Source organism: Echinococcus granulosus (genome assembly GCF_000524195.1).
Source record: "Echinococcus granulosus chromosome Unknown EG_S00062, whole genome shotgun sequence".
NCBI lineage: Eukaryota > Metazoa > Platyhelminthes > Cestoda > Cyclophyllidea > Taeniidae > Echinococcus > Echinococcus granulosus.
Window position 1 is genome coordinate 77,144 of NW_020170442.1, and position 58,072 is coordinate 135,215.

The 58,072-nt window shown below is 42.0% G+C and overlaps 8 protein-coding genes across 8 annotated transcripts; 2 read left to right on the plus strand and 6 right to left on the minus strand. All coding sequences in view use genetic code 11, as the record gives it.

Moving 5' to 3' along the window:
- Positions 1-1,588: 1,588 nt before the first annotated feature.
- On the minus strand, positions 1,589-2,077 carry EGR_06694 (universal stress protein; the record flags this gene model as incomplete). Its single annotated transcript, XM_024495943.1, has 1 exon — positions 1,589-2,077. One exon carries the CDS (start codon positions 2,075-2,077, stop codon positions 1,589-1,591), a length of 489 nt encoding a protein of 162 aa, XP_024349603.1.
- Positions 2,078-3,404: 1,327 nt separating this feature from the next.
- EGR_06695 (universal stress protein) lies at positions 3,405-3,971 on the minus strand (the record flags this gene model as incomplete). The annotated part of the gene is made up of 1 exon (XM_024495944.1): positions 3,405-3,971. One exon carries the CDS (start codon positions 3,969-3,971, stop codon positions 3,405-3,407), a length of 567 nt encoding a protein of 188 aa, XP_024349604.1.
- Positions 3,972-7,479: 3,508 nt separating this feature from the next.
- Positions 7,480-7,983, minus strand: EGR_06696 (hypothetical protein; the record flags this gene model as incomplete). Its single annotated transcript, XM_024495945.1, has 1 exon — positions 7,480-7,983. The coding sequence occupies one exon, from the start codon at positions 7,981-7,983 to the stop codon at positions 7,480-7,482; it is 504 nt and encodes a 167-aa protein (XP_024349605.1).
- Positions 7,984-11,427: 3,444 nt separating this feature from the next.
- On the minus strand, positions 11,428-11,898 carry EGR_06697 (hypothetical protein; the record flags this gene model as incomplete). The annotated part of the gene is made up of 1 exon (XM_024495946.1): positions 11,428-11,898. The coding sequence occupies one exon, from the start codon at positions 11,896-11,898 to the stop codon at positions 11,428-11,430; it is 471 nt and encodes a 156-aa protein (XP_024349606.1).
- Positions 11,899-16,182: 4,284 nt separating this feature from the next.
- EGR_06698 (hypothetical protein) lies at positions 16,183-21,560 on the plus strand (the record flags this gene model as incomplete). The annotated part of the gene is made up of 6 exons (XM_024495947.1): positions 16,183-16,298; positions 16,339-16,498; positions 17,280-17,432; positions 18,566-18,666; positions 19,931-20,106; positions 21,478-21,560. 6 exons carry the CDS (start codon positions 16,183-16,185, stop codon positions 21,558-21,560), a joined length of 789 nt encoding a protein of 262 aa, XP_024349607.1.
- A 5,922-nt stretch (positions 21,561-27,482) lies between these two features.
- EGR_06699 (Ribosomal RNA large subunit methyltransferase E) lies at positions 27,483-28,016 on the minus strand (the record flags this gene model as incomplete). Its single annotated transcript, XM_024495948.1, has 2 exons — positions 27,483-27,515; positions 27,675-28,016. 2 exons carry the CDS (start codon positions 28,014-28,016, stop codon positions 27,483-27,485), a joined length of 375 nt encoding a protein of 124 aa, XP_024349608.1.
- A 6,350-nt stretch (positions 28,017-34,366) lies between these two features.
- Positions 34,367-35,312, minus strand: EGR_06700 (GPN-loop GTPase 3; the record flags this gene model as incomplete). The annotated part of the gene is made up of 2 exons (XM_024495949.1): positions 34,367-35,065; positions 35,106-35,312. 2 exons carry the CDS (start codon positions 35,310-35,312, stop codon positions 34,367-34,369), a joined length of 906 nt encoding a protein of 301 aa, XP_024349609.1.
- A 1,760-nt stretch (positions 35,313-37,072) lies between these two features.
- Positions 37,073-56,024, plus strand: EGR_06701 (Suppressor of fused; the record flags this gene model as incomplete). Its single annotated transcript, XM_024495950.1, has 14 exons — positions 37,073-37,952; positions 40,272-40,542; positions 40,992-41,042; positions 43,259-43,437; positions 43,726-43,826; positions 45,471-45,571; positions 45,976-46,103; positions 47,427-47,571; positions 48,455-48,715; positions 51,664-51,742; positions 52,398-52,826; positions 53,052-53,286; positions 54,729-55,839; positions 55,934-56,024. 14 exons carry the CDS (start codon positions 37,073-37,075, stop codon positions 56,022-56,024), a joined length of 4,062 nt encoding a protein of 1,353 aa, XP_024349610.1.
- Between the last annotated feature and the right edge of the window lie 2,048 nt (positions 56,025-58,072).

Genomic DNA, 58,072 nt, shown 5'->3' on the forward strand with positions numbered 1-58,072 from the left:
TATAAGTGGGTATAAAATATGCTTCGGTTTTCTTCGCTCGGGCTATGGAAACCACAATAATAGTTATTATTTACAAAAAAGGTTGGCAGTTGTTTCGTAGGCGAATGATGGAATCCGTTAAGTTCACACACACCCTTAGGTACCTTTTGAATGAAATCATAAGCCACGGAAATAAACTAAATATGTAAATCTTTCTGTTGTGACACACTGAGTGGAGTTTAAAAACACCAAGTGCAAAGGTGAGTAAATCAAGCAGACAAAATTCAGACACCCAGCCGTTTGGCTCTGTAAGCCAAAAAAGCTGTTGTGAAGTGTACACGCCACAATAAGAACTCTGTGCAGATCCAAACTGCAGGATATTCTGTTCGCGCTGTGCTATTTGAATAAAGGATACGCGGAAGAATGTTTTCTATGGTTCACAACCGGAAGGGACAATCTTACGTTCACGTTAAATCCTTCTTTTTAAATGAGATCAGTATGGCTGAGTTGTTTGGTGTGGGTTTCTATTTTAGTGACGAACATGGAGGCGTTCCGGTTCACTATATTTCTCCTTTTAATTAATCAATGAAGTTGCTGGGAAACGCTCTATCAAAACGACTTCACCGTTACAAAGTAAAGCAAGTGGTTAACCACTCCTTCCAAAGATGGTCGAAACCTGCAATTGAAAATTCTCTCGGGAGGTCACTGGCTGGTACAGTAGACGCAAATCGGATTAAGTGGGGGTGATTTTATCGGCAGATGCGCCAAGGAGTCGTTGCAAAGAGAAGCTAACATCGTAATCGAGCGAGGCGGTCGCAACATCCTGAGTATCTCAGTTAATCCTGATTTCTGTAAGCACATTAAATGCATCATTCATTATAATGTATCTACAATGGTACCGGAAAATAACTGCTTTAACCCTTGTATTTTTAATCATTTGATGGTTATTTACGCACAAATTCGGTGGATACTATTGCAAATTAAAGAATTTATTTTCCGTTTAAACTCTCTTCCCAGTTTTGACAGGACGGCTCTCTTCCGAATAAGCATTCATACAAAAAAGCAAAAGTGATTTGGTACTTCTCCTATCAGTGTATCGTTGCCATTGGTAATTGGTGACTTCCAACAAATATGACCTGATGGCTGCCCTGAGGTCGCACAGCTACTGCGCAGCTGTATTTGCATCAGTCAGCAGACCACACTCTACCCCCACACTTTAACTGCCATTAGCAAAGTTGAAGATGTTTCACTCTCAGCTATTATTTGTTGCTTCGTGCTCAAATGTGCTGTCGGAGTTGGTAGTGCTGTTGCTGCTGTTCTTCTACTGCTCCTCATGCGTATGAATAGTGATGCGGGAGGCCACTGATTCACATGTCTTGTAGTTTAACTGCAATCATCTTTTACAATTAATTTAAGCAACATACTGGGCATACTTCCCATTCTAAAAATTATTCTTCTCTTTCCCGTGTTAAACACCATGAGGCGATTTTTATGGGAATGAAAATAAGAGCATAACTCCCTTTTTAGCACACTCATTAAGCTACAAAGGATCGCAAATCGTCTAAAATGTTGGAAAAAGTGTTTGATTTTAAGAGACATTTCGGTCCTTTTACTCGTGCACGATGACAACAGGAACGGTCGAGTTGTGCACGACATAATCGGATATACGACCGAGGGATGCTCCAGACAAAATGCCCTGACCTCCTGCCTCCATCACGATCATGTCGATGTTGTGGTTCTTTGCAGAAGTGAGAATAGCCCGACCAGGTTGCGTTTCAATGTGAAGGAAGGCCTTTGACTCCAGACCGGCCTCTTTCGCCAAGCTCATGTAACTCAACCCGAGGGCTTTGCTTCTGTTCATAACATCATCGATAGTTTTGGGAACGTCCTCAAAACGCACTTCTGGGCCTTCTATGTCGATTCGCACTTCAGAAGATGTGTAGACCGGCTCCACGATGTGCACGAAGATAATAAAATCGCCGGATAACTTGATGTAGTTGAGGTACCACTTAAAGGCGTTAGTGCAACTTTCGCTGCCATCTATGGGGAAGAGGATTCTGCGACTCCTTCGACCTTCTTCACCGCCAGCGATTGACATGGTTGTGGCAGTATAAATTATTGTTAAGCTAATTAGGCAAATTTTTTTTTAATCGGATTGGCTAATTGGCATTCTTGGCAGGTCATTGGTCCACCTATTATGAGGTCAAATCAAGCCCCGGGTGACCAGCTTCCAATTAAGTTCCCAAAGTAAACACAAGCTTCAAGTTCTATGAAATCGGTCAGTGTTTTGACAGAAGTGTGTACTTTCCGTTTGAAGGGATAAAAACAGTTGCCTTTTTACTAAAAAAGTAATTACGGTGCAACTACAGGGAAATTATGGCTAAATGCATAGCAAATTGTTCTTAAAAATTGGCATAAAACTAGAGGAATGGAACCGAATCCCGGCTGTTTCGTACACCTCCTATAAGGGGAAGTTCATGGCACATTTAGGATACGTGAATTAACTAGTCACATTATCACATCCAAACTCCTGTTTAGAAACCTGAAAGTCGAGTGCAATGACACTTTGATACCTACCTTGTTGAGTACAAAAAGTAAGTAGAATACAAGAAACGCTAAAATTCTATAGAGTATAAAAGGAGACGGGGAGCAAGCCCTTCCAGGTAGATAAATGAGTAACTCGCTGAATAAGTTAAAGAAGTTCTTTTGGGTGAAGTGCGTATTTAGCCAAGGTAGTTCACTACCATTACTAGGGTTGTGATTGATAATGTACTGCTACTGAATTTTCACTTCATTCCATTTATCACCTTAGCAATGCAGTCCGTCCATCTTCAGCTGCCCTGAAAACCCTTACTTTTTGATGACCGTGACAAATTATTAGATTGATGATGAATAATGAGAAATAATCCCCTGGGGTTTTGCGAGCCAAATCTTCAACCCTGCCACACCTTTATTCTACCTTATTTTAGTATTACTTATAAATGTTTATTAAGGGGATTCTTGATGGATTTGTAAATTTATCAAAAAAACGGTTGTTATTAGCTTAAAATGAACTTATTCAAAACGCCTAATTGTTAATCCCATAGATGTACGAGGTGAGTCAAACCCTAAAGAAGAAGGCGGTAATGATGAAGTACGCTGGAATTGGCAAAGAAGGGCCGACAGCTTAGTAATCTGGGTTATATATTTTCACCAGTTGACTTAGTGAAAAGCACACAGTGCAGACTCTGATGTGCTAAAGAACGGGTTCATTACAATGTAAACCTCATTGAGTACAAGTTTTCTTATCATTTAATGGTAAGTGTATTACGAAAAAGGCGAATCACATAGAAATGTGTAATCACAGTGAGACTTCAAAATCAAAATACTGCCAGATCCTAAGTTTGTAGACCAATGCGCACTCATTGCAACTACTGATGTCTATTTTAAAAGAAGTTCTCAATAAATTGTTTATAAAAACTGTCTCGACGCATTCTCCTATCGTCTGTAGATGGAGGAACGACTGTCAGAGTGATGTTTGGGCAATTGCGCAACACATACTCAGTCACACTGTCAAACTCCTGCCCCTCGAAGTCGCCTGCAGCTCGTACACGGGGACCCATGAGAATGGCGTGGACGCCCCGTTCACGTGCAGTCCGCACGATTCTGAGGCCCGGACTGATGTCCAACTGCACAAGGCCGCGGCAGGGCAGACTGAGCCCGTGCGCCCATTGCAGAAACCGACGCACAACGCTCCGGCCGCCCATCATCGCTGCCTCTACCAGAGGGTCATTTGAACTGACTCCTCCCTTCTGCAACTCGCGCAGCCGCAATGTAGGCTCTACCACGGCAAGGATGAGAAGTTCGTCCCCGGGTCGACGAAAGGACTGGGAGTACCAACGGAACACTCGTTCACTCGCCGTACCATCTTGGACCGGAAAAAGGAGAACTCGACTTCCGCTTCCGTTGCTTCCGTTGCCTCCACCGTCTGCGTCCGTTTTATCCGACTGCATGAGCCGATATGAAGGTGATGGGAAATGCGAATGTTGCTGCCCGCCTAACCGAACCTTAATTACGGGCGTGCTTTGGAGGTGCTGTGCACTTTTGCGGTATACGTAAACATAACGTCTAAATTTAACCTCTTAAGTTTATATAAGCTTGACCGAAGCTTCATTAACATTTTTATTACTCTTAGTCGAGAATAAGGAAAATTTCTAAAAATTGGCGCTAATGTTTATCGATATGGCAGTGATACTGCCATCATATTCATGGCCATATTAACATCATCCGCTTTGATACATTAATATGTATGGTTTTTAGCTAAAATTAATTGTTTCAAAAAAATTTTTTATGATAGTGATAGTTAAGGAGTAATAAATGAAATTTACATATACTTCGGTTGTTACACAATAATACGGGACTAGAACACCCCGTCGATATCTGAGTAGCGTGGATGCCGTAAATTTTTTTTCGAACAGTAACATCCTTTGTCACTGATGCCTGCCCTTTAAAAATGCGTTTGTTAAAAGGCAATTCTCTGCCAAAATATTTAGTACTGAAGTATTTTAGTTTTCATAAATGTGGCGCTTTTTACTCAAGCAATTTGGAATGAGATACACATGTATATGGGGGCATGTTTGAATTATGTTCCTTAAAAGCCTTTAACTTCTTGGTTACAATGTTGCCTAAGCCATGTATACATTCACGCATTTTATTTTTAATAAATTTTTATCTTAGATCGCCCAAATCTACAAGACAAAATCTAGAGTAAAATTTTTGTAACGTTAAATGCTACTTGATAAATTAAGTAACAAATATTGCTTACATTTTGGATTGCGCAGTAGCTGGAAATGTTTCAGAGCGCCGCCCTTTGGGATGGTTGTGAATAACCTGTGATACGAAATGACTTGGCAATGTTTAAGTAAATTATATTCTTAGTAAATTTATGGCATTGTTTCAATATGTTGGCATATTTTAAAGTTGAACTTAAGTTTTCTCTTCGGAAAGCAATCCCCATTTCTTTGTATCACAGTGACATATTTTTAAGGTAGGCAGCCTGATGATCGCACCTTCCTACTAACATCTTTAACGTTCTCTCTTTGGCTCATTTGTTTAACCACCTTCATGTTCTAGTTTACCCGAGGTATATGTAATTCATTTTCGAAAACTACGACAACTCACCTTTAAAAAGGTCCCATAGAATTATCACTTTTGTGAGAATTTGTCAAGTATATCGAGCTCTACGTTAAGAAAAATTTCAATCCCATGCTGGGTTCGAAAGTCTGCAAAATATATTTAGTATGAAATTTCTTTTATTTTCATAAAAACCTAAAGAATATTGCTTTGTGAACTAATGGATTGCCCTTGTTTTTTTTGAAAGTGACGAAGAGGTGTCCTTGGCTCAAGGAAATGTATTGCACTGGAGGCTTAAGAACTAAAGTAAGCACCTCAAAATAGGTAAGTGGTATCCCCGTTAAGAAAAAAAGGAGTCGTCCCAGTAATGAGTTCGCATAAGGATGAGAATTAACATGTGGTAATCACATGATAGCGACGGGGAGATGCCATAGGAAGTGGGGATAAAAAAAGCAGGGAACCGTTTAAATTAACCCCAATGAGAAGTGGCTTAAATTAATTGCTTACAGTAAGTAATGCGAGTGGGCAGACAGAACTAAATAATCATAAATATGAATTAAGCACAATCTTAGTGCAGTATCATTTGTTCACTGCATGGGGTGAATGAGACGTGACTAAAGTCATCTGATCACTGTTGCCCGATAAGTCAAGGCTCACAAAAGTAAGATATCGAAGTAATGTACTTTGGAGTAGGTGCCGAAAGTGAAGATAGATTAAGCGCCATTCAAGTCAGTGAAATATAGAGGAATGTTAACGGTTTCATTTGAAACGTAAAATTAATAGCCTTGTTTGAAGTCGCAGTCGAAAAACCGTTGCTACCCTATTACAATTATATTATTAATAATGCAAGAGTTGGCACTGCAGGGCATCAGTAGAATAAGTTGGTAAAAGCAGAGATACTGAATGGATGGGAAGGAGGCCAGTTGATTGAATGTTCGCACGTGGCACGACGTGCACAGGTGCGCCGGCCTATTTGAGAACGTAGCTGTGGGCGCTGCCAAGGGTGGCCCTGTAGGTGCGGCCCATAGCCTGGGAGCCGACAATCATAAAGTCGACCAGATTTTAACTCGCGGCGCTCACAGTGGTCTCATCGACCACAGCCGACATGCAGTAACCTACGCTCAACTCCTCACAGATCCACAAGTACAGCTCAGCGATCTGACGCACTTTTTCGAACTTTGACCACAATCTTCATGCGATTCCCCCACCAGACCTGTCGATGAGCCATTTCCGTCAGTAGCGATCGTGCCTTGAGTAAGTCACGCCTCCGGCACGTTCGCCAAGATGGGTTCATCGTCCTCCCAGTGGCAGTACCGCATGTAGCAATGGAAGCCGTATTCGCAGTTAATCCCCCTGTCGATAGGAAGGCGAATTCACAGGTCTATTCTGTTAATTCTACTTGTATCCCATTTTCTGCTTGCTGGCGTGTACGTGTGTATAAATTACGTGACTGGAGCTTTTGCTCTTCATCCCTAGAGGTTTTATCTAGTTCTGCTTACCACTGGCATGTGCAAGCACAGGGCATTTCAACATGCCATAGAGTAGATAGAGGAATGCATTTATTTTGAATTGATCGCCTAATACCAAAACCAGGCTGTGAATGCGAAATGAGTGTGCAGAAGGCGCAGATCGCTACTATTGGCTAAAGGAATTGCCATGGCGGGTCTCGTGCCTCCTTGATAAAGAATTATCGTCAATTCACACGCCAACGATAAACACCAAAGTGTTTTTAAATTATCCTTTAGAGTAAGTAGTTGTTTTCACTGCAATATACCCAAAATTCTGTGAAGACTTGAATGTGAAAACTTGCATGAAGTGGAATAATATACGGTAATCTCCAATATTTCTATTTTTACAGTTGAAATGAGCCATTTATTGCAACTCGGTTGATGGAAAGGCTGGTTACCCAGGTAATTGCAACACAAGCGTAAGCACAGAGGATAACAACCATCTTCCACGAATTTGTAACACGCTCGCACCCCTGATTGATGCATCGCAATGTGTGGTGCATTTACTCTTGCTGTTATTCGGACTGAAAGGCTACAGTTAGTAGGTAACCCCACTAAGGTGAGAAAAGTTATTTTTGATAGTTTTATTTTGACAGCAGGCATGACAATCCTCAACCAGTTAATTGCATTGAGGAGCGGAATTGGTAAGCTTGTAAAAACCACTTACTTTGAGCTCGCTGATTGTAGATTGCAAATAAAACTCAAGTGAAATTCTTCGTATTATTAATTGATTGACTTGGTTTCACGATGCATACCACAATTTTCCTTTGATCAGAAAAAGGCTAAAATGGAAGCTAGTCTTTTTATATGAGATGAATCAGCCTTGTCAGTAATGCAGCAGAGGGGAAGATGGAAGAGGAAAGAAATTTAAGTTGATGGTTTAGTAGAGCGACAGCCGTCGCATGCTACCAGTGGGTTTTTCTTCATCGGGGCAGGGCACGACAGTGACAGGAACTTGAGAATGGTGAATCACATAGCTGCTCACGCTGCCCAGCAGTGTCCGGCCAAGGGCGTTGAGTCCGCGGCTGCCAACGATGATATGGTCCACTTCGAGCTCCTTTGCCGCCTTTATGATGGCCACCCCAGGCTTCGAGTCCGAACGTACAAAAGCCTTCGCATCGAATCCCGCCTCTCTACCCCATGCGAGGTACTTGTGGCCCAACGCCTTCCCCATGTCTACTGTCTTCTGCAATTGAGAGGTCGTTTCGTGGATTTCGGAGTCCTCCTTCCTCGCTATGTTCTTCGAATTGGCCTTCAAGTTCGGTTCAATCACATGGAGGAAAATTATTGTATCATCACCTCGATGAAGGTTTTCGGAGTAAAACTTCGCGGCTCGTTTGCAGTTCTCGCTGGTGTCGATTGGCAAAAGGTATTTGCGTCCCATCGAGATTCGTCTGTGCTGCACAGCTCAGTGCGGTCGCTTTTATGCATCGAGTTTCTACCACACTTGATTGGCGGTTAGTGTTGTAGACTGCCGTTTTTGGATTGGTGGGTACCATTATTTCTCGACAAGCTCCGCCATGCACCAAATTAATTATTCCTTTTTTTTAACTTCACTTTGCCCTATCGTAGAAACGCGTTGAAATTTAGCCATCGCACATGCTCCAATTCTTCCTTTTCACTTCTTAACACAGTATGGTCCAATATTTTACTTGTTGTTTAATGGGTTGGGACGCACATTCTGTTACGCAGCTTTATGCAAAATCCAACCCCCTACAGCAAGTCTCGATAATAGTAAATTGGCAAACCTACTGTTTCCTTAAAAATGTGCCAGTTTTGTGCTATCGTGCGGCTCCACAACTTCAGATCCAAAACCATCTTTGCGAAAAGAACAAGACGTTCTGCGTTTATTTGTAATGCAAACGTTCTCACTCATTAATGCGTGAAGTGATAATCCAAACACTACTACTCATATGACGTCTTAAGAGCAGGGCTATGTTGATTTCGGGCTAGTACAGATTAATAATCTTCAATGCAGAAATCATAATTCTGCAGTATTGTGCACTTTACTACGTATTTTGATGCGACATACCTACCAATGTTGACTGCACTGCTGCCTTTTGGCTCGCATATGTGAGGATAGCCAGAGATCGCTGACCTCCACAAAGGACCTTGTAAACAGACTTGGCCACATGACCTCATGCTGCAAGTGAATCAGCAGGTCATGTGCTGCTAGCGCTACGTTCTCTGCCTATAAATACAACCACTTTTCTAAACCAGCATTCAAATTGATCTATGTGAAGTGTGCCGAATTCGCGCTACATTTGAGTCCGACGCAAAACTTTCCCACTTCATTCTCTTACAGGAGCCGACTAGGCTCAATATGGAGTCTTTCAATCACTTAATTTTCGTGTCCAGCTAGTATAAAACGAAAAATATTTGTGCTTAAGATGAACAAAAGTATTTCAACAATGAGGCGTTCAGACTAATCTCAAATGTGTGAGTATTTTGTGCATTTAAATCCGGTCCAGCTCACAGTTATCTTTTTTAGTAAAATGAGTTAAGTCGTGTGAGGGCCCATCCACCCCCTTACTTCTTTTTTACAATATGTACCGATAACCGAGGTTCTCCAACCCGGTATACCGCTTTGCCTGTTGCTGAATTTTATCGATGAGATTAGCATTTCCTACTTTTTAGCTCTCGAGGTCATGTAATACTGACGAATTTGTACGAGCAACTACACTGCGCATCCCTGAAGGAAAGATGACTACGTGACGGATTCCAAAAAAGTGAAAACGTGCTGAGGAAAATACTTTACAGATCACTCCAACACAAAATGTGAATAATGATATGCCGTTGATGGGAGAAAACAGCCGATGAAACAGCTTTACATTCCAGGACTCAGTAGTAATGGGCGAATTCCACGCAAATGGGAGTGAAACTCGGTCATCTAAACAGCGTTTTTGATGCTATTCGACATTTTTTTAGTAGTTTATCCTTCCGGTATCATCAAATAGACGATCTCCCATATCGTCGCTCCCCACTAAATGAGCGCCAATCACCAGCATACTTGACGGATCACCAGCCACACGATCACCCCATTTAATTCAAAGGGGATGTCTGCTGTGCACATGACATGACCACTATCCTTAGTGTAGGTGGGTCACAGCCTAATTACAAAAACCGACAAAATAGTCGTATAAATCAGACCACACAACGCACAAAAAAGCGCTCAAGCACACTTATTGACCCTACCCGCGTATTTAAAGAAGTTTTTTTTGTCGAATCAGTTAAGGTATAGCTTAGAAGGAAAAGCTACCTTTTAGTAACTACGACAGATCACACAAACTCCTTGGACTTCAGAAATGGTTTCCTCATGCGAAAGTTTGGGAACCAGTTGCCTCCTTAGTATTCATTGTAGCGACTTTAGTGGTGACTTATCTCAACAGCCCCAAGCTTCAGGCATACTATGACCAACAAAAGATCAACTAAACCCTGCTTTTGGTACATACCACAGTCTCTGACTGATGCGCAAGATGTCGCATGGGAGAGCCAAATGTAGGTGACAGGGTGATGATAATCTTATGGCTTTCCTTAATTTTAGACGTGGCGAATCAGCTTGGAGTGACGGAATGCTGGTTGAGTCTTTGCCGTTTCATCAGGCTTGCATATTCTTGAAGGTTAAAGAATGAAATACTCACGTTGAAGTCCCCGAAAAGAAAAAAATGAACTAAGTAATGTACCCTATCAATTAAATAACAGGTCCAGAGGCTGGTTCGAAGAATGCATTTAAATGAAAATTGCTACTTTTCGGATGACTCCTATGATACAATATGAATAAAGTCGATTCTGGCGCGGTTTTATTACATTTTCACGAGCAAGTGATCAAAATATGACTTTATTAAAATTTTAGCCAAATGATTGAACATCCTCCATCGGTCGAAAGTAGGCGAATGCTACGGTGTCAATGATATTGAGGTGTAGTCATTGAAAAGTGTTGCATAAAATGAAGGTTATTCAGATGGCACCAACCGGACCCCTAACGGCATTACAAAACCATTGAAATGTCCATGAGCACTATGTAGGCGATCAAGTAAAGTTAAAGTTCAACAAGTCACAGTAAATAGGAACTGAGCTACTTGCTTTGGAAATGAACAAAAACTCATCAATGTGCTATCACAATGTAAACCGCGTAAAAGAACGCGGGTGCACAACATTAGCGTACCCGAAGTTCACCTTCAGCGCACGTGTAGTTGATGGAAGGTAACAAGCGCATTCGGCTTGTTACAGGTAGAGGTTGGCAATAAAATTAAGTTTTATGGAGGGAGAATCACGTACGCGATTTCCATGTGCCACCTCTTCACACACACACAAAGAGCTTCGCCGACTGCGTTCATCGGCCACCATCGAGGGGGCGACGACGAACGGCCTAATAGAACAGCAACCCAGACGCTGACATTGAGGGGGAGAGGGTTGAATTAATCAGCAGGAGGCACGCTTATTCACCGATTTAGATTACTTGCAGGGAAAGCACAAAAGTGGTGATTTATAGCTGTCCGTCGCAAGTACAATTCAACTACATAACCTAAAACCAAGCGATTGTGTCGATATATAACACTTTCGGTAAGGATCAAGTACTGACTCACCGCATTTAATTACCATTACAGTGACGATACCATGAACGTCCTATAATAATACTACCAAAATGCAGAGTATGATATAGCAAGTCGTATAAAACCATATCCATCTATGTTGCGTGAAATGCTGGAATGAAAACTATGAGAAGAGCAAGACCTGCATGCCCATTTACTAACGACCAAATGATATAACAAAAGGACACTTGACAGCAAGAATACTGCATCAGTACCAAAAAGGTATTTTTGCATCTTTAGAGAGCCGGAGGAACGATTGCGACTGGGATGGCAGCATTGTGCACAATATAGTCGCTTACGCTGCCCAAGAAGGTGCGTTTAATGGCACCAAGTCCACGGGAGCCAATAACGATGATGTCTGCCTTGTGGTCGATGGCGGATTTAACAATCGCCGCACCAGCTTTCGTGTCCACATGGAGGAAGGCCTTGCAATCTAAGTTGCTCTCTTTAGCCATCTGCATATATTTCTGTCCAAGTTTCTTGCCGGCCGCTATGCTCTCCTCCATAACCCGAGTCATGTCATCCACCATGAGGGGAGGTGACTCCATGGCCAAGCCGATCGCTGGAGTTGTGTACACAGGTTCAATCACATGAACAAAGAAAACGACATCACCTGGCTTTCGGAGGTTCGCTTCATACCACTTGAATGCCCTTTCGCAGTTCTCGCTAGCATCGATCGGAAAAAGCACGTTGCGACCAGCGGCCATGTCAGCGCGTCAGTAAATGTAAACGCCAACCATCGCATGTCTTGATTGACCGCACTGTTGGAACTTTGATTGGCTAATCGTGAATTTGTACATCTAATTGGTAGGTTGGGGCTGTACGCAGCCTACCACTGCCCAATGAATAGACGGGACCTGACCATTGGTTTGGTGGCGATTCCCGCATGCATCATCGCCGGGCCTTTTGCTAAAGCTTGTGCTTCTTTCGATTGGCTCCGCGATTAAGCTCCCATCATTGTGGCAGCCGAGGTCGTCAAAGCATTTGGGGGGTGTGGGGCCATACATTGGGTTGATTTCGCATGAGTTTGTTACATTACTGAGCTGGAAAAAAAGATTTGAATGCAATTTTTGGAAACCCGAAGTCTCAACTCTTCCAGCTAACTTTTGAATAATAACACTTGGGATTTGGTGTTTATTCACCTTTCTGCTTCCACAATGGTGCGGTCACACCGCATCGTGAAGTGGGCGTTAACCTTGTACGCTTAAAACAGGATGATTAATTATAATTTCACTATGATACAGTATGATCTCATTACTAGATACACCTTCATCCCTTACTTTTAACCAGATTTAGATTAGCAGAGTCGTTGGGATAGATATTCACAAATAGTATAAGCATCAATGCCAACACGTAGCTAACATAACGAAGGGATTTCAAGACATTCTGTTTCTGCATTTTTTATGCGTGTCTGGATTCTACAATGTCCTGTGTCGATTGCCCTTGGCTGGTGCCATCATCAAACAAAGGCTTCACGCAATGTAGCGATATAAATCAGCACTAATTTCCACTGAATGTGGGAGCCGTATCTGCTGAGCACATTGAGAAATGTAAGTGGTTTGCAAATTTGTTATGACTGAAAAGTGTGGCATGATCGAAAAACAGGTTAACACAACTCACCGCTTCGAAATGAAAGCTGTCTTAGAGGCCTTTCATACCCTCTCTTGATGCATCTGCTGATGACTATCCTAGACCGACAAGGATGATGCTGTAATGTTTTTGGCTAGTGGCATCACTGCGTAAGTCCATCACCAAAGCAGCCTTTTCATAGATGCGATTCGCACTCTGTGCCAATTAGGATAGGAATTCAGTCACACTGAAAGCTATTAAGGCTTTTAATCCACTTCATGACTGAAAAGTTCGACGTACTCAATGAAATGTTGGATGTACTATTAGCACTAAAACCTCTGTTTAGATTTTACTAACAAGATCACACAGGCTGCATCAATGACTCCAGAATATAACATGGATCAAAATTTCCATGAACCTAAAGGCAGATTAGGCCCCGTACTAAAGCGGTAGTTACATGAAGGGGACGTGGATGCGGTGACCAGAGTACGACAATCGTCACTGTACTTCTTCAGCGTACACGGTGGGAGAGCGACGGAAACTACGCTGTCTATCGATCGACAGGAGCTGAATGCGCGTCTGGAATGAGAGCAAAGACGGAATGGCCGTTGTCACCATTGGTGCACGCAAGACAGCAGCGTCACTTCATTTGTTTAATCAATAGCCGTCTAAGAGTTTGGTTTTTTTACAAACTGAAGCGTACCCACTTTAAAAATCGCACCAGGGTGTGCAACCGTTCATATGGTTAAAATGGGTTTTCGCTCCATTTTTAAAAGAAAGAGCGTATTATCGCGTCACATCTTATAGCTTGATGTCCACATGGACGGCCTAGAAATAGACTAAGATGCTTCTCCTGCAAATTAGCGCTTTTGCTGCGTGATCACATTCGACTCTACGAAATGGACGGGCGCGAGCAAAGGATCGACCTGCGGACGGATGGTCAACTACCTGCATTCGTATATTATGATTGATTATAAAATCAGACTACATATGGGAATTGATAAAATTTTGAGCCTGTTTAATGGTGGACAAATTTGTTTTCTTCAGCCACGACACTATACTACAGAAGAATAGTTACCCAAAATCACACAGCTGCCACAAACACAAACATTTGACCTTATGACAAAGAGAGCGCATTAAAGCTAAAGGCACGTGACTCCTCACTTAAACAAAAGAGGAACTATGAACATCTTAAGTGTAGATGAGAAAATTGCTTTAGATGTTGTAGTTTGTATGTTTGTTAGTTTGTTTAAATACAAATTTTGGACGAGAAGTGTTCAGTAGACACGAATCTCGTGGCGAAACGGCCGTTATCTAGGCCCCGAGGAGGAAGTGTACTCTCAACAAGCACATCCCAGGTCACTGCCCCCGTTAATATTATTACTAATAAAGAATGCCCCAGTCTAAACAGTTCACTCGTTCCAAGGGAATGAAGGCCGAAGTTGAAGAGGTATACACCGAACGTATTCCATGAACAAAACACGCTGCCAAGTAGTGGATTTTGCTTATTTTTGGTGCTTCAATAACTGTGAAAGGTGCTGCCATTTAAAATTTCCTTTACACTTTGTTTAAAGAACTTAAAGTAAGGTAATTGGAAAAATGTGGTGGTCTGATAGCTCGCCAAACTTTGAATGGGAATACAGGGCACTTTAAACCGCGTGGGTTGCACTTTGGCTCAGCTGCTTAGCATTAATGTCTTGCCAGTAGCTTCTTACTCCTGTATGCTAGCATTTTTTCTTCAGCAATGCTACCACAGCCCCTTAATGGTTTAGGGTAGGTTTGAAATGCAACGAAAAATGCGCCTGAAGTTGTGATAGAGCAAACCGAAATAATTTATTTAGCATTATAAATCGGAAGAAGCGTAGCAATACCGCAGGATGTCATGATATGTGTAGACATGGGTATTTGATTCATTTAAACAATAAGTGTAGTCTATTCTTATGCAAGAGCAGTAAGTACCGGTTTCATTAAAGATATGAACTTTACCTGAAATCTACCGAAAAGAATGCACAAAGTCATGATTTTGCCTATCATAGCTTTTACATAAGGCTGAACTGAAAATACTGGATAATACTACACTCCTTATTCTAAGTAATTGTAACAATAGCGACATAGATTCCCAATTCAGACCACAATTTAAAGGACATTACCACCCATACTAATTGTAGTCTTTGTTTAAGCCATCGAAATTCACTTGCTCTTATAAAATACACGGAAACTTAGAGTATGGAGGCAGCATGCACTTTACTTGCATTTTTTCCCTAATTTGACCCACAGCTGTTTGAAGTTTAGCAGGTATACTTGATGGAGTAATTTATGTGTGCGTCAAATTTAATAGGCATGCAACAGTTCCAATATCTTGCCTCACAGCCCTTGTTTACTATTTCTGCGTAAACAAAAATGGACAAATAGTGTAAGATCTCGTAAAAAGGCTCGGCAAAGACTGCAAAAGTAAGCAAGCAATCTGTGAAAACATAGATGAACTTCCGTTCCCTTTCATTTTTTGGTCGTGTACAACGATATTGTTTTCCTAATTGCCATGCAGCTGACTAATCTTAGGGCAGCTAGAAAAAAAGATTTTGCTATTGATTTTTGGATTAAAACTCTAGCTGTATGTTAGTAAAATGTTTATGTTAACAGCACAGCGCATTTGGGATTTCATTAGATGACTTTGCAGGTGCTCAAAGATGTTTTTACAGTAAACTTGACGTTTTCAGCAAATATGCTCTATGACTGGCAATGCTTTGCGTTCTCATGCACTAAAATCTGGCATCGTTGTACAATAGCACACAGAAAATAGGGTTACAAGGTTAAAAGGCACGTATTTAAATTAAAAGCACTCGTTTAATTATGACTTAATTTAAGGGAATCGCCAGTTAGATGCATTTTGCTTCATTTGGACTCAAAACAATTGGGAATATCCTAAGTTTATTCAGAACATTTTAAAAATAATAATGCTCAAAAATAGTTAAAGTTTAATCATCAACTTTCCATAAATCACCTAACTGTTCGCTGGTATGGATGTTCACCGATTCTCATTGATTGATTGTATCGGGTACTGATGTCACCCTTTTTGATATTTCGATGACTGATATGTTTTTCACATAATTTCCTACTTCTCGGAACGTAGTTTAATATTATAAGTTCAGGGACAAATTTTTTATGTCTACTTGCTTTTTTTAGCAAAAAGTCTTAACGAGCCAGAATAGTCCATCATACACTCTGTTAAGGAAGGTGCTAATAATTTGGTCATTGTTCAGTATATGCTTTAACATCCTTATTCCAGCTTATGAACTCATTTGGCAATGAGATGCATATTTGCTAAGAACCAGTAAAACTTAACACAAACCAACTCTGGTCAAATTCGTTCAATTTATAATTTGACTTGTGTTCTTACCTTACGTACACTTTTTGTTCACGAAATGCACATAATACTGTCAGTTTCTCATAGTCAGAGTAGGAAGGAAAACACTGAAGTCAAAGAATTGATTTTACCAACTGCGTTATGCAACCTGGTATTTGTTCCCTCCTTATACAGGTAAACTAGGGCATAAATTTATAATCAACTTCTTCGGCAGAATTTGGTTGTTTCTTGATACAAAATATTTGCTGTGTGACATTTGTCAAGCTAGTCTCATTTGCTTTCAATCAAAATTCAATTGCGTTAAAATCAATTGGCTAAATAAACCTGATTTTGGTTTTCACATCACTGAGGAACGAAGCTGCTCTTCTCTTGCAGTAATCTATGCTTAATATATACCAGTTACAACTGGACCAAGGAAAGGGGCAGCCAGAGACTCTGGCATCCTGCAATCCGGCTACACTCTTTGCGTTTAATGAGCAACCCGATTAGTTTCGAAGGCATTTATCTTTGCTCGTAAGTACTTTTACCTACCTAACAAGAGCAAGACTTCAAACCATCTGTGTTCGCTTTCATAATGCATTTGGACTAATGAATGCGTCAAGCATCCAGCCGTTGTGTCTCCTGCTGAGTTGGATCGCAGCAGTAAGTAGTGTATTTTCATGGTCAGTCGATTTCGTCAAAAGGTGATTTTTTCTGCGAAAATAATTACATCATCTTTGTGCAAACAGATGAGCATGAAATAGACTGCCGGTTACAGGACTTAACGTGAATTTAAACGAGCAAGTGCAAATTACTTAAAATTTAAATTCACCATTGTGCTTCCACTTCGGACAAGTGTACACAATATGTGAGTCCGACGAAAGGCGATGTAGGAATGGGACAGTTTTATTAAAGTACAAGCATGTTGCTCATACGCAAAACCTTTTTTTCAGTTGAATGTCTGACAGCTTAGTCCAAAATACCAATATCTATTAAAATAAAGAACAAAAAGGGAGTTTGAATTATGCGTTACTTAGCAGATGACTTACAGGAATCCTTGACCGATTAGCGATTGGTTGCATTTCACTTGCATTTTACATTAAGCTATATTGACACCCCTTTGTGATTACTAGTTAAACCACGTGGGACAGTGCTAACCCTAATTAAATTCATAAGTCAAGAATTGCGGCTGGTTTACTTAATCAGTTTTTGTCATTTGAAGATGTTAATGACCCATGGAAAGGGTTATTGAAATACGATCCTTTTTGTAGAACTCGCGCAAAAAGGCAGGATAAGATTACTTTAGAGAAAGATTTAAATTACAATGTCGTAAATGCGTTATGCTATAGTACCATCTATTTAACGCCATTTTCCGATAAACTCGATTTCACGGCTTGGGATCGTTCGTCAATTTCTAGAGATAGAATACACAGCATTTTTGAGTCTACCTGCGATGAAGTCACTTTTGGCTAGATGCCGACGGATAGTGATCATTCTGCCCGGGCAGGACGAGAAAGCCGAGGATTTGGAAGAATGCCGAACCTCAGCCATTAAAGGAAATAAGTCAAGGTAAGTCATGATATGCACATACATACGCACTGCCGACATTACGAGATTCGAGGACCTTTTGGCAGGCCTGAATAAAATAATTTGAACAACTGACATCCGAATTCCCATCGTGATTCATGAAGTTTAAGTACCCTAGTTTGAAGCAGATGTTACCTCTCTTCGTGTTCCCGCTCATTGCTTCCATGCACCCTTTGAATGTATGAATTTTGCCTTCAGAATGTCTCTGTGTAGGCTAGATATCGCACAGTTCACTCGGCTTTCGCTTGACCCGGCAGCGAAGGGTGCCAAGTACCAAAGATAAGGCGTAACATCGCAACTCAAGATTCCTTACTTATTTTTGCAAATGCGACCACGAAATGTGCAATTGTTCAGAATAAGGAGTTAGTAGTCCTTCTTGATAAGAATGGTTAAATCGGGAACTTAACCTATTATGTCTGCAATTACTACTACAATATAGCTGGCCTAATGCCCAAGGTCATCTTAACCGTGGTAGTTTGTTGTTTTTATTGCACTACACTATTTAAAATAAGCTTTTTGAGCAAAATATTTTAAAAATTGCACATTTATTACATTCTTTCACTAATAATTACTTACTCGTGGTGGCTAGGACGAACAAATGCATCAAGCGTGGCCGACCTCGAGCACGATATTTGAGGGTGAAATTTTAATCTCTTCTGTTTATACCAGCTTAACAATCATTGGAAGAAATCCACCTTTTGGACCAACCTTTGTGCCAACATTTTTAGATAGGACGCCTGATATCCTGGAAATACTTAGAAAGTCACGGTGATTATTAAATTCTTTTATCGGCATCCTTATAAGGTTTCTTCAAAAATAATAACAGCTTAATTGACAGCTATTTAGCATCATATGTTCTCAACATTTTTTCGTAGAAAGTATTTTGCATTTTACATCCACTCCGATTCTTAAGTAATTTAATTTTACGCAATAAACTGCATCTAAGATGGGATCCGAATAGATTTCTCGTTGTTCGGTAGTATTTAATGGAGTAGTAAAAACATTGTTTCCCCTTAAGCCGTGAATAATGAGCATTTGATCTTAATCTACCTCTATGCCTTAAGAAATGAACTATTTGTAAAAGAAACAAATGTTTGTATCGTTAGCTTATTAATAGCTCTCCTGGGTGAGAAAGCGGTATCCCATAACCTAAGCCTAGTAACACTCTCCGTATACAGTTCCTTACCAATGACACCGTAAAACTTCACCCATCATATCACTCTGAAGAATTCACTACTTTTTTTTATGTTAAACATTTTGCAATGAACCATGAGATTCTTCTAGGGGCAATAGGCGGGTGTAGCACATTCAGGAAGAAAACTAAGCTCAATGAAGATAGGAAATTCCTCGGCTAAAACGAAGGGGGAATATTAGAAAATCTGCATTAATTGGTCTACTCTTATGATCTTCAAATGCCCAACTAAGATTTTTCGCCATCTCGAAGACATTTTACGGGGTCATGCAATTGAAAGTACAATCTATCACAGCCGCTAAAACAATTTCAGAATTACACTTTTATGCTGACTAGTAAGCATAGAATTTTGCACCTCTTTACGCATTTTTTAAAGTAAACTGAATATTAATGCTCAAGCAAGCTCAGCCTTTTTTATGTTCTAGACCTTGTGTGCTTTAGCCTGAATATATGTGAGGACACTCTCAGTAAAACTCAGATTGAGTTTACGTTGTGGATGCAAACGATGCGCCCAGTTAGAATTAATTATTGCTTTCTTATGCATTTTAACCCCCTCCAAGAAACGGTAACTCCGTTGAGAAAAAGACCGTTTTGTCTAGTTGTCCTATGCACCACTATCTTAATTAAGGCGACAGAACTCCCATTTGAGAGTTTTTTGAATCGCACAAAGTGTTGACCTACAGAATCTGAGTTAGATTACAGCTTGGAAACTCAAAGTCTACTCGAGTCGGTCATGATTCAGGCGATATCAATGAATGTAGAAATAACTGCTGAAGCTTAATAGATCGGATTTCTTAATTTAAAACCGACTAACACGCCTGGTTTTGTTCGGTGAAAGCTTTGGAGTCAACATGCTCGTGAGAGTAGCCGTAACTTGTAGTCAATGGTGATTTTGGTCTAACGCTTTTTAATTTCTGAAATACGTGCTTTTCAAGTGCTTGGATGATGCCACTGTTTTGGGCGCCGTGCTTATCCACTGTTGTGGTGTCTTCCTAGGCCCCTTTATGAGTGTCAAGGATAAAGGAAGTTCAATTTTCTATTCCCAAAGATTTTCCAAAATAAAAGTGCTGTTAAAATTACTTATTATCATGTCATTGACAACATGCTTTCTTTGGTCTTCTATGGAAAACCGTAATTTCCTTTATTTGGAATTAGGGTTAAAACAGGACAATTTTCTGCATAGCAGTTTCCTTTTTTTAAAAGAATCAGAAACTACAAGATATCGTAAGCGCTAAGGTGTGTGTGCTTTTATTTGTCCCCATTTGTGCACATCAGCCAAAGAGGCCACCTGTGCACTGCCCTTCTCATCACAGTACACGAAAGCAGAAACTGGCCTCGGAATTTCATGGTACATTTCAGCCAACTGTGTCGCCAGGTTTCAAAGTGTGAAACACTAACGAAGGAAATAATGAGTGCATTCAGTTTAAATTTCTCAGACAAAGACTGAACCCTATTAAAAAAGAGGTTTCATAATAGGGTACAGTGGGGTAAATTCTATTCATAGATAAAAACGTCATAACAAACTTTTTTTGAGCTCCAGTTTTTAAATCGTGCTTACGAATCCGCCAAAAATATTAAAAATACATTCAACTGAAACCATGGACTAAAACAATGAGGTTCGGTGCATAAAAGTTTGTTTGACTTGGTCGGGAATGCATGGCCTAAATGTTAGGATAAGCAAAATTTACACACTAGTCTTTTTACTTTAGTGGGCATCTGAAGAGATAGAGGACATTTTTATAATTTACTAGTTTAAAGTAAGACTGCGAATAAGTCCTGCCAATTGCCTACTTCCCCTCTGTAAAGTAATAAGCAAATAAGCATTTATGGTTGTTTTTGCCTAGATGCAGCAGTGGAGAGCACAAAACCTGCCCATCGAGCCACACACTGAGGAATAGGTCATCGATCATAGGTTCAAATCGGCAAGCCTCTACGAGATGCTCATTTTCGCAAACCCGACATGCCCGTTTTACGGGTATACCTGCAAGTAAATCAAAGAATTGACCCCCTACCTTAAAAAATAGCTTAATACTTCTCAGCAATCGAGATCAACATCATATCATTCCATGTTTGCAATCAAATAATTCAATGTTAACTTACATGTTTGGATGATTATTTTTTTCGCACTTTCTAGATCATCCATGCTTGTATGGGTATTGACGCTCCTAGGTAAAATCATTATCGCACCAGTGCATTTGAGGTAACAATAACTTTTATTCGTTGTCTATTTGTGATTAAGACAGATTCACTGGAAATAAAAAACCGATAGATAATTAAGTATTTTGATTTATTTTGTGTTTCCAGGTCGACTCCTCTGTATTTGGTAACAATTTGCAAATTCAGTTAAAAAACAAACTCACTAGTACATTGTAGCTTTCGTTTACTCCTCCACCATTTTGTGCCGGTTTATGAAACTACGTAATCACAAAACGTTGCAACACGTCTTGTTCGTGGACCGGCCAACAATTATCTGGATAAATCTTCTCAAGAGTAAAGAACGACAATGCCTGGTCTTCACATAGGTCTCATATTAGGGCTTCACTCAGGCACACTTTGTGTTCTTTAATCTCATGTATTTTGCTTCTGCGATTTTAGATAAATGTGAGAAGTCATTTGTTGAATATAAAAGAGAATGTATCTGGATTCAAGTATTGAATCCATGCAAAGCTGAAGACTAAAAATATTAGAAAAATGTTGATCACTTATGGGCAGTGAGTGTGTCTTATGATTGTTCCCTTAGAATCTTTTAAAAAATCATCTAAAAATGCGGAATTCCTGCTTTAGACGCATTTTACTGACCGGAAAAATCAGCCGTCTCAAATAAGTAGCGGTTTTGATTTATTTCATAAGCATATACTCAAAATAAACTGAGTTGTAAATATCAAATTTACCACCAACTAAATGTGCTAAAAATGCGCATGCTATATTTTTTCTGGGAAGGTACAAGAAATAACAGTAAATAGACTGTCGTACGAGCTGCACCTAATGAAGGGTAAGGTAACATGATACGAGTGCTAGGAAGAGTAATAAGGTAAATAGTTATTTAATTCCCATTCTTCAAGCTGTCCAATTCTCTTCATGGCCAGTAAGCAGTCCGCAAACTTGAGCAGGCGCCGACTGTTGGTTGAAGCCGTAAAGAAAATCCATCCTCACGGCAACGTTGACATAGAGAGTATCAAATACGACGACACCGTCAGCCCGCTTTTGTTTGAACAACGAGTAGCTATTAAAATGTCTGGATTTATTATTGCTCAAAAGTACATGTGACTCCATTTATAGTGAATTCCAATTGTTGCAAAGAAGACTTCAATTTTAGAACTATTCGTCAAAGGAATGGAAAATGATTTTGTTTTTTTTTACAATTAAGTGTCTCGACTGATGAGTGGATTAAAAAATACTATTGATGTTTCGACATTCAAGAAGTAATATTTCCTACAATGACACATTTGTATATAACGCTAGTGTCTATCACAATTACTTCACGTCAATTTTTTGAATCTTTACTGTCATAATCATTACATCAAGCCCTTCCCAACGATTCCCAGGTAATATTTTGACAAAACCTGAAAATAACGCAATGTTTCGTCTTAAACTATTCCAGTGCTGCATCGTGACACTTTTATGACTATCTTATCCTTGAATCATTTGCTTCCACATTTATTGTCTATTTAGGGTCTTGTGAGCAGACACGCTAATGGGTTTCATTTTATTGTCACGACGAATGTTGTAAGGTCTAGGAACAAATCCCAACCCATCACATACATATAGACACATCGTTAAGTAGCACACCTGTACGCTTTAAGTCCCAAGTCATGGTAGGCGTAAAGTCGTATACACAGTAAAATGCTAACTTTTCACGAAAATCTTACTCAGATGCACTTTTACAGTACTATTGAGATCCTTTTGTTTCGCACTGCTCACCAATTTGGCGTCAAGTTTCATGAGGGAGATACGGATGATAGAATTTCACTTATTCTGCATACGAGTGATGATACTTAATGTACATTTCTGACTTGGTTTACAGTCAGCTGTTTAACAAGCAGCGGCGTTAGCGGAGCGTATAAACTGCCGATGGTCTCGCTACTCAACGACGAAGACGAGAGTAACGGTGGCGGCGGCGAGGATGACGACGAAGCTAACTACAACCGGTATGAGACTGGTGATCTCCGGGTTCCCCGCCGGTACTCCCCTCCTGTGACGCGGCAGCAGAAGCGCGTGGCTCTACCTTACAAACCGCCCACCTCCTAGGGCCATTCGCTTCTCGCTCGCGCCATCAACCGTTCTCCTCCTCCTACTTTGCCTCATTATTTTCTCACTTCCGCGTGATTGCTCACAATGGGTGCTTGCGTTAATCATGGCAAGATCATTCACCGTGCCAGCATTGCTTACTGCTTCTCTATGGTCCTATTTATTGCTACTTCAAGTCCCTTTTACGTGAGAATAAGTAAATCGTGAAACATGCCACTTCAACCTTTGTCTGGCCCACTGTGCGCCACCAGAGAGTAAATAATGCTATACTTTTTAGTTTAAGCGTAATCTGTAAACAGTCAGTGTCAGATGTATGCATCGAAGTTGGATATTCAGTCCTAACATGCATTCAAACATAATACAATTAAAGATTGAAGTATATCCATAGTATAAAGCTTAATAATAGAAGTGCATAAAAGTGAGAGGTGAATTGTAAGAGGTGGTTTTCATGAAGATAACACACTGCTGTCTTCTGTGCAACTCGAAGAAAAACGGTTATCACAATCCGAATTATGCACAGCTGCAACGGTTGGGAGATTAAGCCTCGGTAATCGCATCTTGCACCAGTGATGAAAAAGAGGGGGTACATTGCTGAATGATGACAAAACACCGTGCACAATTAATTTAACGAGATAAGAGAGTACAAGCCTACTATTTCACGTTTGCGCATTTATGAGCTCTTCTTAACCTTTTTTTAGGTGTGTAGTCAGCTGGATTAAAAATAGCAAAGTTAACAAGCATAAATGATATGTGGAATATTTTCTACTAAAAGATAAAAATTACGGCTTAAATTGGAACAATTAATTGACTTCAATATGAGAGATGATACCTACGACTATGTATCCTGTAAAATTTGCAAAAGGATTTCAGTATAGATATGACATAAATATATGGTCTTCAAGATCCGATGTGTTGTGCACATCGAAACCACTTTGCTCATTTATGAATGGCATCCCTTAGAGATTGGATGCCAGAGCGTAGACGGTTTATGCCTTTCGTGGATTCAAGCACTTATTCAGAATTCGGACATTCAGACATAATTATTTCGCACTAGCAAGTTCAAGATCGCAGCCTGCTAAATGATAGTCGCATTTTATGTGAAAAAAGGTAAATCTGTTTTGTAAACTGTGCACCCACTCCTCCTAATTTTACAACCTAAGTTCATCCTAATAAGACACTTTGATAGGACCCTAAGGCCTGTTTTGAAGAACTAGCGGATCTTTAAGACTTTAAAAGGTAGCCACACAAATGTACTTTGATTTAAAAATGGTGTTAAAGGAGTCTCACACTAATCAGCGAATTGCTACAAACAAATCTACACATTTTTTGCCTTGTATAACTAAATTGTAATCTTGGAACTTTTATTCGCGGTTCACAAGTTATTTTTTTCCTTTTCTCTAGAGAAGGTATTAGATTATCATTCAATCACCAGTAAAAGAACATCTACACAGACATTTGACGCGTATTTAGTGTTTCAGTCAGAGGTATTGCAATTGAAGTGTTCATGAGGCAGTACTATCAAAGTAAATAGAATGCACCAAACCGAGACATAGGGGAGATCAATTTCCCAAGTCGTTTGGTCAACTAAACAATGGTTTTGCAAGGTAGACATTTGCAGTCTAAAAAGTCGCTTGCAATCATTCATTTGGTACCCTTAAGAACTCAACTCCTCAATTTATATGCTTTGAACTAATTTCATTTCAAGGCCACAAAATCCATCAAATTTTAATAAGATGCTTCCGAAAAGTAGGATCATTTTCCTATAAAGGCAAAGATCCTTTGTTAGAAAAGCATGGGTCAACTACACGACTAAATAGCATCTGAAAGTTTTAACTAAGTAATATATAGGTATTTTTGTCAGATAATGGGAATATGCTGCTATCGATACTCATGCTCCACCAGAAAATCTAACCAACTTCTGGGAAGCACCTGTTTTCATATCAGAAATAACATTTTCAGCATCTCAAACTAAAAGCCGACGGGCTATTAAAAAGAATTTTCCCCATTTTAACCATGATTATGGATTTACTATCCTTTCCCCTACGCCACCATGGGGCAGGGTAAAACTTAACTTCCACTCCCAATATTAAAAAAAGCTATATCAAAGTGGTCTAAAAAATTTTAACTTAATGTCTAAAAGTGGACATCAAAAGACGGCACAGATAAGACAAACCGAAAGTCCGTAAAGTAACAGTCTCTTAACCACCATTGACACATGTGGTAAACTTTAAAGTTAACTTTGACAAATATCAAGGTTTTAATAAACGATGCCTTGTTCGAGTCCAAGTTATGGGAAGGCAAATAATGCTGCACAACCAGGAGCAGATAGGGCAGTTAAAGTGCCTCTAAAACTAAGCGGTATTATTTACAAAAGTCAAAAGTGAAGGCCGCAGTACACGGGCTTTTGCATTACTGGAAATATATTTGGAGTTGGAGAAGGACTACTTATGGGGCGGTGAAAGAGAGAGCCCTCGTGCACAGACGTAGATCTCGGCGGAGTTCTTGCGACTAGCGTCGGGTTTGAGAATGCGCACTGCAGGGGAAACAGAAGACCCGCCGACGGAGTCCCAGGGGCCGCGGTAAAAGCACTCAAGGAGACTCATGAACTCCGCCACCTCAGGGCAGCTCCACAGCTTCACAAGGAGGCTCGCGCCAGGCCGCGAGATATGCAAAGCTAACTGAAAAAAATTCCAGCCTCATGTCGTGTTTGCCAAAGGCGCTTGCCTCATACTGTGATATCCACAATGAGTACCGATGAAAATGTTTCTAAGCCCTTATTATGGTTGTGATTGCTACTTTAGAAGTCTGAAAATCAAGTGCTACAAACAGCAGATGGAAGTCGAAAATAACTTATTTAAACTAATGTTATATTAGTACCCATCAAAACTTATTTCACTTCTTCTTAGCCAAACCTCTGCTGAAATTTTGCTCAATTTTCTAAACTTTTTATGGCGGAATTCCTTCAAAAGTAGCATATAAAGTACCATGAATTGCTAAGGATTGCTGCGTGTTCTTCCAATCAAAAGGTATTCTGTAGGTATCTAGCATAGATTCTCACAGCATCGTCTGCATTCACTCGCAAAAAAGGTTACTTTAGATTCATGTTTTTCAACCGCTTTTGTGCTCCACAATCATGATATCCAATTTTTCGACAAATTTTTTTATTCAGTAGTCACTTATTTGAGTCAGTGATGACAGAAACAAAAGTTGGTTGCGGTTTTTGAGCCACTTTGTAAAAATACTTTAAGCCGTGTTTCGCCTATTAAGAAGTGTATTTAATGGCACAGCAACGGCGAGGAATTATTATTATAATTTTTTAATGTAATCAAAACTGTGTTTCACTGATCCATTTCCGATGTAAATTGAATTAAGATTGTGTAGACTGTGAAATTTCCCGACAGAACAAATGATTGCGTACCTGAAAAACCTGGGTAACGGCACAAGAACTCATTAACAGATGAGGGTGGCTACGCATTATCGTGTGTTATTATTCACAATCAAACAGTGGCTCTCGCAACTTTATGTAGACACGCTGAAATAGCTTTTTGTAAACACTAAGCAAACTCATTCCCCATTAGACTGAAAAGCTAGGATCTTGGTAACGTTTATTTAATGGACTCTACAAAAGGACCGAATAGTTTCGGACAATAAAAAAATGAAAAAATTCATATAAACAGTACATCTATGTTCCAAAATTGTAGCTCCAACATCACTAGCTGGTTACGCTGGATCAAGGTAACACTAACCGCCTGTACTGATTTATCACTGCTATTCAGAACCAGAGCGCATATTCTCTAGTACTCGCAATGCACCTTCGACGTGTAAACTCGCAAATGGAATCGTATTCGACTAGGCGAAGCAAACAACATGGACATACCTACACAACATCCATCCACTAGATAACGCTGCTGAGAGATTACGATTACGATGAAGACAGCTCGCATAAAGAGAGCTGGGGGGGGGGGGGGGGGCATCCTAAATTTAAGTGACAGTAACACCAGCATTGTTTTCGATTCGACCAAAAGGAAAAGCGGAAATTAGAGGAACGCGTCCCATTCAAAGTGGGAGGATGACAGTTTTACAAATAACACGGGCACTTAAAGGACGCAGCAAAAAACGTGATCTCCTCCAGGGATAAAATAACCATAGTGAAGGCACCTTCTTACACTTGCTACCGTAGGCATTAGGGGTATGACCTTACATTCAGCAACCTATATCAATCACAATGTCTCAGCGAAATGCGGGAGTGAAAACAAGCCTATAGCATAGTTGATGTTGATCCAATGCAAGTCATTCCCGAAGGATTTACACATCTAGATCACATACAGGAAACCATTTAAATAGATCTTCAGCTACTTACACTGGTACATTGGCAGCTCACGTTGCTAACATAAAAGTGTGTTTTTGGAATATACTTGTTTAAAAACCACTAGTTTTTCCCGTCCCAACAATGCAAAAAGCTCAAACGTGGATACCACGACAGTCTTTAACCTAGAATTTAGAGAAAGACCGATGAGGAATCCAAAAATATCTCAATCGCTCACCTGAAGAACACAGTGGACGAGATGGATGAGGTTGGGATGATCCAGGTCTCCCAATCCGGAGGCGGGGGGTGCAATGTCGCTGAGGACAACGTCAACGCAGTGATCGGCACCGAGGACTTTGCGCACATGGCGAATGACTTGAGCCGTCTGGCGAAGATCGAGGTGGGACAGGCAGTGCGCTCCTGGCACGGGCTCAAAGTCAAGCAGGTCGAGGGCCACCACGGTTCCGCCAGGTGAGGCCAGTTCCACTGCCACCTGGGTCCATGAGCCCGGTGCCGCACCACAGTCCACCACCACCGCACCCGGCCTGATCAGCCCACCGGTGCCCACCGCCTCGTTCATCTGCAGCAACTTGAAGGCGCTGCGACAGCGATAGGATTGCACTCGCGCCCGTCGCACGTACGGGTCTCGATGCTGTCGCTCCAGCCACCACTATTGAAATCAGACAAATAAGGCCATATCTCTTACAAATGAGTCGAAAAGCATCCACCAAGGAAGGTCTTAATATTCCACTTTTGGATTTGCACACACTTCGTTAAAACCGGCGATCCGTAGGCGCATTTTTAAAACCATGTATTTATTTAGGCAAGAAATGTGCAATGTGGATCGAGTACTGTCTAAACAATTCCAAACATTATTCCCTAGCGAGTTTGAAACACGATATCTGTAATAGTGGGTGCGCGCTATCTGGGAATTGAAATACACAGATGTGTTTGAACATTAGAGGAACTTGATTGATTCCAAAGGTGGTAGGAGATTGCATAATAAGATCCCAGGGAGATTTATTACCCCCGCATCATCGTAAGACGGTGCTATTATCTCAGCCTAACATAAGTAACCGATGCAAAACACCATCAGTTTCAAAGCACCAGGCAGAGTACAGCAGTAAAGCTTACAATTGTATGCTACGCGGAGACACTGGCAAAGTGAATTACATAAAAAGACGGGGATTCGGAGAAGTTTGATATCACTACAAGCGAGGGAATGAATGATGTGAGCCTAATGCAAAATGAGATCTAATGTACACTTCATGTATGTATTATAGAAATTTATTTAAAATTCCAAACGCGTTGTAATGGGGACGATGATAACGCGTCACTGGCCAAATCATACCACCGCTTGTCAGTCTGGTGAAAGTGAAAACAGAAGTTGCACTGTATTTCGGTTGACTGACGCCTGAAAAGTGCCACATGCAATGAAAATGAGGTTTTTGATAAAAGGGATCCCTTTAGCGAAAATGCAATCTCCAGATTATTTTTAATGCTTAGAGGAATGCATAGCCATATGTCACTTCCAAGCCGAGCTGAGATGACTACCCTGGAACCAACTTCGTCCCTCAATACGACACGTATTTTTCGACATGGACGTCTGTGAATGACGCAGTGAAGTTACGACTCGCACTCTATTTGCTAAATCCTTCATAAAATCCATCAATGACGACACATAGCATTTATGAAGCAAAGTGCATTTTACGGGGACTCCAAGCCTTCAACACAACTCATTCACCATAAAGGATCCCCAGAATCCCAAGCATAAATTCGACAACACCTTACCGATGAACTCGAGTAAATGATGTTAGTTAGACAGGTGCCCTTACTAGGGATGGAGAATCGCAAGTATAATTTTAGAACTAAAGTAACTGTACTCTTCAAAGTTTTTAGCTTATTAGAAGCTTCGTTACAACAAGGGGCACTCAAAATACATTCAAAGTAAAAGCTAGGTCATAAAAGTGAAATACATGAGTATACTAAGAGCACTCAGAGACCTGACGCCTAAATCTAAAGTACAGGGTTCAAGGCAAATGGCGCTAATGCACCAAATTCCTGCCTTCTCTGTCATGCATTCTTGTCCAAGAAAAACGCATGCAACCAAAAATTTGCTTAAATTTGATATATTTCATGGGTGTTTTTTGACGACACTTTGCAAAAGACCAAGATAATATGATGGAAAATCTCTAAAAAGTGCTACCTCTAACTTTATCCTTCATGCACGGTAACTTCTTGATATTAAAATAATTTCAAAAATGCTCTTGACAAGGAAACACCAGCTCAACTTTAAATTAATCAGGCATAAGTCGACATTGCCATTATTCTACTCAGGTTATTGGGCCCATTGAAAATCCAAAATAATTGTTTACTTTGTAAACTTTTCAAAATTTGAAGTATATTTTCAAAGCAAATGTATTGGACGTCATTTTTGCAATGGAGTTGGTGCTAAAAATATTTGTCGTTTGGACCACCTTGCTGACGATAGTGTATCAAAAAGAAGACTAAGTAGTGTACCATTAAAGGCTATTCTCACGCAGGACGACCACATGTCCCGACCGATAGACAAAATGGTAAGTAGAGTGGTTGTCGAACGAGTTTAAGCTATTTAACAGGATTGTTAGAGTCTGCATCGCATTACTTACCAGACAGAGATCAACGGATTGAAGCCTCTAAATAATCAACCTCATCAAATTCGTTCACAAATCTGCACAACCAATCTTTACGGTGCATCTAAGATCAAGTACCTTTCAAACAATTAACGAACCAACGCACGATGTTAACAGCGTAATTCCTTCAAGTAAATGCAGTCCCGTAACGCCCATGTTTGTATATATGTACGTTGTATGTATGTATATGTATAACTTCGATCATTGTAAGTTCTAAAATCCTTTTACAAAGATAAACTTTGCATGAATTAAAAAGTGACAAAACCCTGCAACAAAGATGAATAACTTTGAATGAAGTAGAATAACATAAAGGTGTAGATTTGTCCAATTACTCCTGATTTTAACTCATCTACCAGAAGGACCATTAGCCACTACCTCTCAGACGATTGGTCTGGCACGTGTGGGGAAGCATTGTTAGCACGGATATCAATAGTCGAATTCAAATTATTCTAATTCGTCACAATTTGTAGGAGTCCATGCTGGTCTTTCTGGTCATTTTTAGAGACATCAAAGCTTGGGATGTTGATACGGTTTTACAAAAATCTGTACAACGGAATATGTACGAACGCTAGCGGATTTACATGTGTAACTACTTGTGATGAAGGACCCTACGTGATAGTTATTAACTGTCGTGTCACGCACTTTAAATTCATTTAAAATAAGTTTAGACAGGAATCCCAAACTACAATAAAACAGGTAGGAGAGGAATTTTGACAGATTCTAACCCCCGTAACTGCAATCTGCTCAAAAATCTAATATTTTTAATGACCCCCATTTTCATGACACCTAAGAAACCTCGGGCAATAGAGAGCATATGAGACCACTGTAAAGTAGTGCGGATGTATGTTTACCAATGAAATATATTGAAAAATCGCTTAATAATAATCGTCAATCACATGCTCTACTAAGTACGATCGACTCCACCCGTAAATTATGATAAGAGGACACATTTAACATAGGAAATGGAACGCACTGGCCATTTTCGTAACCACAAAGGTTGAAAAATGAGAGTTTTGCTGTGCATTTAGACTGAATGGAAAGTGACAATCTTGTGATTTCGGTCATGACAAAATGAGGTAAGTGAAAAAAGGGGGTAGAAGGCGGCACGACAAGGATGAAGAAACGTGTCCCTCAGTTTTGCAGTGCTTTTAAAGCGCTTTCCAGACAGAACACACACACCACGCGTCAAAGTCACATAAGGTAAAGAATACGTGGCAGGAAAGTGTTTCAATATCGTCCCGCGTTCACTTCCCTTTTTGGTGGGGCGTAACATAGGCGCCTGTCGGCCTCCCTTCACTCCACACATAGACATTCATGTGATGCACAGTTCGTAATAGCCACATTCGTGTAATGTGCGTGGAATGGAATTAATTCACAATACCCTGGGACGAATATTCATCCAAGTATAACAATGCATTGTGATGGTTTGAAATCGCAATGTGACTCCTTTTAAGAATTCAGAAACAGCGGCCTAAAGCCTCACTTTAGTTTAGTTCTAGGGGTGCCTAAGGCAAGAAGTTGGTTACAAATCCCGGCAACAGAAACAAAACGTGCTATAACATCAAAAAGAGACGTAGTCATATAGATGACACTTTTCTCAGAAAAAAGCGATAAAGCCAATAAATGAGGCACTGTTGAGAAGCCCAATGACTTGGCCTGAGAAAGCCTTTCTTTGTTAATAAATCCAAAATATCTCACTGTGCTGTGCGCACAACGGTTTTAGGTAAAGTCAAAATTAGGCTGAATTTAATTTACTTATGCACCACGAGAATGGCTATTTAATGAACATCCTCATTATTTTTTGAACTATTTTGCTTCTAATAAAAGCCGCTTGAAACGAGTAGATAAACTGAGAAAACAAGGATTTAATGAATGTCTGATTCTATGCGTAATACCAGTAAACACGACTTATTTAAATAAGAATAGATGTTGGAAATGCAGTCAATAAGGGTGATTCAACCTAAACCTCACCACCAAAAATCATCAAAAAGTGCTCATAGGCCACCAACCTGGGAACTGCTTCCCTTGTAGCGTATGAAACATTCGACTGTAGTGGCGCGCAGAAGACGAGCACTTGTAGGGAGGTTCATTACAAGGTAGTTATATCTGCAAAGATCGAAAGCAAAAGTGGATGGATTTGTTAACGCGTATGCAGTCAAGTGCTAAACAGTACCACCTTAAAAATAAAAGTATTACTACTAAGACGTTGTGGTGTACACCCCAAACCAATTAATCTAGTCAGCTCAGGCCGATTTAGCCTTGACACAAGCGCTGAGGGAAAGAAGCAGCTTTTTAAAAATATTTTCCACTAATGCACAATTAAGTAGGAAGAGTTGGCAAACCAATAACTGCCAAGAGTCAGTCGACAGAGCATGGGTAAGCGTTGGCACACTGACATCGGCTAAGCCTGAATCCATCCAATGAATGCCTTCATCAAATTTTGTTGCAATACAATATCCATCAAAACTGGAGCACTCAAACATGCAATTCGTTGTTACGGTGAGTCCATACTGTAAACAAATATAACAACGATGCAGTTTCAGAACTACTTAAAATCACGTACCCAGTTGAAGTCTTATTATTTATGCGATAGCGGAAACTACCATTTCCTTAATTTTTAAATACTGTTTAGTGATAGACTGAATTCTTATATGCTACTCATGAGGTCAGTATTCGGTGAAGCACACGATTGTGATTAGTTCAATGATAGACAACATTCCTCCGTGTAGTTTAACTGTCAACATCAGGAGCATTTCAATCGACAGCCTAGAACCTGACTCAGAATCTAATTCGCTTTAAAAACGAAGACAAAGTAATTTTCAAATTCGTCCAATCAAGCGATAGTGATCAAACATTTCTTATTACGTTTAGTATTTTCAAAAAAAACCAGTGTAAAACCCAGTTAACAGAAGTCATGGCCGATGATAGGCATTACTGCCTATACGAATGTCCATATAGAGCTTGTTAATCCCCTTCCGATTTACAACAATCCTCTATCTGGGTTAGTAATATAAGCAGCAAAATCATACGCGCGCAAAAGAGAACAGGTTTCGTACATCTACACACAAAAAACGAAACACAATCATGCTACGAGAGGAGAATTGTAAAGATAACTCTTATTAGACAATAGATACTTTGATTTTTTCACGAAACGAAAAATACGATGAGAAAGTGGCGCAATCAAGCAGTTTGAGTGGAGCGATGTGAAGCAGAGTAAGAACGGTGGCTAGGGCTAGCGGATAGGTGAGGAGCAGAGGGAGGGGTGGGGTATGGATATGACCAGGTGGGGAAAGGAGGAAGCGGGGAGGGGGCCACAACCAAAGACCGCGTCGCAAGGAGTCGCGAAGCTGATGCGAGCTCCAGGCTACCAGAGTGATCCAGCCACCATCCACAGTTTGCCTCCCTAGGCAAGGAGCGGCGAACCAATGATGCTGAATTATAGAACTGCCAACTAATAGCACCACCGCCAAAACTACAAGACAGCCCGACCAGTGGAGAAATGGACGTTCGGGAAGGGATTGGGCGGCCTTAACGAAAGTCAAGTGGATTACATAGAGGTCAACCCTAGAAGTGATTGATTATGAGGCCCTCCCATTTTCAGTAGTTATTGCCCTAACAACTCAAAAAGCATTTGCGTAGGATTAAATTTTATTTCACACCTACCGATCTTGAGAATAACAGACTGACTTATTTACACTCAACCGGACCAGAGTTATATTAAAAGCCTGCAACCATTTTTGCAATGTCGTTTTCCCCAGTTCAGCAATCATCTAACGAGCAGATACGATGCATACATAAGATAAAGGGTGCACTCACTTTTATGGAGAGACTGCCAGCGGCAATGAAATGGTCAATATCCACAACAATGGCAATTAATGCAGATAAAAACGTCGATTCAATCATGAATCGAAGCGATTTTGGCTCAGGTAGCTCAATCGAGGAAATGATCCAAAAAACCGCGCCCGTGAAGGCATGAGCGAGCGTTTCCAGAAAGAGGTTTAGACCCTCCAACCGTTCGTGTCTGTCCAGTAATTGTGGTAATTGTTTCAACATGAGCTCCATGATATAGAGAACACCAGTCACCGCCACAATACCAGCTGGAACAATAACGTATCTGCTGCTCAGCTGCCCACTCACATGCAATGCCTTTGGGTAAAAAAGAACTAGAAAACGAATGTTAATACGCGTGCCCATCAAAAAAGTGGGTTGAAAAGACAAATACGTTTACATAAAGTTTACTCTTATCTGAGTTAGTACATTAGACATCGTCTACATTGTCAGTTTCATCACCAGCCAGGTCCCGCTCTGTCTGATCGAAGAACCGATTCATGGGTTCATTGTCTTCGCCATATTGAAGACACTGGTCTATTTGGAAAAGAAGATCCTCGATTGTCTCCTCCTTGTCTCTATTAAGAGGCTGAAATTGGACAAGGCTGTAGCGCTCCACTACACCAGCCAAAATCCGTGTAAGGCGAGAATACTTGCGAGGAGATGCAGCCTTCCCATCGATTTCCTCGTCACCCGATGTCTCGCAGAGTTCGTCCAATTCTGGCTGGAGATATCGGGAACTAACCAGTTTTTGCTTATTTTCAGACAGCATATCCAGTTTTGTCATGACATTGACGTGGGGCGTTCCGAGACACACCATTGCAGAAAGGGCAGAGAGAATACCCGAGAGGAAGTGAGATCCATCCACGAGAAAGCGAGCATCGAGTATGAACACGCTAACGATGTGAAAGTCCCACTTCTGACAGAGATACTCCACCAATCGGGGAAAAACTGAGAGGTGAGAGTACAGCTCTATCTGGCCCGGACAGTCAAAGAGGATGTAATCCAACTCGTCTTCACCAAGGGCTTCATCAAGCCAGTTGAGATTCTGACAAAGGTACTCCATGCAGAAAATGAGGCCACCGTTAGGTCCCAGACCGAGTTCGTCATCTTGCATTGTATCATCGACCTATAAATGAGGAGAAGATGCAATGCATCAGCTTTCCCACAAATTGTGCAACGTTGATTGCGTGTTCTACTTGGATGAGGTCGCGAATGTCGGCCGACGGAATGTACCCGAAATATTCAGCTGCAGGATCAAGGTTGACCACTCGACAGGGTCGTCGAACAGTTTCGCAGTGCCTCTGAATGGTGGCGCAGTACGTCGACTTACCACATCCCGCAGGCCCTATCACTAATTGTCCGTATCTTGGCATGAATCTAAAATAGCGTAAGTAGCATAGAATTCGCAAAATTGAGCATCCACCTCTACAGGCCAGTATTTATGCACTATAATAAGGTGTAAATAATGACAGGCAATAGGGACAACAATATACTGGTAAATTTACAGGAGTGGACTATAAATGAGGCATGCACGACTCAAATGGCACCAAGATTTCGTAAATCACCAAAAATTAACAGAGGTCCATACTTATGTGCTCAGAATCAGTTGGTTTCAGTAAACGAGATTCATGAGTTCTCACCCCGATTAACGAAAGGAATTCATCGACTCAGAGTGCAGTGCCAAGTAAGTAGCTACACGACAGGGATTTCTAATCAAAAAGCGCCCTAAGTTTCGTGATACTAAATATCGTGCAGGCAGGGGTACGTCATACATAGCTTGACTGCGAAAAACCTGCAAAACCACATCAAAAACACTAGCGCAAAACTACCAGCAAGCAGACTGGAAAACCCTGGGGTCAATGAATTTAGTTAAACACGAGGTCTACATGTCGACAACTGGATGTAGGTAATGACAGAATATGCAAAGCTAGCGAAAAATAGATTTCATAAGTAACATCTGTTCTTAAATGGAAGATCACACAAGTGCGCAGCAAAAGCAAAATCAAAAAGCAGCAAAACAACAAAAACGAGCAAAATTTGGTTAACGCCATGAAAATTCAAATACAACTGTGGGCTGTAATTCCAAGAGCATACCCATGTTTTGTCAAACACAATAATATAAATAATATAAATAATCCTAGGTTAGATTCACTAGGCAAGAATGGACATAAGTGAAAATTACAGGCGCAGGTATTGGATATTTTTCAAAGAATATCTAGACTTTGCGTAGCAACTACAATTTTGCTTTCAGGTACCTTGAGAGCAAATCAGCCTATAATATATTTCGCTGTACCTTTCCGCCCTTGTGGCTTTTTGTTATCTAGTGGTATGTTCTAGAGCCCATCGGGGTTTGGCCTGCGTATTGTATGATGGATAATGTTTCCTTATTGTTCTTCTTCGTATTCCTAAGGCAGTGTGCGTATTTTTCCTAATGTCTAACTTCGTCCCCGATAATGGTCATCCAATAGAGTTTTGAGGCATCAGTGCTTAATTTTTTATTCGCTTAATGACTCCGTATTTTATTCGGTAGGAATTGCCTAAATCATCTTAGAACATGTGTCTTTCTATCGATCACAGTGCGTCAAATCCCTCCATTCAAAATAATCTGGTGTTATTTTTAGGTACGAGTGTTTTATTTAACCTAAGTTATATCGCTAGTTATTCATGAACTTGTCTGTTGCTTGTGAACCTTTCCCTAAACCTAGCTAATACAGTTTCCTATTATGTTGTATATCTCTGAATTGTACTTAAGTAAGCTCGTTTGTCCGATACTTCGCTTTCAATTTACTCTGTTCATTCACTTCCCGATTTTGTACATTTACAACCACACTAGCATTTATTCACGTTTCAATAGTTTTCTGGTCAAAAAATGTCTGGTGGGCTTCACACGTGTTGATCGGTTGGTAAACTTTTGTTATTTTATCTGTACTTGACCCATTTTTACCAATTTTTTGAGGAATACAAAGTGATCGTTTCTTTCCCACTTACTCTTATTACAATACTTATTTATTTAGGTACAGGCCTACTCTCGGGTTATTTGTTTTATCCTGGTTTAAAATCATGCTTCGGCACGACCAAACTTTTCAGGGGTCACGAAGTTTCTTTTCCCTATTTCAGTTAGGAAGCTACTCCGATGAATTCGAAACTCTATCAACGAATACAGACTGCTCAAGAGGAAAAACGATTTTATGAGGCGCATCAGCTCTATAAAACTGTGTATTTTCGGTGTTCATTACGAAAAAATTACACTGAATCACTTGAATGTCTATTAAAAGGTGTCAACTTCTTCCTTGAAAATCACCAATGGGAGAGCGGCAGTGACTTGGCTTGCCTCTATGTAGACGTTCTTATCAAGAGCAATCGTGAGATTACGGATGCCAATTTGCGTGATTTGTGCAAATTTGTGTCTGCTATGCCGTCATCTTGCGTGGATCGGGGCAAGTTTATTTCAAAGTGCCTCTCACTTTTCTCGAAGAACGAAGGCATTTTGTGTGCTTTTAATGAATTCCTTGGTCGACAGCTCTTTGTAGAAGGCGCCTTGCCTCAAGCTCGAAGTCGTATCATGCTAGCTGGGGATGGTTATAAGGTGGGATGTTTCCTCATTGAGATGCACCAGCGCTACGGTCTTGTCTCTGAAATAGACCTTTTCGTGGCTCAGGCTGTGCTTCAGTTTCTTTGCGTGAAGAAAACTTCACTGGCTGCTCTTACTTTCCACACATACACTCGCCATCATCCTAGGCTCGAAGCCGGACCGCCTTTTATTCACTTTCCTCTGCTCAATTTCGTATGGCTGTTGATGCTTGCTATAGAGAGAAAACATACTTATGATATTTTTGCATTTCTCTGTGCTCAATATCGCCCTCAACTCATGCGCGACCCCAGTTACACTGAGTACATTGAGAAGATCAGTCAAGTTTATTTTGGAGCCCAGCGCCAGAACGACCCCTTTAGTGGGATTCTGTCAAACCTTGTGCGAATGCTCGGAGATGATGGCGACCTTTTGGATGGCAATGGTGCGACTGGCCCCGGACAGTCCTCCTCCTCTTCAAATGCTATGCATGTCGACGAAGTTGACTGAGATGCGCCTTTTCTCCTTGGGCGTGCGCGTGATATCATTTCATTGGTGTTGAACTTCGAAGAAGCAAATATACATATTCTCGAAAACTCATCCACGCCGCTTTATTTTTCTGCATGTTCTCTTTTACCGAAGTGAATGTATGCACGTGTCATCTTTTGTGTTGGAAAATAGCTTTTTCGACCCCTGGACGAGTGTTCGTGGTTTGAAGTGCACAATGGATGAAAGCAAGACGTGATATGATATTCTCCATCCCTGAATAACCAGATTTTTAATTCATTTGGGCCATATGGGAGTAATTTGCTGTTCGAAAGTAGTCACCTATTCATGTATTCGAGGAGAAATTGGACTATTTATCACTTCAAATTAATTGGATGTCATTCTCCGAAACAAAAGCTAGACTTTAGTTGTACTGTACTTTTACAACCCACTTGAATATGACTTTGCTCTTAACTATTTAGAGGGTTGTGCTAGTAAGTTTCCGGAGTCCGGGACTTATGGGGTTTCAGGTCTTGTTTCAACGTTTTTTTTTCACTTTTTGGCAATGTATCAACTCAGTAAGTTACTGGTCCAGTTCCTTTTCGGGAAGAGATAATCGTGGTTGTCTTTGTAAAAAGGAATCTGCTTCTTGGAATTTGGTTTGCAGCTTTGCGCTTTAAGACTGGAAAGTTTAATCACCATCAACTGAGACTCAGATTAATGGTGTTACTAACTCAACTTTACTTCTCCGTGCAAACGAATGGATTTGTGATACCCAGCGTCCCACACAGTGATTGATCCTAGTGTGTCGTGCTCTGCATGATGAAAACCCCTAAACAATGTGTGAACTGCGCCAGGCCTCCCTTGCCTGGCTCCGGTGCGCAGTAACAGTTGAGCGACGTGGCTGTCTCGTTTGTTCACCGTTTGTATTCAGCCCATGCAGTGTGTTTTGAATGAACAATACAGTATGTTTGGTGTCGACTGGTTCGCATTTACAAAAGTGTGGAGATTGTGTTCTTATATGCGCTTTCCATTTAGGACTTTGTGGGTATTTTCTGCATCAGTGGCAACGTAATGATTTGTACACAACGGACTGTTAGCATAACCTATCAATGTCTACCTCGTTGTCATTTTCAAAATAGCTTGAGGCTATAGATAAGAATTACTCCTAGTGTATTGTAGCGAAAAATGGTAAACTCCTTCAAAAGTGTTTGTGTAGTCCTAGAACTGTTAAGTAATTAGGGTCCCGCCTTGTATTTATGCCTCCAGTAAATCCATGCTTCACAGGTTGTGAGTTTGATTGAAGTCTTATTCCCAAGGTCAATTCTCTCGGGGTGCCTTGGCGAAAGTAGTGTCGAGACTACTGTTCTGGTTTCTTGTGTGGGATTGACTAACTTTCGTCGTCAACGATGTGTTGGGGCAGCTTTATCGCGACGCCTCACAAATAATTTTTATGTAGCCTACTTTAGGTAGTGACCGTGAACCCACTAGGCTCTCCTTTGATGCATGACCTACCACTTTTAACCCCCCAGTGTTATTTTTCGACGATTTTCTGAACACTTAGAATCCCTCGTTTTAACCTTTGATGAGGCCGTGCTACATCTTTTAACAACAGCTCTATTATAGGTCACATTTTTTGTTTTGACCCGCTATTAGGTTGATTCTTCATCAATAGTGGTCCTAGTAATTACATCCACCTGACGAGTCTTAGTGCTCCAGGCTCCTCATGGGGAAGTGCAAATCCATGTTTCATAATTTTGCTAATTTTGTTAATGTAATCATCGGTGAGTTAGTCTTTGTATTGGATGTAGGAAACCGTGTTACAGTTGAGTCTCTGCAGTTCCGTATGCTATTTAAAGGAATAATGGGACCCTAGTGCCAGAGGGTTACTCCCATGAGGAATAAACTTTAGGTTTTGCGTTTTGTACTTTACACAAGTTTTCTACTTATATTTTATTAGTCGACAATTTGCTTTACGAACGGAACAATTGTCTTCATAGCCCCTTTCATTCCCTAGTTTTTTAATTGGCTGAAGCATGCTGAGCTGGATACTAATGCTCCCTTTTCATTGGTCACCTGTTTTCCATCATCCGTTTCGGTCTGCCACCCCTAACCAATCACAGTTATGTACAGTTTCAATTGGTTTGTTTAGGCCGACATGGCTCGCAGGCTCGGTACATTTCCTTTTTGGCATACGTGCGCTCTGCCTTACACTGAGAATTGAGTCCTGTGGAGATAATGTCGGTCAAAAGTGGTCGGCCGCCCCCTCGTCCCGTAGACAGTGCCATCGGTAGCCCACACACACCGGCTGCTGCTGACATGGGTCTCGGGTTGCAAGCTATCTATCGGGCCTGCTATCGCCTCTACCCCGATCAACCGAGTCCTCTCCAGGTTACAGCTCTACGGAAGTTTTGGATGGGAGGTCCGGACCCCCTAGACTACATCTACATGTTTTCCAATCCTGGTTTAGCTGAAGCTCGTAGTCCACCTCACTGGCACTATGTAACCAATGGTCTCTCTGATCTTTATGGAGACGCAAGGTTGCACAAGTAAGTTTCTTGTGTTTTTTAATTAATTTGAACCCGTTTTAACATCGTGCTTGTGAACGAGGGTTTATCTCTCACTCGGGTTACCTGTGTGTCACTTAAAAGTAGCTTTCGGCAGCGTCTTCATTGTCCCTTTACTCAGTAACGTTTTTTGTCATATAATTGGTCAATAAAGGCTTGGCAATGTTTCGTTTGTCTCTCATCTGTCGCTCTACCACTATTAAACTTTTAGTGCATTCCTTTTTTTATACATCATCTACCTTATCACTCCCCTCTGAATTATAAGTGGCCCACTAATATGTATTTTCCAATAACATTTACCGCTGATAATATGAAATCTAGAAATATGAAGTATGCTTGTTGTAATACGATGGGATTTGCTTATTCTAATAATGAGATTATTCTTGACTGTTGCCTCAAGCGGCGTTTTGGATTCCTTTGTGACTTCCAAGAATTCAAGGAATCTCGAGTGCCGCTGCATCCCGTGCTAGCGAAATGATAAGGTACGCCTATAGACGTCTCCTTTATGCACGACGTAGTTGGAACTGTGGTTGACGATTGGATTTGCCGATTAGGCGCATTGTGCACAGTCAATCAAGGTGATCGCGTGTGCGCTTCATCTCGGTTACTTGATCTCGCAGCACTTTCATGCGATTCATTTAACCCACGTATGGCGACAAATGACTTGATTCTATCCTTCGAACCACATCTCATGTTTTCTGTTACCACTGCCAAAATCACCTATTCTTTGTTAGTAAATTGGTTACTTTCAGACGTTTAACCCCCCCCCCCCAACCAATTGTCCTTTATTATTGTTTATTCAGTAACCAAAAACTGCGTGAAAAATTTGGCTCAGAACACTTTAGATTTCCGTTTTCTTGTGCAGTCGACTGGCCACACACAGTAGTTCAAGTCGTCTTACGCAGTAGTGTTCTCCACCAATCTCTTCGCCCCACCACGGTGGTTTTTACTTCCAGCCCACTTTCCTATGTGATACTAGTGTTAATCATTACCACCATAAATTGGTTTAATCCATTATTTCGACGTGCTTTTGGGGACTTCATGTCGTTACGTCCACTCTTTGCTTTATCATTGTTTGGCCCTTGCTCAGGTATGCGGCACACCTTTGCCTCTTGCCTCTGATTTACTGACGGAGCACCAATGGCCATTGTTGCCAGGTTGTAGTAGTGCACCGCGTATCTGTTAGTAACGTGTGGTCGCTTTCTGCAGGTGGGGGGCCTAGAAACTGTACCAACCAATTTGTCATTTTGGTATGAATATTGTCTATCTGTTCTACATACACGAAGTGAACCGCCCGGAAGATTTTCCCATCAATGATGGAGGAATGCGAAGTTGTACCATGTGCCTGTGTGTATGACTCAGATTTTGCCCATCAGCAATGAATGTAGAGGTGTCGGCATACTTGCCCAAGCGGTCGGCCAGCCAGTTGGTCAGTTGGACAGGTTTTCGTCCCACCCATCGTAGCACCTTTCCTCCTCCCTCTCCTCTACTAATGCCTGCGCAAGACTGCGCGTGTATGTGCACGCGTATCGGCTGACGTTCCTTTCGCACTGTCTTTCAGCTGCCTTTCATCACTTTTTTTCGCATCTGCGCCATATCAGATGCTCTTTGTCGCAGGCTATCGACTATTCTTCAGGCCCGGCAACTGGGAAACTCACCGCGAAGTACTTGACACCAAAGGAAAGCCGTCGATGCCAAAGGACTCTCCTCAGCCATACAAGGCACAGCTAAACCTTCTTGTTCACTTTGCGGAATATTTTTGTAGCACTTTAATACTATTTTCGTCATTTGATATTTCTAGTCCAACTCATATGACTTTTTCTTGGATTCGAGTCCAGAGAAAACCATGTTTTCTTTTGTCGTGTAAATGCTGAACACTAGCATGGAAATCAGAACGGTTCTGCTTCTACGAATGTTAGGCATTCCTTAGAAGATTGAATTTTTTACCCCTGATTTATGGAATATGCCTATTGTGTGTGAACCAGGAGTTTGGTTGAACTGGGTTTGCCATTTCCCTCTGGCTTTTGAGGATGTTCTCATTGCTCTCTTAATTATCTAAATATCTCACACATTCTGCATGCGCTCATTTCCATGATCGCCTGTGTGGAAAACGTCGGGATATCTACCAAGGTTCTGCCAACCGATTTTTTAGCCTAGCCGAATGTGATTCTTCTTTTCTTGGGTACTTGTGTTGCTGATAATTCCAGGACCCAGAAACTTCTTTTAGGTGGCACTTTTATGCGTTTCCTAGTTTTTTTTAGTGATTGATGCCAATTTTTGAGGTTTTGTTTCATGAAAATATCTTAATTCATGGGATGTGCCTGATGATGACGGGATAGGGCAGATGCGCGTAACGTCGTTTTTAAGCACCTACTCATTGCGTCAAGTTTTTTAATTAGGGTGATAAGTGTCACTCATTCTGTGATAAGATGTTCCTTTACTATCAGCTTCAGAGACAGATGCAAACTGATTTTTTTAAGGCCCACAGTTATACACCTGATCCTCTTAGCGATTTTGTTGTACTTACGACTCGCTGTTTTCTTACTTGAAATGCCATTGAAATTTTGAAGCACCTAAGTGGTTTAAGATACCACCGAAATAATAAGCGATCAATTGTTCGTGGGCTAATGATTTTCAACAATATTCTATTCGAAAGTTATTGGGCTTCTATGTATGTATGTATGCTACATTTTGCTAGTTGTTCCACCTCAGCGGACGGTCCTAGTGGTTTCGGTTTTGAATTAACCTTTCGCCTTCGTCGGGAGCCTGGGGAGAAGAGTCCACCGACATGGCCTGCGCACCTACTGCAGAGTCTAGCGCGCTATGTCTTTCGCTCGCAGGCTCAGCTGCTGCCTGGGGATCACATCCCTTGGCACTGTCCCCTCGACCAGCTTCCCTCTGCTTCTGCCAACGACATTCCCGGCTCTTCTGCTCCTCAGCCGCCCAAATCCTCAATGGCCCAACAGCAGCAGCAATCAGTGGCTATGGCAGCGGTAGCAGCAGCGGCCTCCTTGATAGCGGCACAGACAACTAATCAGGGTGGAGAACCTATAGACCCGGCCACTTATTCATCCGCCCTTGCTGCCGCAGTATCCGCAGCTCAGGCAGAGTATTCCAGGCGCATGCAGAACAAACAGCAGAAGGCGGCGACACCACCTACCGCAGTCCCTGCGCTCGAGGTCTCCAGGATCCGACACATGCTGTTGGTAGATGACCCTCAGTTGGCAAAAATTAACACGCCCTACGGCTGGGTCTGCTTCCTCCAAGTGAGTATTTGCAGTGCCTGATAATTCGACACCTCGCTCTTTTCATCGCAGTTGGTGTTTCTAGCTCTCGCAGTGTGTGAATGTGGCATTGTCTTCGTGGCCGACTCTGATGAGTCATCGTTTGTGTATGCGAGTTTTCTATCGACTATCGGCCGCTGCTTTTCGTTGTGCACCCCAGTTATATATATATATATATGCATAATCCATTGTATCAAATCCCCTTCTACTTTTCTACCTAGCACGTTCTTTGTGTTAAAAAGCAGTGCTAAAAGTGTCTTTGGAATCGGACCGCGTTGGTTTGAAAAAAGAATGGAAGGTAGGTCCTTGGCAAGTGACAGGCTGCAGCAGCTGCTCACCTCGTTTGGCTTTGGTACGGTTGCTGGGTCTGGACTTTTACGACTGCAAGAGGTTAATTTGTTCTACCCCCAACAAGAGGGTTTTAGGCCGCGCTTATCAGTGCGTGTCATCTTGGGGTCAAATGCGTGTTCGGGCGACTTTTTTTGGAGTAAATTAGGGTTTTTCGAAAAAAATTTATTGCTCGGCTTGGATTTTATGTCTCTCCCCTTACGGTTCTGTCGTTGCCTTCCTCTGACGCCTCCCCCTGATGACATTTTTGGCGTTTTCTACGCCACTGATGGCAGAGCATTTATGCCGTTAATCATTCCGTTAACCTCATTCGGTTCTCTACTCAAAACTTCCCATTTTTACAGAATATTCCCTCATCAAATTATATTTTTCTTTGAAATTTGTGTTCAGACATCCTGTATGAAATGTCAAAACATAACAAAATCCCCTTGATAGTCCCTTTTCATCCTCATAATCTATGATCCGCACTCGAATTTGCAGATGCAAAGAAATTATGAGACATCTACTGCCAGAATAGCGTCTTAAAAGCACTGATCTTAGTTTATTTACCGTTGTCTCGGTAATTTGTTTTCATTGTGTGTGGCATTGATGATGGTCTGGAAGGTGTGCATCAGGTTAGCGCTGTTTTATCACCAATTCCTTCTTATGGGTAGTACTTTTGGTTGATTTCGTAGTAGTGTCATCATGGTAGTACCTTGGTCTTTTATCAATTTCTTCGGTGTTCTGACGGCATAGCGCACTTTAGTTGTTTTGGGTTTCTACATTTTACTTTGGTTTTTTCTTCACGCATTTTAGGCATGCTTTTGTCGATGTGGTAATCCACACTACGTGTTCCCAATGTTCCCATTTTAGTGCCCTTTGCAGCTTTGTGCTGCGTGTGTAAAATCCGTTATTATGCTTTCTAATGAACTATATCCTGTCATTAAACAATAGTGCCTGTTGCGCTTTTCTTATTCACATGCACACGGTTTAAAAAAGTAAAAAACGTTTGCAGATTTTGACACAAAACGACGCTTTTGTTCGAGACGTCTAAGTGAGTGGGAAAATTTTCCAAGGCCTTGGTTTCAGACTACCGATTTTCTGAACGTAGGTCTACACTCATCATGTTGTCACTCTTCCTTCCTGTCTAGCGTTTCCCCTCAAACGGAAATCTCTTTTAGGGGAAACTTGAAGTGTTCTCTAGAGCCTCGTACATATTTAAAGAGGCTACCACTTTGAGATGTTGTCTCACAGGCTGATTTCACCGGCTTGTTTATGGTACCTCTAAATTTATGTAAGAGCGATGACTCCTCGTCCTATGCTTTGCCAGCTGCTCAATTTGCCCTGAGTGTGCCTGCTTCTGAGGCCATTCAAGACAGCTTCTTTATCACCACAAGAATGTATGAATCTGCTGGTCACTTACTTAACTACTGGCCCCGCTATTGATAACTACTCTTAGGACTGTTCATATGTATACATTTGAGTTCTGACGCTCGAATTTTTTTAAGTGGAAAAGCGCTGTGGATGAGGTTTATTTCTACTTGATAGGCCTTAAAAGGAAGACGTATGTATTGAACATAATCGGAATTATTTGGTGCAACTTATGTTTCAAAATGATTAGCAACTTTTACGTTCTCGATTTCATAAGCTGAGTGTTATTCTTTTTGGTAAAACCGCTCCCAATAAAACGTGATTTTAAGGCGCACTTGCTATTAGTGCGATTGCACCAGAAAATGTTGGACTCCTGACCTTTACGTGCACCCAAAACCTGCCATTATGCCTACTTTCATTTGATATTTGCTAGGTCCTTTGATATCTTCACCAGAAAGTGTTGTTCAAGAACTACCGGGTTTCCCATTAAAATCAACAACATCAAACTGAGCCTCCTGGCTTGGGTTGAGGAATACGGGCTGACGTCGTTGCGCCTCGCACGTATGCATCCAGAATTCGATGTCTTCACCCGTCTAATATGCATGTTTTTGAACCCAAGAACTCTTTAATGGGGTCAATATTGCCCATTTGAATTGTACCAGACCGCGCTTCCTGAACCAATTGCATCAATAAGCCGATCCCAATCCGGTGTCTTTTTCAGAAGATAGGTATTAATGGCAATAAAGCTTTTAGTGTGACAAATGGAATGAAATATCGTTTGTATGATTCTCGTATGCCTTGAGTTATTATTTGAAATTGCACATCACTTCATTGAAATTATTAAATGGGGTTGTCTTGTAAACTCATTTGAAGAAGATTGTTTTTTTGTACCAGAAAATTTGGTTAAAGTTCTGTTCGGTGACATTCATCTACTGTTCACTGTTCATAATTCCAGTTATTACCACTTTTTTTTCATAAACAAGCAGGTTTTAGACGCAGTGACAATTGACGTAATGCTTGATTGAGGTATAGCGTTACCTGCATTCAGTCAGGAACGCCTATCGTCAATCCATTGTCTAGCTGAACATGGCACCAAGGTTTGAAGTGCCCATAGTTTCCACTTCGTGCAGCATTGGTGAAGGTGTATTATTTTCACTCAGTTTCATATATATTCCATACCAGTTCGAATTGTAATGGCTGCAAATGTTTAATAAGAAGTCAGTTGTGAACCTTTACACTTGCTGATGTGCTGAAGCGAACAAATTGCCGATCCTGCTGCATTCGGACTTGAGCACCGGTAGGGGGGGAATTCATCCACTCCGCCTAGATCGGTAGGTTCGAGTTCTGTCGCAGTTTTGTAGCGCTCTTGCTCTCTTTCCGCGGTGAACCCACCTACCCGCGATGGCGTCCATGGTGGTCCCATTTGTATGCACCCACCCTCGTGTGTGGCCCTCTCTTGTGTGTGTGCACACTTCTACCTGCCCATCTGAGCTGCCCTGCAAGCCACCACATACCCTTTACATACACGCGCGCAATCGCCCACCGGTTGTCGTGGCATATATACTGGTTTTTTTTGCTGCTGCTGTTACTGGGCTTCGTGTCAGGAAAATTGGAAGGGATGGGACGCTGCGTCCTCCATTACCTATTACTGTTAGTCAAAAGCATCGACTTCCGGCCATGCGTTGCGTGAATATGTATGTATACGGGGGTGAAGGGCTGATGGTCTTGGGACTCAATCATGAAAATTTTCTCCAACTGAAGCACATGGATAGGCGGACTACTGCTGCTGCTAACCGCTACAAACAGCTCTAGTGGTCCTCCCGTACAAGTTGTTCACCCACATACCGCCAATACACGTACTGTGTTTCCACTTGTGAATCTCAGCACGCCATACCTTGAAGGAGCCAGCGCACCTACTGGTGCTGCCGGTTCCGAGTCCGGGAAAAACAGCGGCAGCAACAGCGCTGGTGGCGGATGGAGTAGCGGCGACAGTGCCTGCCTGTCTGACTGTCCGTGTGTTTGAGTGTGGGTAAGTGGGTGGTCGTCACCCCCGTTCAACTTGTGCTCAAGGTCTCTCTCACGCTGCCTTCAATCATCGTGCCTGCGCATGCCTGTGGGTGGCCCTCGAGGCTGATTCCGATGAAGACTGACTGCTGGCTGGCCTAGACCAAGCAGGGTTGGGTTGGGTTTGATGGGATGGGGTGGGGCAACGCAGTTAATTTCCTGGGTTGTTTAATAGTCATCCCAAATTGTTTGTTAAAAAATGGCTCTCTAGGTGGGTTGGTCTCAATCAACTTTTTCTACCCCCATGGGTGGTAGCGGTGTATGTACGCTTAGGGAGAAAACAAAGGCCTGTGTGGAATCTCTAAAGTGCTGTTTGACTGCTTTTTGCACCCTAATTGAATCGGAATAGTGATGCTCAGTAGCAGGTGAACTGCAAAAATCGCGGTCGAACTCCCAGTGGCTGCTTTTTTACTTTTCTATCGGTCCCCTCAGTAGGAAAGATTTCACTCATCCAGCAGTCAAATTTGATAGTATAACAACTCGTGGGATGTAGCAATGTAGACCGACACTTACGATTTGTAACCATTTTGGCCTCTAACTTCCAAGGATGTTGCCCCTAATCATTCTTTCTAACTTTTCTATCCATATTTTTACTGTAAATTGACCGTCCATGTAAGCGGTCTAGGCCTCGTTCTGATGAAAATGGTCACAGTCGTAAATATCTGAAAATTTGACCATGAAAAATGGCACATCCAATCTATCCGGCTCCTTTGAATCGTGTTTCATAAGACAAGGGCCTTTATTGCCCACATGTCTCAAAAACTTGTTATTCAACTGGCAAACTTTGTATCGTTCTGTCAAGGCGAAAATGGCGCTGGAATGTAGACGTCATTATTACTGTCATATAGAAGATGGCGTATGAGAGTCGAGGCACCTGTTCGACGTAGAGGGCACAGGCACGCCACACCCAATTGTATTGCTCTTTTACAACCTCCCTTCTCTCCAAACGCGCTTCGGAGCGGAACGCCCTCCATCTTGTGCGATGAGCACTTTGATTATGCGCACAATCGCGGCGGCGGCAATGGTAATGGAAGAGTGGAGGGCAAAAGGAGCCTATTAAAAGAGCTCTTCGTCTGCCCGCCGCCGCTGTCGCGATCTACCGCGACGTCGTGAGGCTGAAAAAGTCGCTTGCTTGCTCGCGTGTACCCACACATGCTTTCCCCCACCGCTTTCTTGTTCACCTCGAAGAAAGCTCAGCTAGACCACCCGGATGATGCATGCACTCGCCGCTGCGGTGGGTACTCATAGCTTTGGGTAATCAAATAATCTCCTTAGGCATCCTACCTATCCAAACTCCTCCCTTCTTTGGCCAGTCGCACCTTCCCCCTTTCCCCTTTTGTAACCCAAGCGGTGGCCAATGAGTACAGACCACCATGCACAGTTGAGTTCCTGGCCCTGTAGGCGGAGCAAAAGGAAAACATGATGTCAGCGACCTTAGTGTCGCATGTAACTTTCCTCTGAGTTGGCCTCAATCGGCGCTCTACGCTTCGATTGATTGGTGGTGCAGGGTCTTAATGGTTGGATTATTTGGTTCATTTTTTTCTCTCTAAAAACAGCTCTCATTCTGGTGGTGCTGAATAAGAATAGAGCTCTACCGGTAGGGATTACTAAATAATATATTCTGGCGCCATTCTCACCACTACTAATCGCAGTGACTCGAATAAGTTTTTAAGGTCCTTCATCCGTCTTACCATTAGGCTGAAATGAAAGTATAGCCTGTCACAATTGCTCCTGGTATAATTTCTTGCTCTGCCCGTGGTGTTAGTCTGCACAATAATTTCGTTTATTTTTGAAGTCATGGGTAATTCTTTGCATACGACTGAATTCCTACAAGAGCAAATGTGTTTTCCTCACATCTTGATTAAAACCGAGTAGCATAATCATCCCCACAGAAAATTGTACTCTAATTTCTCTATGTCTTCATTATTCAACCATATTCTTTTGAGCACGTCAAGTCCACCTGGTGAATTTTAGCCTAAGTGGCCACAACAAGGTGTCCTTTCCATTCGGTTGTAGTGTTGATTTTTAGCTTTCTTACTCCATTTTCAAAGCCAGGTACTCGGAACATATTGCTTCACCCATCAGAAGCACCGATGCTTAATTCAACACCTTCTGGTGATGTGACTGCTTGAGAACACAGAATACCGCTTCGATATTGAAGGATTTGCTAGTGATGCTTGAAACATATTTACAGGCGCCGTTGTCGTAAAATACCTAGTGAGGTTGGTTGATGGGTGTCAGCCCCCATTTTTGTTGGAATTTTGCGCACTTCTCTGCTTACATCGTTTATCAGCTCGTTCCTTGCTTTCATAACTGTTGCTGTTCGTTTTTTGGTCTCAATAACAGTTGCATCAGTAGCAGCAATGATACCACTACTTTGCCTACCTTCATTAGGCCCCATCCAACTAAGATGCGAGCGCTCAGGTAGGCATCTAGTTCCGCTACGATTTCTTTTGAAAAAGAATCGTCATTGTCACCCTCTTTAATGTTGCGATTTCCCTCGAGAGTGAGGCTTTTTGGACGCTATCTTCCGTTTCCTTCTGTTTTGACAACAACGTCTTAACCATTGCATGCTACAGTGGCAACCCACTATGACGTTCCGGGTTTCATAATACCAAACTGTCACATGAATTTTGGCTTTTAAACACTGGGACAGAGATCTCATCTTGCTGCATTTTTAAAGATGTGACTAATCACCTTTTCGCATTGTGAATTCATCGAGATGACTGTTTTAGTAAAATCTAATCGCTTTGCTTCATGAAAAGGAATGGTTTGATGTTGAATTCTAATATTTCCTCAGGAGTGGTTCACTTAATGCAGAAAAACATTAAATATTAAAGCCAATGCGTAATGCAGTAATTTTGGGTTTGGCCTAGGGATTACATAGTTTAAACCGTTTTCTGTTGTATTACTTACCGTTGATGATAGTATGGTTTGTGATGTCCTAATTACACAACCCAAAGAATGAATACCAGCATTTAGTGTTTTATTCCTACTACTTATGTAAGTGTCAAATATCTTTGGTGCCCATTTCAAGTCTCAAATGGTGAGCTATTCATCACCCCGAGCCAGTATTCCCTCAACTCTCGAGTCTAATGAAGTTCTATTTTCAAACGTGGTGGAAAATGTGTACTTTGTCCCACATTGCAAAGGCGTTGATCTTATTCTTTTTTTTTAATAATGTGGTGTTTGCTAGAGGTATGATGCTATTTCATGATCCAAGAGGTGTCAATCCTGAAGAATTTTAAAGTCCGCTCCCAATTTATACTCTGATCTCATGAAATATTATTTGGAGGCGTTAATTATTCCCGTCGTACTTTTGAAAACGTACTTAACTTGGCGAAATGGCAACTACTTAGAGGATTTCTGTCGGGGCTGACTTCATGGAATCCTATCATTTAACGTAGTCATGGCACAATTAACTATAAGTAAATCAGAACTACAATTAATTTTTCTATTCTTTATCATGAGACAAAAGCGAACTTAGTCTCATACCTGGTGGTCCTCATTCAGCCCTACCACCTCATCTCTCACCCCTCTGCTCATTCATTTATCCAACCAGCTACCCGCCCACCCATCCATCCACACGACTAGATAGCTAGGCGAGTTGGTAGTGTGCGTGTAGCCATTCAGCTTTGTAAGCACACACACGATGCTAAGGCCACCCCAGATTGTGTGTGTGTGTGTGTGTGTGTGCTCCACCTTCTGTAAGCACGGTTGGGCTCACAGCGGGTACGCACAAGACCTCCCCCTACCAGAGCTACTGCTGCCTCTGCTACCGTTCTGCAGGTGTGCTCCTTAATCGTTGACCAATCCCTTTTCTTCATATCCCCTTGATATCTCTCGTTCGGACAGTGGGTCATTACTCGCCTGTAGCGGTTACTCCTTTTGATTTACTTTGGTCCATTTGTGGTCAGTGAAGTCGCCTTGATGAATATCCGCAACATCGGTAAAACAAGCCTGTTTCAATTGCTGTAACATGCCAAAATATTGCGGAAATCTCAGTGGATACGATTATAAGCGCTTACTGTGTTGGTATTCTTCGTATTGAATGTAGGGTGCCTTCCGTATCTGTTCCTCTCATTGGATTGCTCACCAGTTCAATTTTAGGTGGGCTTATGTTGCACTACAATCCTGTATGGCCCAAGATTTGCCGCGATATTTCATTGTTACTGGACCGGCATTGAAGTTTTAATAAAATTACTTTATACATGGAATTCAGCCCATAAGTAATATTCCGAAGCCTTTGATCAGTTTTCCTTAGTAAGGAGCTAGATCCAATAACTACCCCATTTTTTCATATATTTAACAGCCAATCGACTTGTACGTAACGCTGTACTGTAGGGCGGGGCATTTTTATGTGATTTCAATACTTTATCCAAAAAGCATGCTTACACTCTGAAATGCCACGTATTTTCATATGAATTCGCCTTTGAACGTACATATACTTTCTGGGTTTTCTTTAGTGCCATCTGAGGTGTTTATGGTTAGCTATGCGCATTTTGCGGAACGGAAAATGCAAAATGGTTCAACTTCTTCAGTCCCTAAAGAGCTTCCTTTGAATTCATATTAGCTATTCAAGTCATAGCATAGCGATTCGAGTTCCTCTGCAAACAATTTTTGCAATGCGGCTGGTGCAGTGTTTGAATGGTCCCTTTCCAAGGTAGGTGCGCTCACCGTTGCGCAAACGCGGTTCCTCAAGAGCTTTGCCGCAACAAAGTGAGATGGGTTGTAATGAGGTGCAACGGGTGGTCGAATTTTATTTGACCGTTCTTTCCTTCTTCATACTAGATTGTGGGTCTGTGTGATGAGGAGTTGCGTCTAGTACAGCGCTGGACAGGCGGTCAGGTGGCAGATATTTTGCGACAGCAGGGTACCACCGGCGGTGGCCTGCTAGTGACGGACCTGTGGCGGGAGCAGAGCATCTTCGAGCTGGAGCCCGGTTTGGCCGATTACATTAATGAGCGCATGCGTCGCGAGGGCTCCAACCTCTCCGGAGTGACCACGCAGTTCTTTGCCTGGGCCGCCATTGATCCCCTTCAACTTGCTGAACTGCTGCCCGGTGAGACCGAGGCCACTGCTGCTACCACCGCCGTTGCCTCTCAGAGAAATTGCGCCGTCGCCATGGAGACCGATGACAGTGGTTCTGTCACCACTCTGCACAAAGCTCCCTCTTCCGTCGTCACACATATACCTGCCAGCATTAAGGCGGACGAAGATGTTAGTTTCTTTGCAACGCCTTTACTTGGCAACTTCCAAGGGTTAGATACACAGCCATCCTTCCATTAGTAATAATGATTTTAGAAGAATGCATTTTTTTATTCTTGTAAGGGGTGTTGCCAGTTATTTGATAGGTGGTGCCTGTACTTGACATTAATTTGCAAAAAAAAGTGTAACGGCAGTGCTCTCAAGTTGACTGAAACTAACCTGTTTTTCTTCGCATAGGTAATCGTCGACGTTGTGGGCGATGGTTCAGTATGTTCAAATGATCCTCCGAAGGCAAAAACGGCAAAGAACGAGTCAACGTTACCGGTGACGGAAATTCCCGACATGGGGATGGGAAGTACTACCGCTGAGGAAAGCCAACAACATCAGGCGGCGTCCGCAGGCAAGGATTTTTTTGCAATCCCACTAGTTAGTATTGTTGCGCTGTTGCCTCTATCTCCTATCACAAATGTGGGTTAGGCATCCACTTCAAGCCCGTTTCTTCAATCGTCCATAACAATTTTGTAATTTACCTTTGAAAACATCCACTGTGATTGTCTACGTCGTTTAGCCTAACACTACCTCTGCCGTAAATTGAGGAATGTTTGGGTTCCCTATGATCCGCACTTGATGCAAAACCTAAACCAAAAGCATTGAGTTTGTGTTTTATAACAATTATGTTGTATTGAACAATACCTGTCCTGTCACAATGGCAATTTTTCGCGTTTTATTGCCGCCAAAAATTCTCAGGGTAGTTTCCTGCATGCGAAGCTTGTTTTTGCGCCTTCTTCTCCCTCTGGCCGCTATGCCACTTCCTCTCTCACAATTGGTTATTTACTACCCTTCTCCCCTCGTCCCACAAATATTGGGCTTTCTGTGAGTGCTCGAGTTTATCACCCATAGCCCGCCGTGCTTCTCCCTCTCCCCTCCCCTTCCCGGCTGCCCGCCCACACAGCCACACTCCAACTTTGTGGTACTGATCAGACAGCATCCTTTCCACGTGTTGTCTTTCTGCCCGCGTCTGGACCTCCAACGACGTTCTATTAAAGCATATATTTCCTAATTGTATTTTGAGCTATCACTTTATCTCCCAAATTGTAGGAACGTACTTCGTCTCACCGAAATAATGTTCTTCCCAAAAGTCATGCACCATTGTGATCATTACAAGTTATTGACTCGAAATCGCCTGATTCAGAGCTAGGATGTCAAAGATTGTACTGTATTATTGCTAATTATTTTTTCTCTCCCATTCCTCAAGGCAAAATTTGGCCTGCTATTATCTACCGGTTTATTTTAGGCTGCGCGAGACGAAAAGTTAAATGTGCACAATGGTTCACACCCATAAATGCCAAATGCAGAATTCATAAAGGGTGCAGCAGTTGCGACGACAGCTCCGTAGCTCATGCATGCAAAGTCAACAATTGACAGATATTAGACCCTTCTTTTGTTACACAGAAGTACTTTTGTTCGTTCCTTCCATCTTCGTCCCCTTTCCTTCCTTCTCTCTCCAGCATCTCCCTCACCCTTCATTTTTTGAGCTTCACCTCTGCGAAAAACTTTACTATAATTGACTTAAATGGTAAATTCATTCACACATTCTTTGCTTCCAATTGGTGTCAGTGCAAGTTTGGTGAACCCATTAAGTTTCTTGGCCTGAAGTTCATGTTTTTTGAGTTGATAAGCTATTATGTTATGATCCTTTTTAAAACAAAAACACTAACTGATAATTTTGCAGTTCATATATTCTTGCCCTTTTCATTTAATTGATTTCTTGCAATACGTCTAACTATAAGAGTGGTGCAGCTTTTCTAATGTGAAGATAGAACAGGAGCTGAGCCTCATATGGGGATGCTCACTACACTTCTAGTCTTCGGACGATAAGCATTCACAATAAATCGTCATAGTGCGTTTTTACAGGTGAGAAAAGGGAGGGTGCCAATACCTTCCGCAATGGTGTAGCCTCCACCAACACCGCACTCAACTCATCAGCATCTCCGTTGGATCTTCTCACTGGAATGCGTCTTCGAAGAACTACCACTGGGAGCATCTCAAATCCAGGATGTTTTATGGCCTCAGGTGGCGGATGCGGTGGGGGCGGCTCCTCCTCTCTGCCTGGCACTCCCGGCTCATCGATTGGTGGCGGTGTTGGTGGGTGTGGTGACTCTGCTCCCTGCACCCCTCTGGCTCACCTCTCTCTCTCCCCTACCAGTCTGGAAATGCACCCCTCGCGCGCCATTGACTGTCTTGATGTGCACTTTTCCATTGAGGCTGGTGAACTTCTCCCACTGGCCATTTGTGACCGCCTCAAACATGGCCGACATTTCACCTTCCTCAATGCCAACTCCCCCGAGCACGCCATCACTCTCGTCCCACCCGGCGTCACGGGTGCTATGGTCTCACCTGACGTACCCTTCGTTTCTCGCGGGCCCTGGCTACAGATTTACCTTCCAAAAGATTTCCTTGGACAACTTGAGCGCCAATTTTTAATTCTACAGTATCCCGATGAAGTTGTTCTCCCTCTAGTTTTTCGGTGGCCAGAACGGCGTCTTCGGATCTGTATTTTGGACGCGAGCAACGCCCAACCGCCACCAATAAACGCAGCGCCCTCGGTAGTACCGCGATCGTTTCCCAGTTCTGCGCATGCATTCATGCCATCTTCTCCTCTCCCACCGAGTATTTTCCCACCGGGCTGTGTGCCTCCTCCTCAGGTGCTTGCGGCTTTTATCAACTCCCAACAAAGCCGAGTGGTCGGCGGGTTCTTGGGCTCCGCATCGCCACCAGGATCAGGCGCTTCGAGCAGTCAGAGCCCACCCTTTGTGTCGCACATCCCAATGGGGAAGTCATCCCCAGCCTCAGCGCCACAGCTCTCCGCTCCCACCGCGCCCTCCTCCACTTTCATGGAGGCAATGTTAGCGTCCTTCATGAGTTTTTACGGCAACAAGGGCGCGTTTGGAGGCCCCTTTGCCTCGCCCTTCGCCGTGCACCCGGCGCCACCGTCTTCGGATCCCTCGAGCTCACGTCTGCCCTGGTGACAAAGTATAAGCGCCGTTACGCCATCGCTTTAATTTTGCATGCTTTTATCTAACACCCTCATTATTAACAATATTATCTTTGTAAAATAGTAATGTGGCCGTTGATGATGGCCATGATAATATTGACGACAACGATGGTGATGCCTGCATCTTCGTTCCCCTGCGCGCCCACACTATATAAATATAGTTTTTCCCGATTTTAATTCACAATGTTCCTCTTATCACGAGAACATGGTGGGTGGGATACTTCCCTAACTGAGGTGCGGCGTCATTATTTTAGGGGCACTAATGGATCTTACTTTTTGTGTTTAGGTCCTTAAAATTGTCAGACTAGAGTAGCAAAGTTAGTGTGTTCCTAATCCGAGTAATTTGTCATCACAGGAGCATTAATACATTCTGGCAAACTGTTTAAGGCAGATACATGAAACCGACATCATTTGGATTTGCCAGAGGTTATATTCCATCCTCCAGAAAGTTGGGGTGGGTATGCTACGTAACGGCAGAGAAAAGACTGGCATGTCTCTGGAGCAGGTTACTTTAGTGTTTCGGGTGAGTCCTGTAATATGTTCTGTGACACCATTTCGAGGATTCCATTAGTACCGAAAATGCAAGGTAGGGAAGTATGTCCGACACGCACTTAAACGAGTTAAAATCTAGGAATTGCCAACCGAGTTATGAGTACAAAATCTCAAAGGTCGAGAATCTTTGTGGGTTTGAATGTGTGAGCACTTCAATCTTTGAAAGTTGTACTTCTGCGCGACAGCATGAACTTCGGGCCACGCTAATAGCCCTCCAACCCGCTGTAGGCTATTACCGTATCCTTCCAGACTGCTTTACAGCTACGAACCCGGTGGGGATTCGGAACACCACACAAGTTTCCTGAGGGAACTAAAAGATTAAAACTGAATGCAATCAAATAAGATAAACGGGGGTAGAACTACAGTCTATGACTTCTAACCTGCAGTAGAAGCACAAAGTTCCAGACTTTCTCTTACAATTTAGATAATCACACTGTTTTAGGGTGGTCGTTTAGGAATTAACTTTATATTAATGTAATAATTTGATAGATTGCCCAACTTGGCGTTTGACTACTCGGGCACTCAATTATCCACAGAATGTACTTCCGCCTGATAGTATGACCTCCGGCTTGTTCTAGTAGCCCCGGCTTCTCCAAACGTCAGTAATGCATCTCCTGCCATACTGTTATGCCTTCTTACGACTTCAGGAAAGAGTCGGGTTGCCACATTGCTGGCAATGGCTAGTAAACTTATGCTTTGAGGACAGCTGCCCCGATTTCTAGTTCTGAATGCAAACTTTCAAGGCGCCAGAAGACGGATGCTCTGTGTTGATGGACGAATCTGTGAAGACTCCTTGCAAAAGGGTTGAAAATGATACCTACCTTCGGCAACTATTCTAGCCCCGCATTGTGCAGGAACGAAAGGATACTATTTGGAAAAGTTTGTTACGGTGATGTCTACGGTACCCATATGAAGACGTCAATTGTGTGAACACGCTATACCTCCACCCTCCACTGGGTGAATAGAACCCCTGAAGCTAAATGGCAGAGCAGTGCCGAAGTGGGAGCAAAGTATAAGGAATGAATGCACGCAAACCTTCGCTCCTATGAAACTAGTCCTAACCTTGTCTTTCATCATATGACTCTGATTCTAGGACAATGATCTTACAACTGTCGAAGAAAATACGAGATGTCCCTGCTGTAGAGCATCATCCGGTCTAAAGCAGTATGACAAGAGTGCACTCGCCCCTTCCCCAATGCAGTCTTCATATAAGACAAAATATAGATCTAGTGAAATTGCCAAGATGTATTGGGGACGTTGAGATGAAATATCTCCCCAGTCACACCCAGATTAAATGACTGGTGGGGCTGGTTAGCGCTGAAAGTGCTGTAATAGTTGACGAAAAAGGCTGATCGGGGAAACACCAGGAGCAACGATCTGAAGAAGAGGGAGCTATGTGATGCCTTGGCGGTTTGTTCAACTCTGTTTTTATGCAAGCACTTGAGTCCCTCTAGATCGCACTTCTGTTCAGCGGCATGGATTCCGGGTCATGCCAGCAGCCTCGGTTTTACTGTACATCAGTAGAATAGGCTTTTATAACGTTACTAATAACTTCTTACTAATTTAAGACGACTTGAAGTGCTGCATTAAACGAAAAAAACTGCATTTGTTTTATTTTGTTATGGTATCCTAATCAAACGTAGGCTTTATT